A 69713-nucleotide genomic window follows, 5' to 3' on the forward strand; every position below is an offset into this window, starting at 1 on the left:
TGATTGGTTTTTTTTAGCAAAGGAGGAATGCCACCGGGAAACTTGGGCATAGCACCTACCAAAAGGTGACCGCCGCCTTGCGTATGGTAGCATACGATATACCGGCGGATCTAGTTGATGACCATTTGACTATAGGTGAGAGTCAAGCCATCGAGTGTGTCAAGCTCTTTGTTGTTGCAATTGTGCGCATGTTTGGCACCACCTACCTAAGAGCCCCCAATGCTGAAGACACGGCTAGGCTTTTGGAGGAGAACAAGGCCCGGGGGTTTCCAGGAAGGGAAAATTTGCTACAGGACACCGTTATTTTCTGGCGTTTGCCAAAACACACTGCTCGATTGTGTCTTTGCCAGGTACCATTACAATTTCGTGGCACATTTGCCAGAACTCACCACCTAGCCGAAAACGGAAAGTTTTGCACTTTTACCCGGGATGACTGGTTTTGAAGACAAAATGCAAAACTTTCCGTTTTCAGCCAGGTGGTGTGTTCTGGCAAATGTGCCACAGAATTGTAATGGTACCTGGCAAAGACACAATCGAGCGGTGTGTTTTGGCAAACGCCGGAAAATAACGGTGTCGTGTAGCAAATTTTCCCTTCCAGGAATGATTGGCTCTATTGTCTGTATGCACTGGAGTTGAAAGAATTATCGTGCGGCTTGACATGGACAATTCAAAGGCCACAAGAATGATTCCACTATCATCCTTGAAGTCGTGGCAGATTACGAGACCTGGATTTGGCATGGATTTTTTGGATTGCCTGGGTCGTGTAATGGCATCAATGTTCTTCAACAGTCACCACATATGAACAAGATTGCATTGCGTGAAGGACTACGAGTAGAGTTTGAAGAAAGTGGCCACACGTACAACTATGGCTACTATCTTGCCGACGGTATCTACCCAAGGTGGCAAACATTTGTGAAGCCAGTGGTCAACCCCAAAGGTAAGAAATAAACCCAATTTCACAATACATAAGTGGCGGCTATGAAAGATGTGGAGAGAGCATTTGGAATTTTGCAAGCACGATTTGCTATTGTGAGAGAACCTGCTAGATTTGGGACCAAGATTGCCTCTGGTACATCATGACCGAGTGTGTCATCATGCATAACATGATCATAGAGGACGATCGTGGTAAAGATGTGGCAACTCCTTTTTTGACTTGATGGGGTTCCCATGCAAGTGCATAGGAGAGAACATAGGGTGTCATATTATGCCATTCGGCACAATGATGTGCATGATGAGCTTCAAAAAGATCTCATCGATGAGTGGTGAAAATGTAATGGAAAACAATATTGAATATTTTATTTGCATGTTTGTTCATTTGTTGAAAAACACTTTGTTGTAGTGGTGATGAAAAACTTGTTGTATTTGTTGGTGAACAATTGTTGTATTTGTCGTATTACTCATGTACTATTTGCTTGTGTTGTATAATAACTAGACAATTTATTGTTGAATTATTTGGATTTGTTTATCTTATTGTTTATTGTGAAACCTGCTTGCACCGATGGCCAGTGCGCTGCATTTTACCGCGCCTGTTGGGGCGGTTTTGTCTTTTTTGGCGCGCGGTTTTTAGCGCTTTTGGTGGAGGAGAAACCGGCGACGCCTGCTATATGAAGATGCAGCGTGATGCAAATCCGTTTAGCACGGCGCGTTCTAGTGCCTCTTTTGGAGTTGTAGTTACGTGCATTTATAATTGCATAATGGTTGAATATATATTAGAGTTTTGCAATCATATAAAGAAAAACTAACCATGATGACCATCTTATTACTCAGGCCCATAGAAATCATTATATGCCATTGACTCCTACAAACATTAGCAACCAAACACAAGTGAATTCGTTTGTCAACCCAATTCAATTTATTTCTTCCTTTTCTACACGAAGCCCTTCGACGTGAACATTGAAGTTCCTCTGTCCGTCAATGAAAGCTACCCCTACAAGCTAGATACAGAGGTGGAGTACCGTCCTCTATGTCGGGCAACCTCCCCTTCTCACCCCTACATGGTAGTCCTGCCACTTCCTCTTGGTATACGAATAGTTTTGGTCTACTACATAATAAAATACTAGTATTTATACTAAAGTTTAATATTTTGTAATCCATGCGAGTTTGATTAGTATTGTAGGTGTTGCTTAGTTGGCACAATAAACAACTTAACATTGTCCATAAATATTTATAAAATGAAGATTTTGTTATCCAACCCTAACATCTATTGAAAAATCATTTATGTTAGTATTTCCTTTTTTAGACACCGTCCCTTTTTATTTTATTTTTATATATTAAACAACCAAATGAACAAAAATAATAAAGGACAAAATCATTGCCTCCAATGATTTATTTGCCACACTTTAAAATGGTGTGTTTATACTTGAAATGGAGGCAAAAGCTGCCTCATTCATTAATTAAAAAGAAAGTGCCCAATTTTTAGGGGAAAATCTGGCGAAAACCATAACAACAGGGCCAAGCCCACGAATTTTTAGGGGAAAATCTGACGAAAACCATAACAACAGGGCCAAACCCACATAAACCACACCCACACTCACAACCAACCCTAACAAACCAACCCTAACCAACACAAAGAACCACATGGAGGCACGAATAAACTCCAGCACGACACTGCAACACCACACTGAAAAAGACATGCCATAGCATTGGAGGCACCCATCAATCAACCGCGGATTCAGGATAGGTAGCAACCAAGGTCACGAGAAAATCGCAAACCTCTCTAGCGACGACACCTCCAGGCACCGTTGCCAGCAAGTCTGACTTGGCAACCCCAACACCAATAGGAACCACATGCCTCACTTCCTCGACAGGAGTCATAACCTCACCACTACCCAACTCCAAGAGCTTAGGCACCACAGATGAATCCCCACACAACTTATGTAGCTCTGACGTGATCTCAACCATCGATGACATATGTCTATTTTGATATTCTTAAATATCCTGGTAGATATATATCTAAAGAGATTGCTATAAAAATGTCGCGAGAGAGCTTTCAAGTTCATAAAGGTATAATAAACTAGAATTTCAAAGAATACAAGGTATTTACAAGAGGTATATGAGCTAGTTATTAGCACTCTTCTGGTTTATGGGGGTCTCATGAAAAATTTGCCCTAAGTGACTCAATGGGTTCAATTGTCATTTCACAATGTGTGAGTGCTTTGTACCTTCGTATCGAAATAGCACAGGTTATATCAAATGTAAAATAAGTTATTCATATCAGTTCTTTTCTTAGTTTGATCTACACTCTTCAATTATAAGGTTCAATTAAAAAAAAAATTGGTGACTTGCTCTCCTAACCTGTTCAAAACTAGCACTATTGTTAAAAATTTATGTGTTCACTTTTTACTTGAAACGTTATTTACCAAAGCTATTGATGTACATTATAATTGATCATTTTGGGACGGAGGGAGTATATGTTTACTTGTTCTCCCCACTCCCCAGTAGAGTGTAATGTACAGTACCCCAAACCTCGGTTTTTTTTTTCCCTTCAGTTAGATGTTTGAGGTAAATGAACTGATGAACAAATGGTAGCACGAGCAACGCTGACATAGGATCATTATTTACTTAGAAAAAACTCTCACGTCAACTTCGCCTCCATTTTCCATGCCTCAGGATGCTACTCCAATCTTTGTAACAGAACAACAAATTTGGCATCAGCTTGTTGAACCCTAAATCTGACGAAACAAGCTAGGTTTGGGTAACTGAGAATTGAGGACCCATGGCCAAAAATGGAAGCAACCTGTTTTGTTCCAATTCCAACGCAGGCAACACAAGAAATGGTCAGCACAATTCCTACGGTCGAGGTTCACACCTCATGTTTCCCAAACTGAAGTGTCTTTTTTAGAGTCATGTCCGAGACTATTTATGCCGACAGGAAGAAAGCGGGCAAGAAAAACGGGACGCAAGAAGCCGCCTAATTCGAGGATTGGATTAGGCGCTTCTTCGTCCCACATTCCGTCCCTTTCATCCGTAACATTAGCATCATCATCATCATCAAACAGCAGCCGGTCCGATCATGGATGGGTTGGTAGGCATCTTGAAGGTGCGTGTGGTGCGTGGGATCAACCTCGCATACCGCGACGCAAGAGGCAGTGATCCATATGTTGTCCTTCGCCTCGGCAAGCAGGTATGGCATCTCCATTGTTCTCGATTTCTCATAGTGTTTCCTGATCTAAATCGTATTGCAGAAAGTGAAGACAAGTGTGAAGAAGAGATCCGTGAACCCTATCTGGCATGAAGACCTATCCCTGTCGATCACAAATCCTAATGCACCAATCAAGCTTGTAAGCAGCTTTAATTTAATCTGCGTGCAAACAAGAATGCTGATTGAGCAAAATATTTGTTTTTTTTTACCAGTCACTGACAGATTGTTGTTTTGAAAAATTATGAATCCAGGCGGTGTTCGACAAGGACACCTTCAGCAAAGACGACCCGATGGGAGACGCGGAGATCGAGGTAGAGCCCTTGGTGGAGTTCCTGCACATGGCCACCGAGGACATGCGGAACGGCACCGTGATGCGCTCGATTCGGCCGAGCAGCCGGAACTGCCTCGCGGAGGAGAGCAAGGTGTGCTGGAAGAACGGGAGGTTCGTCCAGGACGTGATCCTGCGCCTGAAGAACGTCGAGAGCGGCGAGATACAGCTGCAGCTGCAGTGGGTGAGTATGCCCGGCAGGAAGTGATCCACGGCCGATGGATCGATCCATTTTGGAGGTCTCATCGTCGGCATGCTTGACTGCCATTATGTTTATCGCTGTGAAATGGATCATTTTTGTCGATCGCGCTATTCGCCCGTTGTAGACGTCGGATTGTAAGCAACTGCAATCGTCAGATTAGTCAAATATCTTTGTAGGAAGGGAAAAGATGTTATAAGAATGGTGCAGGCACGGATTGTATCCAGGACACATGGTCTGTAAGGCTTGGGACAACATAATGGAACACACACACAACACAAAGGTGATAGGAACCTGTCTGACCCTGGTTGGAAAATTTGCCAAAACCTAATATAGAAAAAATGAAATGTTGCAAACATTAGCTAGCACCATGGTCCATCCATAGTCCAAAATTTCTAATAGATGCAGAGACAAAAAAGAAAAAAATTGTGTAACTACTAGTGTTCATTTTGAGAATCTGAACTCCAAAATGTTGCCTGAATTTCCTAGGCCATACTTGTTCAGGTTCGTGATTCTGAAGCTAAAACATACTCTTCTAGGCTTCCAGCATCATTTTGCATCTTCTCTATATCAGCTTATGTGTCTGAAGCTAGATGGAGACAAAATGAAGAAAATGAGAAAGAACAAAAAAAAAGTGTTGCTTTTGCTGCTGCATTATTGTGCCCTGCTCCTGCAGGTGCCAAGGGGCAGTCTTGCGACGCAACAGCTGCGCTCTCTCTCTCTCTCTCTCTCTCTCTCTCTCTCTCTGCTGGACGGACGGGCGTTCCTTCTCCACCGCAGGCGAAGTGATAACCCAACCTGTGGCCATTCCTCCTCTTATCTGCATCCCCAACTCGTTTTTCCCCACCCAAATTCAGCTACGCAAATTCTCGTGCGCCAAGCGGAAAATGCAGAGAGAAACGAGAGGATGCCGTCTCGTTTCCACATTATCCGCAGTTGATTAATCCGCGCACCGCCGAGCAACGCGACAAGGGAATCAATCGCCCTGCCATTACAGTACAAATTCCCACCTGCTCCCCTGTTCCTGGGTTCCCTTCTTCTCCACATCACCCCATTGCTCCGCCCCCACATCCATCCCCTTTGCCCTACCCTCTGCGGGATCCATCGAGGCGGCGGCGGACGAGTGACGGGAGACGGGATGGGGAGGAAGGGGCTGGACTACGAGGACCTCAACGAGAACGTCAAGAAGGTCCAGTACGCCGTGCGCGGGGAGCTCTACCTCCGCGCGTCCGAGCTCCAGAAGGAGGGCAAGAGGATCATCTTCACCAACGTCGGAAACCCGCACGCACTCGGCCAGAAGCCACTCACCTTCCCCCGCCAGGTATTCTTCTTCTTCTTCCCTTTTTAGGACTGAAAGAAAGAAAGAAAATTTGGTGGTGTGAGTCTACTTATCCGTGACGTGCTGTGCTGTGATTGTTGCAGGTTGTGGCGCTCTGCCAGGCCCCATTCCTGCTCGATGATCCCAACGTCGGCCTCATCTTCCCCGCCGATGCCATCGCACGGGCCAAGCACTACCTTGCCATGGCACCCGGTGGATTAGGTAACGTATCATGTTCCTGCCAAATCTCTGTTTCTTTTTTAGTTTCAAGGTTCTATTCGTGCTGTAAATAAATTGCGTTCCAGTTCGGCCATTTTTGCTCCATGTACAAGTGGACAACACATGCAAACTTATCGAATTTTAATATCTTAGAACAAAAATAATAATTATTCACTTTTCACTGACACACAGCTTGTAATTCATCTGATCAGGTGCTTACAGTGACTCTCGGGGTATCCCTGGAGTTAGGAAGGAAGTTGCGGAGTTCATCCAGAGGCGTGATGGGTACCCAAGGTCAGAATGAACAACACCATCAGACCCAATTGCGTATCATGGATTCTCTGTTTATCCTCACGCTTTATTGTATGTTATACTTATTGCAGTGATCCAGAGCTTATTTACCTGACAGATGGTGCCAGCAAAGGTGTGATGCAAATGCTCAACGCCATTATCAGAAACAATAGGGACGGGGTATGGTTATCCTTCAAAAGTCATATCTTTCCCCCAAACTTTTATGCTATTTCTGCTGTAGACTAAACCCAATGTGATATGTATCTTTCATTGCAGATTTTGGTCCCTGTTCCACAATACCCGCTTTATTCTGCTGCCATTTCCCTCTTTGGTGGTTCTCTCGTCCCATATTATTTGGACGAAGAGGCTAACTGGGGACTTGATCTTGTCAATACCCGGCAATCAGTGGCAGCAGCACGGTCAAACGGAATCACTGTAAGTGTTCTCCTGATAATTTAGTGGTTACCATGTTTATCACATACTGTGTTCCATTTTTCTTGCACTAGTAAGTAATTTATTAGAGAGTCGCCATACTCATTAACAGTGCTAGTTGTAACCAGTTAGTGGGATACATATTGTTTTTGGAACAGGTAGATAGCTAACCTTGTCTTCGCTGCAGTCAGACCCTCGCCTGCTAACTCTTGGGTAGAAAAACTAGTACTTTTATAGCTTGAGGAAACGACACTTTCCTGCAGATCACCTAACATGCAGAAAAATCTTGATGATTTCTGTTGACAGTGTACTTTGTTCAGATTCTCGCAATTTATGATTTTTTTTATATCGTTGTAGTCATGCTGCTACTAGAAAATTCTTATTCATGTATACTCTTTCTGATTAGCTCATATGTTTTCCCTGCAATTTAGATTCGAGCAATGGTGATAATCAACCCAGGAAACCCAACTGGCCAATGCTTAAGTGAAGCAAATTTAAGGGAAATTCTGAACTTCTGCTATCAGGAAAATTTGGTTCTGCTTGCAGATGAAGTTTATCAGCAGAACGTTTATCAAGATGAACGTCCGTTTATAAGTTCAAGAAAGGTACCATTGTTTGACAATTCTAAAAATCCAATTACCACACTATGTTGCCCTTAAGTAGCGCATACTGGCAACTACTTGCTTCTTCACGCTGAAAAGCTCTTACATGAGACTATGTCTCTATTGTGTTAAGCTGAAAGATATCTGGATATTTCCCTCAGATAGCAACTGTGCTAATAATGCACCTTCTCAACTTGTTATAGGTTTTGTTTGACATGGGTGGTCCAATAAGCAGGGAAGTTCAGTTGGTTTCTTTCCATACCGTGTCCAAAGGTTACTGGGGAGAGTGTGGACAACGTGGCGGGTACTTTGAAATGACAAACATTCCTCCCAAGGTATCAAGTCACTCTAGAATTTATGGTTTATACTCAAAAAGATTGATTTTGAAGAAGCCACTTGTTATGTAAGAGCAATGCAGCTATACATAAATTCTAAATGCAGATATAAATAAGATGTTGCATTATTCATTCGTAATGCAAAAGGGAAAAAAAGTGCAACATAATTTCCTGGCCTTGCTGTTCTATGTTGACTTTCTTTGGTCAACAGTTCAGTTCTGTATATTATTTCAGGGTGCAATATAATCTAGTAACCATCCTATACTGACTAGGTTGTTGTAATTACGTGTGCTGCACTAAGATATTCCTTACAAGTATCTCCAGTAGTGTGTTGCTTATGTATCTCCCACAAATTGTAGGGAAATGAACAATGTATTTTGGAGCTAACATGTATGCCACCATGACATTCATTTACTGCTGCTAGCTTTGTCCAATTTCAAAGCTGTAGAAAAAATGTACACCAAAATCTGCAAACCTTTATAGTTGAGATTAAACCTTCAAATAGCAGCAATCACCTAAATAGCTTGGCAGTACACCCTATTGTGCAAAATCTTACTCTAAAGTTTGGATGGTAGCACATCCCTCCGTTTCTAAATATATTAGGTATAATCTAATTTCTCTTCTGATTTGATCTGACAGACAGTCGATGAGATCTACAAGGTTGCTTCGATTGCGCTGAGTCCAAATGTTCCTGGTCAGATATTCGTAAGTGAAACAGAGTTCAAATTCTTACTGAATGCAAATCTCGTTGTCTGTCTTTTCGTGTGCTAATGAGCATACACTAGTTTATGTGTAACCTACGATGCATTTGCACATAGGGGAGTTCCTGAAATAGTTAGTTCTTTCTATGCTAATTTGTTGCAGTTATGCTTTTTTTTTTTGTTTTACAAAGTTATACACTAGTTTTGAATCTGTCATCTACAGATGGGGCTAATGATGAGCCCTCCTAAACCTGGAGATATCTCATACCCGAAGTTTGCTACTGAAAGGTTAAACATACCACCTTGACATCTGTACTCTGTGTCTGCATTTTTCGTAGGAAAAAACTGAACAGGACACTCATTACTAACATGCTAACAAATGATGTTGCAGCAAGTCCATCCTTGATTCTTTGAGGAGGAGGGCTCAAATAATGACCGATGGTTTCAATAGTTGCCGAAATGTCGTCTGCAATTTCACAGAAGGTAACATCCATATTTCCAGCATGTCTTCTTTTCAGAGACAGTACCAAAATAAGCTTATCTCTAATGCTATGTTGTTGCAGGAGCTATGTACTCGTTCCCCCAGATACGCTTACCGCAAAGAGCTATGGATACAGCCAGAAGCGCTGGCAAAGAACCCGATGTTTTCTACTGTCTCAAGCTTCTGGAAGCCACCGGAATATCCACTGTTCCAGGCTCAGGTTTTGGTCAGAAAGAAGGGTAAGTTTTTCTGTTTTTCACTATCTCAAGCTTCTGGAAGGTTATTTTATTTGTGACTGTTATTATTGTAAGATATCTCGGCTAATTACAGCATGAAAAAAGAGTGCATTAATATCCCATAATTAAGCAGTGGCATTCGTTTGATGTTGCAAACAATGGCATATAAGAGTTTGCACACATGGAAACAGTCACACTGGAGCTGTGTTTAGCATAATATACTGCAGGAAAACCAACTGCATTTTATTTGGAAACAGCCACTTTTTTTTTCCTAAAAGGAGACTATGCCCCAGCCTGAACCTAATGATTTTTTTTTGCCTTCCATGTCGTTTTTTAACCACTACCCTGAATTGACCAGAGTTTGTGATGCATCTGATAACAACATTGCACTAATGGGATAATCTGCAGGGTGTTCCATCTTCGGACGACCATCCTGCCAGCAGAGGAGGACATGCCGGCCATCATGGCGAGCTTCAAGAAGTTCAACGACTCATTCATGGAGCAGTACCAAGATTATTCCAAGCTGTGATGTGAAGAGAAACAACAAGAATATTCACTATAATGAAATGCTGCTATTTTCTAGCAGTAATTAAAGTTAAAAATTAGCTGTAAGCTGTAACTCTGGTGATGGGTACTCGTTGCTGTGCTTGATATGTATAGGGAAACAATTCTATGGGTCAATATAATATTCAATCATACTGTAACTGTCCGCTCCATCAATAAACCCCTGCTGTTACCCTGCTCTGCTTGCATATGGAGTGCATGTGATTTTGATGATCAAATGAGCAAGGAGATTGTCATCGTGAGGGCATGATCACCCACACACTTGGCTACATGTATGCTGGGAAACTCAATTTCTCAAGGTATACTAACTATAACTGTTTTTATTACACTATATTTATAAAACATGTTGGCACATACATTTTTAAGTACTAATTTAAATACTGTTTTATTATATATATAAATTAATAATATCGAAAGTTTAACTCTCTATTTATGTTGAATATGACTAGTTATAAATCTCAGATTTGCTATGTCTCATCGACTTGGATTTTTGTTTTCTTAAGTCTCAGTTACCCAAAAAAATTTACAACAACAGTTTTTTTTTTCGAGGAGGACGGGGGGTAAAACCCCACCGCTTATGATTCCATTTCTCGAAGAGGCCAAGAAGCCGGTCTGAAAGTACATGAGAGGGAAATACAACGGGGGAGGGGGAGAGAGATACATATCAAGCACATCTCGAAATCATGTAAGAACGAAGGAAATCGACGTCGGTCCTGTCGGGGTACGGGACACGCCATCTCCAAAGCGCAATATCGTCACATGCACGTCTGATGGTGAAACTGCGGGAGGTGGTGTTGCCGTTGAACACAAGGTCGTTGCGGGTCTTCCAAATGGACCACATGACGGCCGCGACGCCGAAGCGCCAAGTAGACGGGGCAACCTCAAGGGGGCCAGGGAGGTCCCAAATGGAGAACCACCCAGCAGGGACGTGGATGTCAAGGCGAGCCCACACGTGGCTGGCAGCGGCACACTCGAAGAAGAGATGGCGACTAGTCTCCACGGAGTCGCAAGCAGCACAAGTCTCAGAGGGCGCGCAGCTCTTGCGGAAGAGGTTCGCCCGCGTGCTCAGGCGGTCGATGTCGGCGAGGTAGGAGAAGATCTTCAGCTTGGAGGGGAGCCGGAGGGACCAAGCCACACCAGAGGAGGCATCAGGGGGGCGCGGAGGCGACAACATACGGTAAGCCTCCCGGGAACGAAAACTGGCTCCCCGCTCGGTGTCGATGACGCGTCTGTCGGCGCCGGCCTGGAGGGAGATGCCGGCGACCAGACGCTGGACCTCCAGGAGCTCGCTAGCTGCGGCGGTGGAGAGGCGGGGCTGGAGGTCGATCCCGCCCTCAACCACCGCGGCCACCGTGGCGTGAAGGCGGGTACAGTGGGAGAAGATGGCGGGGAAGCGGGTAGCCGGTAGGACCCGGCGTCCATTTGTCCAGCCAAAAGGACGAGGCGCGGCCGTCCACCACCTCCACCCTAGTGATGGCGCGGTAGAGGGGGAGGCAGTGGTCGACGATCTTCTCGAGGAAAGAGGGGGACTTTGAGGTTTCCCCCAAATCACGGCCTGTAGATGAGAAAAACCAACTTTTCCAAGGGAGGGGGTTAGGTAGGTGGAGGCTATGCACAAAATTTAAAAGCAAACACCTATTTTGCCGGTGGAGATCCTTAATGCCGAAACCGCCCTCTCGCGTAGGTAACATTACCTTGTCCCACGCAAGACGCAACCAGACAGCGAGCACCCGAGCAAGAATCCTTCCCGGTCCAAAACAAAGTGCGGCGCCTCTTGTCGATCCTGTCAATGACCCCACGAGGAAGCAAGTACGAACACATATAATATGTAGCAAGATTATTCAGAACAGCGTTACAAAAAATGAGGCGACCGCCAGCGGACAACAGGTTTGCGCGCCAACCAGAAAGACGACGATCGAAGGAGAGGACAAGAGGTGCGAAAGTGGAGGCGGGGAGCTTTGTAGGAGACAGGGGAAGCCCGAGGTACGGCTGGGGGAAAGTCGAGATGGGGCACCCAAGGGTTGTAGCCATGTTAGCCGCATCCTCCGAAGAAACGAACATGGGGATGAAGCAGGATTTGTCGAAGTTGATGGCGAGGCCCGTGGCAGAGGCAAAGTCGTCCAGGACGCGTTTGAGGGTGGCGGCCGCAGCAGGGGTAGCTTTGCAGAGGATGAGAGTATCATCAGCATATTGGAGGACGGGGCACGGTGTGTCGGGGGAGAGGGGGTGGGCGAGGTCACCTTCAGACCAGGCCAAGCGGATGAGCCTCTGGAGGACGTCGGCAACGATAATAAAGAGGTACGGAGAGAGGGGATCGCCTTGGCGCAGCCCATTGCGGCAGGGGATCTAGTCCCCGGGGACCCCATTTAACAGGACAGCCGTAAGGCCCGTGCGGAGGATCTTCTCCATCCAGAGGCACCAACACTCATCGAAACCACGAGCACGCAGAATGATGAGGAGGCTGTCCCAGTTGACCGAGTCGAAGGCCTTACGGAAATCGATCTTAAAAACCAGAGTGGGCGCTTTACGGTTGTGGCAGCAGCGGAGAAGATCCGCCGCATAAACAATATTTTCTGAGATGCGACGCCCCGACAGGAAACCAGTTTGGTCCGCGTCGACGACAGATTGGACCGCCGACTGAAGCCTCGTAGTGAGAGCCTTAGTGATGCCCTTCATAATACAGTTCTGAAGCGAGATGGGGCGAAACTGGGAGGGGTGGTTGGCCCCCTCAACTTTGGGGAGGAGGACGAGGAAGGCACGGTTGATTCTAGAAAGATCCATCGATCCATCGTAGAAGGATTGGAAGAGGGCCAAGACGTCCGAAGCGACCGTGTCCCAAAAAGAGGAGAAAAAGGACGGGCCAAAACCGTCGGGTCCGGGGCTGGACAATTTGTTCATGCCCAGGAAGGCATCCCTGATCTCCTGCGGAGAGAAAGGGGCACTGAGATGGCCAGGCAGGGGGGCAACATTATAGAGGGAACTGACGTCGAAGCGCCAAGTTGTGGGTACAACGGTACCAAGGAGGTCAGCATAAAAACTTTTCAGGATCGCAGCTTTTGCAAAGTGATCCGTGATCTCAACATCATCCATGAGGAGAGAGGGGATGGAGTTGCGTCGCATCCGGCAGGTAGCAGAGGAGTGAAAGAATTTTGTGTTCTCATCCCCTTCCAGGGCGTATCTGATTTTGGCCCTGGCCTTCCAGTATAAGGTTTTCTCTTTGATAGAGAGGTGAAGTGCGTCCATAGTTAGGGAGCGAAGAAGGTTTTCGGCAGGGGTCAGGGGTCGCACTTCCTCAAGCAGATCCAACAGGTTGACAAGCAAGCGGCAATCGGTCTCTCTCTGGGAGCAGGGAGAGACGCGGTGCGACCAAGTTTTACACTTGTTCCTACACAAACGGAGGCGGGCCACCACTCTGGCAGTGGCGTCACCTCTGTAGGAAGAGGCCCAGGCCGAGCGAATGGTCTGGCGAAACCTAGCGTGAAGGCCCCAGGAGGGCTCGTAGCGAAAGAACCCCCTTTAGGGATGGATGAGGAGATTTTTGCCAAGAGAGGGACGTGGTCGGAGGTGTCTCTGCTCACGGAGGTGAGACTAGAGGCCGGGAAGGAGTCATGCCAGGCCTGATTAATGAACACCCTGTCGAGACGGATGAGGGTGGGGGAGGCTCTGCCATTCGACCAAGTGAATTGACGGTCCCGGAGGGGAAGCTCAAAAAGCGCAAGGTCGTTAATAGCGTCATTGAAGAGATCAGCGTCAGAAGAGGAGAAATTGGCATTGTTCCGGTCGGTCGGATCACGGGTAAGGTTGAAGTCACCAGCGATGAGCCAAGGGGTGTCGTCACCGGGATCATGAGCCCCCAGACTGTGGAGGAAGGCAATTTTTCCGGAACGATCACAGGGGGCGTAGACATTGGTGACCCGAAAGTGGAAACCATTGTTTGAGAAGGCAAGGTCAACGGAGAGGGCGTGACGAGAAGCGACCGAACCCAGGGCGGTGAAAAGCTTAGAGTCCCAGGCGGAGACAAGACCGCCGGAGGCTCCGACAGAGTCGACATTGTCAAAGGCTCGAAGGGAGGGAGGGAGGAAGGAGCAGGCCTTAGCTACAGAAATGGTACCGAGCTTGGTCTCTTGGAGACACACGATATTAGGTTTAGTGGAAGAAAGCGAGGCGCGCACAATATCACACTTGTCCACGTCACCCAAACCACGAATGTTCCAGGAACTCACCACAAAAACAACAGTACCACTCATTTGATAACTCGGGAAGGCACCGTGGCAGTACAAAAAAGCACCGGCTGCTGTTGGCTACGTTGTCTTAAGGCTAGAGGAACGGAGGTTACAGAGGAAGAAAAAAAAAGGAAAAAAAAGAAGGCACAGCTAGGCATCTAATCTCAGAGATCCTAGAACAACAGCTTTGACGAAGGCGGGATGAGCAAGGGGGCACCAGCTCAAGGCAGGCGACGGTGCTGGCGAGGACGATCGTCCCCCTTGCCCAAGCGGCGGCGCCGAAGGGCCGCGCGATCATGCAGAGGAAGAGGGCACCGGGTCGGCGTCCACGACGGCGTCGGGGTCGACACCGCACACAGCCGCCAAGGCTCTGAGCAGGGGAAGGGGGATCGGGCCGGGATCGGAGGCGCCACCGTAGCCTGCGTCCGCGGCGGCCTCCAGGAAACGCGGCGAGCCGCCATCCAGGTTGTACCGTGAAGCCTTGGCCGCCTTAGCCTTGGAGAGCATGGTGAGGAACTGGGGAGCCTCCTTGGCCGCGAGGCGGGATCTGCGCCTAGCCTTGAAGGCAGAGTCCACCGCCCTTTTGCGGCGGACGCGTTGCTTACGCACGGAATCCTCATGCTCCGCTTCACCGGCGCATGGGAGCAGCACCGTCGAGTCCGAGGCCACCTGAACTGGGGAAGCGAGAGGCACAGGGGGAGGGACAGCCTCCTCGCATCCATCCTCAGCGTCACTGGAAGCCACCAGAGGAGTCGCCGGCACACGAATCGTGTCGTACCACTGCAGCAAAAGGGGAGCAGGGGTTGGGCAGGGGCTAGGGGAAGAAACGGAAGGAAAAGGGGAGGGCGAGAGGGAGACCTGATCGGTGCTCATGCCGCACTCCGGGAACTGCGACGCGAGACGACGAGCAAGGATCTGATCCCAAAGCACCGTCGGGGGGCTTGTTGGCGGAGCAGGCAAAGGGAACCCGCAGTCGGCGGGCAGGCCGTCGACGCTGTCCAACGCCTTGGCGCGCTCAAGGTTGCCCTGGCGACGGGCAACAATCCTCCCCCAAAGGTTGAGCACAGAGGAGGACTGGGGTGGAGGCACGACGGGAGGAGGAGGCGAGCCCGCCCCAACGACGGTGTCGTCGTCGATGTCGCTGAGGCGAGATTGGCGCCCCCCAACCGGCTCGCCGCCGACGTGGAAGTGCCCGTGGAGCTGGCCCGCGCCGTCGCAGGCCCAAGAGCGGACGATGCGCACGCGAACCTCGGAGGAGCACTCGTTGAAGGCGTCGTGGGCCATCAGGATAGGCGGGACGTCGTCGGCATGGGCGAGCTTGACCACCACCCGAACGGCAGAGAAATCGAGCCCGTCGAGGCATTGGGGATCGATGCAGCACACGCTGCCGATGCTTCTGAAGGCCGCGTGGATGCCGTGGGCGTCCCAATGCTCCAATGGGAAGCCGGTGGCGGAGAGCTGGGCGAAACGCGGGTGCAGCCACGCCGCGCGGTTGGCGCCATCTTCGGGCCTCTCCAGAGAGATGGAGTGTCCCTCGAGCATGAGCGGCGACCGGGCGAGCGCGCGTTCGCGGTCCGCCGGTGACAAGGTATCAACTTGTCAATGCCTATGGATTATAGGCTAGGGTTTAGTTAGAAGTAGAGGGCAAGTAGATCTCGAAGGTTTCAGCCGAAAAGTACTCGACGATTATAAAAGCTAGGGTTTGCAGACAATGATTCGATGATCTCTTCGTCCCTCGACTCCCCCTTTATATAGGAGGTGGAGCCGAGGGTTTCGTTTTGTACAAGTTACAGAGTCCGGGACGGTTTCTAACTCATCCCGCCAGATTACAAACAACACTTTCTATTACAACTCTACTTTCCTTAATATATCTTGGGCTCCCGAATCTTCTTATTCTTCGGGTAGTGGGCCTTCATTAAACCCCGGGTACTATCTTCGGCAGGCCCATTTGGGATGCCTATGTCAGTAGCCCCCGAGATTTTTCTTGAATCGTAGAGTCAGGGAAAATCTCCACTGTTTATTTTCATTCGAGAGCTTTTAACTCCTTTATATTTCTTCATATAAAATTCTATATTGTACAGGGATAATGGTAATTGGGGCTAGTTCATCTGACGGATCAGGTACTAGTTAACTGCTCTAGTGGCAATCCGCAAAAACCTACTTCAAGATCATGTCCCTGGACATGATCTCGGGATACTGGTGCAAACTTCGACAGGTGCCGCTTAAGGTCTTACCATTCCGTCGAGTCCCGATCAAATTTATCGAGTACCTAACGCGTCCGTTAGGATTTTTCTTCGTATCTCGTTGATACGGATAAAAGTAGCAGAGCGCAGTCTTCGGCGATGCCACGCCCAGCGAAACGGATCCGGGGTCTTACCTTCGCAAATTTGCGGCATTCAGAAATTGATCGCAACTTTGGCGTTCTGAGAATATATTGTCGAGTGCTTTTCCGGCTGTTGGAATGGCACATTTTATCGAGTCAAATATGACTTATATTGTTCTCCCGATGGGAGTATATGTAGAGTTAATTATAACTCGAAATATACTCTCTTGCTTTTCTATCTCTTTTTTTTTTCTTTTTTAATTTCATCGGGCACGCGAACAGCGTTCCCGATGGGAGTAGCCCCCGAGGCTACAGCCAAGAACTTGTGCTTGGTTGTAGGCTCAACATTTTAGTCCACCTTGTCGCTATATTGTCATTATTTCCCGATATGATCTTCTTTTCATCTCTCGGGTGCGCGAACAGCGCTCCCGATGGGAGTAGCCCCCGAGGCTACAGCCAAAAACTTGTGCTTGGTTGTAGGCTCCCACAATTTCTATATTGCCATAGTCGAAATTTTATTTTTATCGAAGTAGCCCCCGAGCATTTGGGCAAAAACTTGTATTTGACCAAAGGCTCCCGAAGTATTCAAATAATTTCTCCTGTCGCCATTCTTCTTTTATTTTTCTTGTCGGCATACTTTCCTTAGTCAAATTCACTTCATCTCTATTAATAATCAGGATTTTTCTGCCTTGTGGGTCCATTATTTCCACCTCGTTGACACGTCGTGCAAGTGGGGGACACACGTCCTCCGCTTTTCCTGGCGCACGTACGGTAACGCCTGTTCTATTCCACCTCGCAAAAATACCTTTTTACCCTTTTATCTACAAGATCTTTTTTCACCACACGATTTCTTCATCCAACGGTGCATTGCTTCGCCCGATTCCTATATAAACCTTTCTTCAACCTCGGTCCACTCCTTCGCTTGCGCCGCACATCTGTTCCCCTTTGCAAAAACTTCCCCTGCGCCCAACTCTCTTTGATCTTCCGCACGCACGAACATTGCTTTTCCAGTGCCATTGATGCCACCGCGCACGCGACTCACTCGCCACAAGTACTCAGAATCCAAGATGGCCGCTGAAGATCTTGAGTGGGAGAGATCTAAAATCTCCAACCAAGACGTCAACATGTCGAAGAGGCTTGGCCTGATGAAGAAAGAGGACGCCATCCGCTTCCCAGCGAAGAAAGCTACCCAAACCCTCCAATGGAGTACCGGGTTAGTTTCGTTGATCACCTCATCCGCGGCCTTTCGACCCCAATTCACGATTTCCTCCGCGGCCTTCTTTTCGTTTATGGGATTCAACTGCACCAACTGACCCCCAATTCCATCCTCCATATTTCCATTTTTATCACGCTGTGCGAATGCTTCCTTGGAATCCCTCCTAATTGGGCTCTCGTGGAAACGCATTTTCTGCCTCCGCCGCAATGGCTCCCACAACGCCACCTATAACATAGGCGGCGTTGTTATCTGTGTCCGAACCGACGTTGATTACTTCGACGTCAAATTTCCTGATTCTGTCCAAGGATGGCGCAAAAGGTGGCTCTACATACACGAAGAAAGTGCCAATTCTGTGGAACACAACATAGTCCCTTTCGACGGAAATACCAAAATTCAACGCCGCCGCTCCTGGGATGCTGAAGCTTCCGAAGAAGAGAAAAAGGCGACAGAAGCACTTATGTCTCGTATTCATCAGCTTCAAAATACTCGAGGCAAAGAGCTGTCTGGGTGTTCAAATCACCGCCTACTTTCTTCGGATTAGAGTGCAGCCTCTTCAGTGCTCGCAAAAATCCTCTTTGGACGTATGTCTGGTGAAAATGACGCCAATAGGCTCTCCAATGATCTTTTCTGTGAAGGACTTGGAAAAGCTTATTCGAAGAATTTCCTCGCTGAGCAAGAGGGATCCTATTCCCTCCTCTTGCCGCGTGGAACCATACAGCTCCGCCAATCCTCTCCCCAAGGTATTTTGTCTTCTCGAATTTTTATCTTGTTCCGAACTTTCCCTGCATCTCATTGTATTGATATCTCTCTAATTTTTCTTTTGTCGCTATTTTTCTGCAGAACCATCCTACTATGGCTTCCCTTCCTCCTCTTCCTGAAGGTGGAGATGTCGAGGAAAGGGCCGTTATTGCCGATGACAACCAGGAGTTTTGTGAATGAACCCGCAGATTCTCGAAAATCTGTGGGATCTATTGAAAAGGATGCTGCCTCTGAAGGTACTACCTCAGCACAATCTCCTCCTCCTGCTGTTTCTCCAAAGAACAAAAGGAAAAGGAGTGATGTCGAAGATTCCGGGACCTCTCAACCCGAAGAAGCTGCTCCTTCACCGCGAAAGGCAGCTTATGACCCCTATCTCGAGAGTCTCATCAGTTCGTGAGTTCCCTGTCTCTTTTTATTTTTCTATTCGAAGAATTTTGTTTGCCTTGCTTTTTATGCTGCCACCCTTTTTCCACAAGTGATGATGATGAAGAAACACCAACTTTGGATGTGGCTGCTCGAACGAGTACGTCACATACTCTAGTTATTTCGGAGCCGCCAGTTGAAGGAGAAGAATCCTCGCCTCCTCAACAAAACGTCGGCGCGTCTACTCCTCCTTCGAGCCCCCTTGTCCCTTCGCCAAAAAGGGCAAGGACTGAAGCAATTCCGGAGCCGAGTCTCCAATTGAGTAGCTCTTCTAACCCTCTCTTGGATGATGTAAGTTCTCAATGCTCTTGTCTCTGTCTGTACTTTCTCTGTTTGCTTCTGTATGCCATTATATTTTCCTCATATCGAAATTTTCTTTCTTTTTCCCTTTCTTTTCTTGACAGCCCATGATTAAAGACCTTATCCGCATCGGTGCTCAATTCATTGGGTATCGTGAATATGCCAACAAACTCGAAGGTGATGCCTTGCTGCTTTCTTTTTACCATTACTCGTTACTCCGTTGTTGTCGATATTTTAACGAAATTTTATCTTTCTTGGCAGAAAAATTGGCGGCTATCAACGAGCGTGCCAATGCACTTGCTCAAAAATTAGAGCAAAGTGAAGAGGCTCGTAAGAAGGCCGAATTAGACGTTGTTCAAGCTAGAGCAGAGGCTGACAAGGCCAAGACTGACGCTGCTGGTGTTGAAGATCTTAGAGAGAGACTTCACACTGCCGAGACTTCGCTGAGCGAGCATATAGCTGCACAATCTGCTCGCGAGGAAACGATCCTTAAGCGTATAAGGACGCAAAGTCGCCGCTTTGTCAGTAAGTATCTGAACCACTTCATATCCTTTGTATTTTCTTCTCTGCACTCGTTTGTTGCTCAATAAGTTTCTGCCTTGACAGATAGAACAGCTCAAGAGTTTGAACTTGAAGATCCCGACAATGATCCTCTTCTTGACGCCCTTTCATTCCTCGAGTTTCATGGGTCAGAGGCACGCGAAGGCATTGATCAAGCTAAAGCAGGGCTGTCGCGGCTCTTTCCCTATTTCTTCCCAAAGAAAGAGGAACCCGCAACTTTCCTTAACCTCGGCCAAGTGCTTTAATCCACCGTAAGATCTTGGGCTGAAGGTGCGTCATGAGAATATGAAGGTCGCCGTTGAAAACACTCGTTGCCTTGGTTGCCGATAGCCAGCAAACTATCGATCGGGTGAAAGTTGGCGACACTGAGCAGATAGAACAATCGAGGTGGAAGTTGTTGATCAAGGCAGCCTAAGCCCAACACGAAGAAAATCCTGGGCTATCTCGGGATCAAGCCGTCTTCAACTCCTAGCTCATCAAGGCCGGAGGTCTAGTTGAATGCCTCTTTGCTTTTTCTTTTTAGCGTACCTCTTTCTTTTGGCATTGTCGCCGTAGTGTTCTTGGCGATAACTGCTTCGGTAGGTCTCTAGAAGGTCCTTCTTTTGTAATAGACATGTATATATTATGGGAATGAATGGAAATCTATCTTTACTCAGTAATTGATGTCGAAATATTTCTTTTTTCCAGTTAATTTTTGACAATTATACGCCAGCTCCTGGTCCTTCCAATATTTCGCCTTCTTCTTCTCGCTCAAGGAGAGCTCTTGCTGATACTACACCTGTCGAAGATTCTTTGCCGCAAGAATTGGATGAACTTCGGCAGCAACTTCAGTATGCGAAGAAGCAAACACTTGTGATGATGGAGAAGTCTCGTAAGTCATCTGAAGCCGAAAAAGCTGCACTTCAGCAAGCTCGCGAGGCCGTGGCTGCTAGGGAAATTGCTGCTTCCGAGGCTGAAAAGGCGACTACTCGAGAAAATTTCATGCTCGAGTTAATGAATGAAGCCAGTGCAGATATGTCGGGTATGCTTGTTTCATCCTCAATATCTTCCGTCTTCATGCTACGTCTCTTGAAGTTTTCTGTTTCTTTGTTTTAATAGGCTCCTTTACTGATGCTGTTGCCGAAGAAGAGAGGGTAAATACCAGGACAAACCTCCTTGTTAACCTTTCCCTTGATCATGGTTCTCTATTTTGGGCTACCCCAGAGAGGACCCGCCAGATTGTCAGATTTCAGGATCGCGCCTCTCAAACTCGCGACTTCCTTGACTTCTGTACCAAAACCCTGTCTATGGTTTATAACTCCATGTTTCCTCGGAACGTTCCACCGAAAACTCTTCCCGAGTTAATGGAGAAATTTAGGGATGCTCATAGGATCCATGACTTTGTCAAAGCTCAACTGGTGGCTGGCGCCAGATTTGCCCTTATCATGCTTCAGATCTGCCACTCAAAGCTTGACCTGACCCAAGTTGTTGCGAAGGTTCACGAGAAGGTACGGCGCCGAAGAGTTGGTGTCGATCGTATTAACACGAAGGTTTCGCCTATAGCTGAAGAAATGATCGAAGACCTTCTTCGGATGGTTGCCGACTTTTTTGCAGCTGGTCATTATGCTGATTTTCTTGGCGCTGCTCCTGAAGAAAACAGGATTACCCTTGATGATATATTGAATCATGACTAATTATTTTCCTTTGGTAGATAATTCTTCCTTGTAAATCATGATTGTGATTATATTGTGAAGCAAACATCATGTTTCTATGTTTATCTAGCCCCCGAGTGTTTTCGGTGACTATTCACTGTATTTGTATAATGCGAGGTTTTGAACCAAAGCAGTTATTCAATATGTAGTTTTGGCGAATATCAGCCCCCGAGCTTCTTTATTGAGTACTATTTTGCATTTTTATTGACTCGCGAGGTAGTTTAATACCAAGGCAAGGCTTTTTCTTTTTTCGAAGGAACTATATTGAAATTCGTCGGGTTGGGGATTTTGAGCATGTCGATGGAGAAAAGCTATATTGACACTATCTTTATTATATTGCAGCACCGCGAGCCCGCCTCATTAAAAACCTTTCCCGGCCCCACTCGGTGCCCCGAAAAAGGAAAAGAGTGCGTCTGAAAACTCGCGGGCGTTTCAGTACATTGAAGTTTTACAAGGACTATATTTTGGCTCTAGGCGTAGAACCGCCTGAGTTGCGCCACGTTCCAGGGGTTTTGCTCCTCCACCCCTGTCTTCTTGTCCTTTATCATGTATGCTCCTCCTCCGATTACTTCCGTGACAATGTAAGGGCCAAGCCATGGTGACTCGAGTTTTTCATGACTTTTTTGCGTGAGCCGAAGAACTAGGTCTCCCACCTGAAAGGATCTTGGCCGCAAACGTCGACTGTGGTAATTCTTCAAGTCCTGTTGGTATTTGGTTACCCTTGATAATACTTCGTCTCGAGCTTCGTCGAGTGCGTCTACGTCGTCTTCCAACGCTATCTTGGAAGTTTCTTCATTATACTCTGTGACTCTGGGGGAGTCGTGCTCTATTTCTATTGGTAGTACTGCCTCTGCTCCATGGACCAGGAAAACGGGGTCTCTTGTGTCGTCGTATTTGGTGTTGTTCGGATGCTCCACAACACACTTGGTAGTTCTTCTGGCCAGGTATGTCGAGCTTTTGCCAGTGGTCCTAACAGGCGTTTCTTGATGCCATTGCAGATGATGCCATTGGCTTTCTCGACTTGCCCATTGGTTTGAGGATGTGCAACTGACGCAAAGTGCAACTTGATACCCACTTCTTCGCAATAATCTTTGAATTCGTGGGATGTAAAGTTACTGCCATTGTCCGTGACGATGCTGTGGGGCACTCCAAATCTGAAGACGAGGCCTTTTATGAATTTTATCGCGGATGCTCCGTCCGGCGAATTTATCGGCTTCGCTTCTATCCACTTTGTAAATTTGTCGACAGCCTACTAGCATGTATTCCTTCCCTCCCGGCCATGATTTGTGTAACTTGCCCACCATATCGAGTCCCCATTGTGCAAAGGGCCACGACAATGGTATTGGTGTTAGTTCTGCTCGCCGGAGAGTGAGGTTTTGTCGCAAACCTTTGACACGCATCGCAAGTCCTTACTATTTCTTTGGCGTCCTCGATTGCTGTCAACCAGTAGAATCCTGCCCGAAAAACCTTGGCTGCAATTGCTCGACTACTCGCGTGGTGGCCGCATATTCCTTCGTGTACATCCTTCAGAATTATTCTTCCTTCTTCGGGTGTGACACACCTTTGCAGGACGCCTGAAATACTTCGCTTGTACAATTCTCCTTTGACCACCGTGAAAGCTTTAGAGCGTCGAATTACTCGCCTAGCTTCAACTGGATCATTGGGTATTTCTTTCCGAAGGATGTATCATATATATGCTTGCATCCAAGGAACCTGTACCATCATCACAAGCTCTTGTTCCTCTTCATCTTCCGTGGTTTCTGTGAGGGGTGTCGAAGTTTTCTCTTCTTTTGCTTTTTCTGCACCTTTTTTGGCTTCGTAGATCTCTCCGCTATTTCTTCCTAGAATACTCCGGCGGGATTGGGAGGCATTGCGACCCGATGTTTGCGAGGACGTCGCCTTCATCGTTGCTCAATCTATCGATGTGATTTACCTCGCATCCATCAAATAGCTTCTCGAGTTCATTATACACCTCCTTGTATGCTACCATGCTATCATTGATCGCATCACATTGGTTCATAACTTGTCTGAGCCACCAATTGTGAGTCGCCAAAGATTTTTAGTCGAGTTGCACCGCAAGCTTTCGCCATCTTCATCCCGTGTATGAGGGCTTCATATTCTGCTTCATTGTTAGATGCGTTAGGGAACGTCATCCGAAGGATGTACTTCAACTTGTCGCCTTCAGGTGATATAAGTACTACTCCTGCGCCAGCTCCTTCTACTCTCTTGGACCCATCGAAATTCATGGTCCAGGTTCTCGATAAGTCTGGGGGTCCTGTGTTTTGCAGCTCCATCCACTCTGCGATGAAGTCTGGCAGAACTTGCGACTTGATTGCTTTTCTTTTTTCATACGTGATGTCCCGAGGGGAAAGTTCTATTCCCCAAAGGGAGACACGACCCGTAGCTTCGGGATTGTTTAGTATATTTGACAAGGGAGCTTCATTGACCACTATGATCGGGTGTGCCGAAAAATAGTGGCGCAATTTTCGTGCTATTGTGAACACTCCGTATGCTAGCTTTTGGTACTGAGGGTACCTTTGTTTTGATGGCGATAAAACTTCGCTGACGAAGTATACGGCCTCTGTACTCCGTGGAGTTTTCCTTCTTCTTCTCTTTCGACAACTAGCACCGTGCTCACCACTTGGGGCGTGGCTGCGATATATAGCAGGAGAGGTTCCTTTTCCTTCGGCGCCACCAAAATTGGTGGTGTCGAGATTTTGCGCTTCAAATCTTCGAAGGCTCTGTCGGCCTCTTCGTTCCACTGGAATTTGTCTCCTTGCTTTATCAAAGCATAGAATGGTAACGCTTTTTCTCCCAGCCTGGCGACGAATCTGCTCAGAGCTGCGACTCGCCCGAGTTAGTCTGTTGTATTTCTTTCAACTTTGTTGGCTTTCTCATTGTTACGATAGCTTGTATTTTATCGGGATTTGCTTCAATCCCTCTTGCTGAGACTAGAAACCCCAGGAGTTCTCCTGCTGGGACGCCAAAGGAACACTTCGTTGGGTTCAACTTCAGGCAGAATTTGTTTAGGTTGTCAAAAGTTTCCTTGAGGTCCTCGATCAGTGTTGTCCCCTTTTTGATGTTATGACGACATCGTCGATATATACTTGCACGTTTTTTCCAATCTGTGTCGCCAAACACTTCTGCATCATCCTCTGATATGTTGCTCCCGCATTTTTTAGACCAAAGGGCATTGTTTTGTAGCAAAACACGCCGTAAGGTGTAATAAACGCTGTCTTTACTTCATCTTCTTCTTTCAATCTGATCTGGTTATAACCAGAATATGCGTCCAGGAAGGAAAGACGTTCGCATCCAGCCGTGGAGTCGATAATTTGATCGATCCTCGGAGGGGAAAGTGATCCTTTGGACAATGTTTATTGAGACACGTAAAGTCGACGCACATGCGAAGGACCTTAGTGTTTTTCTTTGGCACCATCACAGGATTTGCTACCCATGTGGCTTCGTGAATATCTCTTTGATAAAACCAGCTTCTTGTAGTCGATTGATTTCTCGACAGCATAGCTTTGCGGTTTGGTTCCGAAAAACGCCGCAAAGGTTGTTTGATTGGTCTCGCTAATGGATCCAAATTTAGGTGGTGCTCGGCAAGTTCCCCGGGTACTCCCGGCATGTCAGCTGGACACCATGCGAAGATTTTCCAGCTTCTCACGGAGGAACTCGACGAGCGCGCTTTCCTATGCGATATCCATGTTGTTTGCGATAGATGTCGTCTTTTTCGGGTCCGTCGGGTGAATCTGCACCTCCTTAGAATTTTTCTCGGTATTGAAAGTTGATTCTTTATTTGGCCTTCCAACGTCTGGCAGTACGTCGTAATCGGTCATACTTTTTGACGCCAAATACTCAGCTTGCATCCCGAAAGTTTCTGATAACCGATGAAAATCCTTGTCGCACTTATCGGCTAAGGCGAAGCTTCCTTTAACTGTGATTGGTCCCTTTGGTCCAGGCAATCTCCACAACAGGTATGTATAGTGTGGTACCGCCATAAACCTAGCATATGCTGGTCGTCCCAACAAAGCGTGGTATTGCGATGGAAAATCCACGACTTCAAATTCCAGCTTCTCGATTCTATAATTTTCTCGAGTTCCAAACTGAACGTCGAGATTTATCTTCCCCAATGGATAACTTGGTTTCTCCGGTGTGATGCCGTGGAACCTTGTGTCCGTTGGCTTCAAGTTTGCTAAGGATATGTTCATCTTCCTCAATGTATCTGCATACATAAGGTTTAAGCTGCTGCCACCATCTATGAACACTCGAGAAACATCAAATCCCGCAATAACTGCTGGCAGAATAAGTGCTGACTGCCCTGGTCGAGGAACTTGCTGCGGATGATCCGCTATGGTGAAGCCGATGTCTTGCCCTGACCAATTGAGGTACTCAACTGTTGGTGGAGGCATTTTCTCCGCCATGAACACCGTCTCGAGATTACTTTTTGAGTTCCGTTGGACGGCCTTCCCTTCGAATCATCGACACCGCTCCGTTTGAGTTAGGATCGACATAAGGTGGTGGTGGAGGTGCTGCCGCTATTCTGAGCTGATGCCGATTGTCGTCCGTAATCGCGGGAGGTGGTGGCAGGTGAACCTCGCTCCTGGGCTCCCGAGGATTTCTCTGTGCTGCTCGAGCATGAGCGTTCTCTGCATATCTGAACATTGCCTGAAAATTTCGACAGTCTTTCTGCAGGTGCCCTGACTGTCTTTTTCCGTTACTGTCGAGGAAAAAATGCATCTGACATGGTCCGTTCATCATTTCTTCGGGGGACACGAAAGGCCTTGGGAACCTAGGCCCGCTATTTTGCCTGTTGCGAGAGTCGTCCCTGTTATTGCCTCGCTGCTCACTGCTTCTCTGATAATCATCTCTATTGTTTCCCCTGTGTTTGCCCGAAAGCCTGCCGAAATTTGCCCTGGGGCGTCATAGTTCGGGTACTGTCGGGGAAATCGTCGCCTCGATTGGTAATTTCGACCACGGTCCTCTTCTGGTGACCTGTGCCGTTTGTTGTGGACAGCATCCTCTCCATCTGCCCATCTATTTGCTATCTCCATTAACGCGGATACTGTCTTTGGATTGGTCCTTCCCAAGTCCTCGACAAAATCTCCACGCCTAATTCCTGCGACAAACGCATCTATTGCTCTCTCGTCAGATATATTTTCTGCCGAGTTTTTTATGATGTTCCACCTTTGGATGTACTTTCTCATTGACTCATCTGGTTTTTGTCGACATGCTCTCAACTCTTCTAACGACGCAGGTTTTTTGCACGTGGATCTGAAGTTTTTGACGAATACGTCCTCGAAACTTTCCCAGCTGTCGATAGATCCTGGAGGAAGCTTCTTGATCCAAGATCGTGCAGCTCCACTTAAGTGCACCTGAATACTTTGCATGGCTGTTGCCCTAGTCCCTCCAGTTAACTTCACCGTCTCGAGGTAATCAACTAGCCAATCCTCTGGATCTTGCAGGCCGTCGAATTTTTTGAAGTGATCGAGCAACTTAAATCCCGAAGGGACTCGGGTTTTTCGTACTCTCCTTGTGAAGCACGGCAAACCGCACATATCCTCGTCGTTTAGTTCCGGGGAATGCCGATGTTCCCTTCTGCCTTGCCGTGCTCTGTCTACCCTTGCTTGTGCTGCCGTATCTCTTGCTCCACTTGTTCCTTCAACATTTGCTGCTGCTGCCGCCGTAGGTCGTGGACTATTTTGCCTTGCAGCTCCTTCTGGCGGTGTTGATACAAACGCCGTTCCCATGACTTCTTGTCCTGCTATCGCCATATTGTACAAAGCCTCCCTTGGATCTCCTGGAGGTGGCCTGGATGCAAGGATAAAGGCTTGTGTCGCCATATACCCAGCTTCTGGTGTTTTAGGGATAATATTCCCTCTTGTGTCTATCGACATAAAAGACATGTCGAGATTTTGAACCAGGTACTCTCTTTCTCCTTCGGGTATGTGTTGCAATCTGGACCTTGCTCGTTCCGAGCTTCTCTATGACTATCTCCCGAGGTTCTAGATTGTCGACTTAGATCTGCCCTTCTCTCGTTGGATGCGTAGCTGCCTCCTTTCTCCTGTTCAACTCAGCTGTCTGTTTTTCCAATTCTCTGGCAGCTCGTGCGAGCCTATATTGATAAGCTTGCAGTTCTTGGACTGTAGCAGTTGTCGTCATTGGCTCCGAACCATCTAAAGCTTTTGCAGCTCTATCCCAGTGCTGTTTGTGGAAGTTGAACTCGACGCGTGGTGTGGGCCCGACATATTTAGTGCCCATACCTCTCCTTAGATCCGAGGGATCGACATATGGATTACCCAAATCGTCGAAAGCCTCCGATGTTTCCTCTTGATTTTCAATGGCATAAATCTGATGATATTTTGTACTCAGATCTATGTTGGGTTTGGTGACATCATTGTTGAGATTGATGAAGACCTTGCCCACTGTGATAGATTTGTCGATGAAGTCGTAACTGTCGACATCGCTTGAGTCATCGCTTATATATGAGTCCGCAGATGACTCGAACGATATGTCGCCGAAGATCTTGGCGAGTTTCTCTCTTGCTCTGGTGCTGACGTAACGTGTTTCCGAAGTTTCTTCTTCTCCTGACTCGGTTGACGATGTATAGCTTGAAAAATTGGAATCGACCGCCGACGATCCCGACGAAATCGGAATTTCGACACGATACGATCCTTCCTTCTCGACGCGAAAGTGAAACCTTCCGAACGTCATCTCCATGGGCTCCGCCAGATACGCATATGCATCCAAACGGGAGGGTGGGTGAGGAACAAAATCGACAAGACCAGCAGCGATCCGTTTACCTCGATCCATTGTGTTGCTTGCGGTTGACGATGTCGAAGATCTTGAACGTGCCATCGAGATCGGATCCTTACGCCTCTAATTCCCACAGACGGCGCCAATTGACAAGGTATCAACTTGTCAATGCCTATGGATTATAGGCTAGGGTTTAGTTAGAAGTAGAGGGCAAGTAGATCTCGAAGGTTTCAGCCGAAAAGTACTCGACGATTATAAAAGCTAGGGTTTGCAGACAATGATTCGATGATCTCTTCGTCCCTCGACTCCCCCTTTATATAGGAGGTGGAGCCGAGGGTTTCGTTTTGTACAAGTTACAGAGTCCGGGACGGTTTCTAACTCATCCCGCCAGATTACAAACAACACTTTCTATTACAACTCTACTTTCCTTAATATATCTTGGGCTCCCGAATCTTCTTATTCTTCGGGTAGTGGGCCTTCATTAAACCCCGGGTACTATCTTCGGCAGGCCCATTTGGGATGCCTATGGCAGCCGGAGAGGCGAAGACCACCGTCAGCGCTCCAAAGTCGCTCGCCGCGAGCCCCACGGGAGGGTTCCCACCGAGTTCTTCCAACGCGCGGCGCAGGAGGAAGCCGGGAGCGTCCGCCGCGGGCTCGATCACCGCAAAGGCCAAACGGCGGGCGTGGTCCGTGTCCGCCGGGGGTGGCAAGTACACCTGCGTGCAACAAGCGCGCGGCATCGCAGGCGCCGCGAAGACGGGGGAGGCGCGTGCGCGCCCACCACCGGAGCAAAGGTGGGCGGCCCACGGTGGTTGATGCTGCGCCCAGAGCCAGCCGAGGGAGGTGGAGGCGCAGTTGCCGAGCGCGCCAGCGCAGCCACATCCGACAACGAGGGCGAGGGAGGCGGGCCACGCGGAAAAGGGGTGGGAGCCCTAGCGAGGAAGCCACGGCGAAACCCGGCGGCGGCGGGGCTCCAAGGCGAGGGCGGAGAGGTCGAGCGGCTTCGTCCGGCGTGCAACCTGTCAGGGGAGGCGTCAGGTCCATCGGCAAGGGAGATGGAGAGGAGGGCAGAGGTAGGGGAGGAGAAGGTAAGGCGGGGCTCACATCCTCTAGCCTTATGGCCGTAGCGTCCACAGGCCGCGCACCGGAGAGGCCCCCTGCAATCGCCGACGCCGTGCTCCGGGGAGAGGCAGCGGAAGCAGAGCCGGTGGCTGGGGTCTGGGGAGAAGACGAGACGCCTTGCGGGGGAGCGCTGCTGATGGGGAGGTGGTGACGTGAGCAGGGCCTCCAAATAGGTGCGGGGAGAGGCCAGTTGAGCCGAGATCCAGGAGGAAAGGGGGCCGGGGCTGGCGACGGACCGGTCCGCCGGCCGTGCTGCAGGCAAGGGAGAGGCGTGCTCATCCTCAACAGAAAACGAGGCGGGGCGGGGATACTGAGGCGCCGCAGCAGGCCACGCCGGGGGCCAGGACAGGACGTCGCAGGAGGTCAACGATGTGGTTGTCTCGTGGCCGGCCGTCGGATTCGCGGAAGAGAGAGGGCTAGGGTTGGAGTCGCAGAGGTAGGGGATGGGGAAATTTGTCGCGTGCGTGGGAGGAGAAAGGGAAAAAGGCTGGCCGGCGGATGGAAAAGGGGGGCAAGCCCTTTCCTCAAGCGGTGGGCTGCAACCACGAGGAGAAGTTGGGCCGGGGAGGCCCACGGGTGGAGCGGTCCACGCTGACTCGCTGCATGCATGTGCCACGCGCGCAGACAGGCGAACGAGCGCGTCTCCCGTCACGGGCGAGGCGGTGAACACCACCAGGTCGGAGCAAGGCGGCCACGCCGGCAAGCGCGCCACCGCCGCATCCGCTTCCGCCGCCGTGCGGTGGAAACAGTATGAGGAGCGCCCCAGGCTGAAGGTTTTGTGGGCAATGAGAAGGTCGCGGATGGCCGGAGATGCCGCGAAGGAGGAGAATTTGGCGCGGCCATGGCGACGGACAAGAAAGGAGTCAGGGTGGGCGGTGAAGCGAAAATTAAGAGCGTTGGCGACGCAAAACCTGTTGACGCGGGGCGAGAGCGTCGTCGGCGTAACCCAAAACTGAGTAAGCTCGCACGTACCGGCGATCGCACTAGCAACCAAGGAGTGGAACATGGCAAGGATCGAGTCGAGGAAGACCGTACCTGGTGAAGGGCACGACCCGCCGGCCACCTTGGCAGCGCGGGAGCGGGCGCGAGCAGGGGGAGCGCCGCCGGTAGCGTTGGACGCGGAGGTGTCACCGTCGCGAGAAGGGACGGGTCGGCACGAGGATCTCCGTCCACCGAAACCGTGACAGCCGCAAGGGCGACAGAGGCTTCCGGCGACCTCGCCGGCAGAGACAGGGGCAGTTGGAGGTGGGAGGTGGGTTGAAGGAGGGTGGTGGGCAGGGAACCTAGCACTAGGCCACCGGCGGCGGCGGTGGGCTGGACGGGCGGCCACGGCGTACGGTCTCCCGCACGGCCGCGGGAGCTCTCTCTCGGGCTCTCACTCATCCTCATTGCTCCTTCCGGAACCTACAACAACAGTTAAAGAAAGTGCACCTGGTTTCTAGCAGAAAAGTGAAAAAGTGCAATTGAACTGCACTTGGCAATTTTCTCATGTGACTAAAAGTTAAGAAACTATATAGAAAAGCCATATAAATCTATAAACCTACGATTCAGCGACGTTACTACTAGTGGTTTCTGACTTTGCTCAACGATGGAGTACAAGGAGTAGTAACCGCGTCAGGACATGTCGCTGGCTGCCAGAGCGCACGTATGATCTTCTATTTATCTACAAATGTAGTCATACATGTGTAATACAATTATTAAGTACAAAGGAGAATAATGTATATATATCTCCTTCAGATGCTTCTCTCTGACCACTAGCAGAAAAGTACTCCTATATGCAAAACCAAGTGAAAAAAACAGCGATAGAAGAAAAGGGAGAGAAGCTGCTGGCGGCCGGAGTTGGTGACAAAGAAAAATTATCTACAGGAGATGCAGTTCTAATTTCTAAATGAATGAGTGCATAATTAATAATCGCATAAATATGCAAACGTAGATCGTTCGCCAACTCTAGGTTGCACACGTGCCATATATACATTTCTTCCATATGGTCAGCTGCTAGCGCACGGCTTGTCCTTATAATAGTAAGAAAATTTTGAAAAAAAATATTGTTTCACCATAGTCCCACGGGTCCGCTTTGAGTTTGACAAGGTTGCCGCCAAGAACATGAACCGGTCAGTCCACACACTGTAGTCAGGAAATACGAATTATTTTATAAAATGCAGAAGTATCACACATATTCAAAAATTTACAAAAGTGTGACTCGGTCGACCACGGGATCGACCGATCGGCGGTCAGCAAACCGATCGGTACACTGACAGCCGATTGCAGGTGGCATAGGGCCCAGCATCTGGCCGATCCGGCCGATCGGCGGACAGGTGACTGATCGGCCGGCTGTTGGCCGATCGGGATACCAGCTACCGAACATCAACAGCATGCGCTTGGTTAGCAGAGCTGTCAGCGGCATTCGCGCGAGCAAGCAGCGTAGCAAGCTTGTGCATGCAGCTAGGCCAGCATAGGTTTATTCTGTCACGTCTACCTAAGATCATCTCCATTCGTTTGGTCTCCCCACGCTGAAATTCGGGGTAAATTTCCTCCGAATTGGACGTAAAATTGGCGTAGGAGGACGAGTTTTCCAGCCGTGATTTCAGATGAAGACGCCGATCTAAATTTGAAAAACGAAAGGTTGACGAAATACGGCTAAAAACGATTGAATTTAGACTAAATTTAATGATATTTACTATATAGAGGGCGAAGTTCATACATAGAGGCCGAATTCGAATATATTTCGAATTCGGCCGGGGGAATACAAATTTAGGGTTCATCATCTTCTTGGGTCATCATCTTGTATAATATGTAGGGGATGTTAGAAGTATAATATGTAGGGGTGTATACGTAAGACTAGGAGTCATCATCTTGTACTACAAGTCTATCCCCTCCCTTTGTCCTACGAGGGTCCAAGCAATAAACACAGAAGAATTAGGCTTCTATATTTTCTACACTTCTTTGTCGCTTTCGGCTTAGCGACCGGCCGCTGGTGCTGGCACGCTTTGCTTCCAGCGGAGCTGCGACCTCCATTGTAGCTATGGTCGTGGCTATGGGGGAATCTGGGGCGGCGGTGGGTGCGAGGGTTCCCTCGGAATCCATAGTGGTGGCTGTGGCGGCAAGGACGTCCATCGCTTCTGGACGTCTGGCGCCGGTCTACTTTGATTTTTCGCGCTAGGAATGGCCACTAGCGGGAATGTTATCGGCCTCCCTGCCACTGACACGCGGGTCCTACGTAAGTTTCGGCGGACACTCGACGCGACCGCGGAGTGTCCGCGAAGATGCAAACCTGACGCATATTTGGGCTAGGTTTGCGTTGCCGCGGACGGCCCGGTTACTTTGCGACGCTCCGCTGAAGCAGGGCTCAGACGCATTTTCGATCTCCGCGGACACATCGCCTCGTTGGAGATGCCCTTACGCCATCGAGTGCATGCAGATGGAAATCTCTTGTCACGTTCAGGTTCCATTTCTATGCATAACTAAACAGCCAATAGGGAAATCTTTGAGATGCTTAATGAGAAGTATAGATGTTGCACTACAACACTCGAGACATTAATGCTCTATTTGCATAACAAAGAACCTTGTCAAGTCCGTGAAAGGAGGCAAAGCAGGCAGCATGCACCTGAAAGGAGCTAGCTAATTTTTGACACGGGGCAGATCCTCTGCCCGGCTGACAGCCTAAATTGTTTCCTTTAGGCCGATCGGTCGATTAGAAACCGACCGAGTCACATATCTAGAAATGATTCAAAACGCGTGATATTTCCAGAAATTAGAAAATAATTCGTATTATTTAAAAAAATCCACCCAGTTTATTACCCAGCCAGGAGTATATGCATAAACAAATCGATGGCCCTGAATTGAAAAAGGCGATGTGAATAAAGAATCGATGGCCATGTTGAAAGGAAAAAAAAAATCAAGGCGGCTGCAGAGGTGGGGATGTTGTACTAGTTGTAGGCGAGACAAGGATATGATCATTCATTTAATTTGAATGTACGAGTGGACAGACTTAGTAGCACCATTTGCAAGTCAACTCCAAGTTTGGGTCTCTCTTTTGACAAGAACCAGTACAGAAACCCATTCTAGTCAGCGCACTAACTAATGAGCTGACTACTAGGACAAGGTCTTAAACCTACAAGTGTGACCATACAGACTGTTACCCTGCTCTAGGGTTCCCTCCCCTAGCCGGCGATGCCGACGGTCCGTCCCATCTCCGGTGGCCTTAGGGCGCCTTGGAGACGTGACGGACCACACCCCTTTGGCGGTGGGGTTTTTCTCTTCTTTGTTTAGGTTTTTTTTTAGTGTCTTCTTCGCGACGGTGAAACGGTGGCTACATTTTGAAGTTAGAATAAAGTAATCTTTGCTCTATCCTCGCTCCTTGAGATCTGGTCAGTTCGTGTAGATTCTACTCAGTCTCTTTCGATCTATGGCTATCACTATTGGCGATGGTGGCTGCTCTGGTGCGGTGGTGCTTTGAGACCTTACCATGATGATTTTCCATCTGTCTACTACAGCAAGCTGTACAACGACAACCTTTACCCGGCTCCGGTGTTTGTATTCGTCGCCAGGTGATCCAAATACCTATTTGTAATTTTTATGACTTAAGATTTTATACTAATTTTAATGATTATTTATAGCTCGGCGGAATTTCCGCAAAAAGGAAAGGTAAACTACCGCTAAGCGCCTCAAGGTTTGAACTTTGCTAACAGTCGATTTCAACCTCCAAGTTGGGATCCCAAATCATTTTTCTGTAATCATGGTTTTGTGACTATGGTGTACTGCCTCCTTTCCACATAGCAAACTATTCTAGTTTGCTAAAATGGGTTATGTTATGAAACAGAGTGATAAGATTTTTATTAACCACTGGGTAAGAAGGAAAAATATCAACACGGGCAGATGCATTGCATAGACAAAATGGTGGCCAATGGCGGGGGTGTTACAAAATCTAGCAACGTTGGTCTTGTTTTGTCTGAGACAAACGTTACAACATCTACGGTATCCAGGAGCACTTTACTGAAAAAGTCGATGGACGCCTTCGTGTCGCATCGCCCTTGCCTTTTTATATAACAGCACCAAACGTGTGCTGCCCTGCCCTCCCTGCACTTGCTGCTTGCTCCACGCAGATCACAAAGCACACAAGCACAAGCACAAGCACAAGCCAGATAGGATGGGCAAGAAGGGGGCAGCTGCTCCGTTGCTGGACGGGAAGATCAAGATTAATGGCGAAGGAGAGGATGCGGCAGCAGGTAGTATGAGGTGGTGGCGCGGCGGCGTGTGGGACGCGGAGGAGGCGGCGGGGCAGGTGGCGTTTGCGGCGCCCATGGTGGCTACCAGCATGGCCTTCTACGCCATCCCGCTCGTCTCCGTCATGTACGCCGGCCGCATCGGCGACCTCGAGCTCGCCGGCGCAACGCTCGGCAACTCGTGGGGAACCGTCACCGGCATCGCACTCATGGTATTTATCTACAGTATTTTATAAGTATAATCTGCATCTCGTCCTTTTCCATCTACTTGCTTGCTCCATCGTAGCAGCCATGGCGACGCGCTGTCTCTTTGGCCGTATTCCCTATAGTTAATTTCGCCCCCCTGTATGGATCCGAAGGTGGAGAAACTGGAACTATTGGGTGCCAGAGAAAATATGCAAACGTTTCCCAATGCTAAAAATGCAAACCGCGCATAAAAATGATGGGAGGACCATGCCAGCAAATTATAGCTCAAGTTTGGCCATCTTAGTTATCACCATTTTCATTTTCTCTTGGGTGGCAATTGGTGGCTCTATTAAGCTGCTCTTGCCACACACTTGCCAGAGTGTTACACAGAGATGATCCATCATAGTAGTCACAACATCTCTGGCCAAACACTAAATATTAGACACATGTCACTTGAGAAAATTTGTAGTTATCTAAGTTTGCATAATATCCTAATTACGGAGTAAATGGCACGAATGACTTCTCAATTTTTTTTAGATGAAAAGGGCAATGGCTTCTCAATCTTGGATTCACAGGTTTCTTAGGCGCTTTTCACACGTTTTGGTATAAGAGGGGTAATGGGGCTAGCTTGTGAATATGCTTTCTTAAACCTGGAATGCGTAGCAGTACCAAGCATGTTAAGAAATAGTAGTCCTGGATGGTGTAAGCATATCGTATTGTAAGAACAAAACTTAGAAAAGGAACAATGAGTCTAGCATGTATAGCATTATTCATGATCAGAGAGGTGACACCGGGACAGTGTGACCTGGATGGTGTGCTAATACAGTGGAAAGCGTTCACTCCTGAAAATATTTCCTCAGCATTCTGACCTTAAACTTTTGGTCAAACAAAACATAAGTTTTACACCATGGATAAAACCATCCAGCAATGTTCACCTCAAGCTCAAAACAAAGCAGTGTTCACCTACCGCTGAAATCCTGATATTATTACCGTGTCAAGGTTACCATTTTCGCAGTCAAAAGGCAATATGAAGAAGTTCCAACTTGATATATTTTTAGTTTTGGAGAAGAAATTTCAAAGAGTACTACTTTTCGTTTGTTGACGTACAGATGACTTGGACCAGGTCCTTCTACGTGAGCACCTAAATGTGTACCTTGCTACAACCTTACCTACTTGCTAATCTTATAATGGATGCAAGTAAAAACTCAAAATACAACTTCAACAGGAATTCCTAAGCACGATTATCCTTTCTCTCTTCAGATGAAAGCAATGCCATCCTATGTAATTTCTGCGTCAATGTCATCCAGTACAGCAGCTACGATCCATTGTCTTACAATGAAACTGTATCTTGTGTAGTCAACTCCTAATGTCATGGTTATACCAGTAGTTATTTGTTGTGGTAGCGAAGGTAGGTATTGGCTGTTAAGTGTAGAGCCAGCTCTTTGATATATTTGCTATAATATGCAAGAGTTTGCCGTGTTGGGGCCATTGTTCTAAATTGCCTCTTTATCGTCTTTGTAGACAGATGTGCAAGTAACCTGCATAGTGATGGCATGCCAGACTAGAGTATACCAGAAATGAACCATGGGTCAAACTGCAGAGTCAATACACACTATGGTAGTCCGGTGTCTACTGTCTAGTGCTTCCCCTGTAATTTGTTTGAGCCGTGATTTTTGTGAATTTGTTATTATTACTAGTAATCGATATGACTAAGTCATGGCACACGAGTTTGCTTGTTTCTATTAACAAATTCAAATTTTGCAATCAATTTTCATGTTTCAAGGCCTTTAGCTTCCTATATAAAGCTTGGTTGCAATGCAAATTTTAATACAGAAATCAAGAGGAACTCTGCATACTGATTAATGGATTTTGGTTACCTTGTTGCCGTGCAGACTGGACTAAGTGGGTCTCTAGAGACGCTTTGTGGCCAAGGCTATGGCGCAAAGGTGTACCACATGCTGGGTGTGTACCTCCAAGCATCCATCATCACCTCGGCACTCTCCTCAGTCCTAGTCTCGCTCCTGTGGCTCTACACCGAACCACTCCTCATCTTCCTGCACCAAGACCCTGAGGTCTCGAGAATGGCAGCGGTGTTCCTGCGGTACACAATCCCGGCACAGTTCGCCTACGGGTTCATCCAGTGCATCCTCAGGTTCCTGCAGACGCAGTCTGTGGTGATGCCACTGGTGGCATTCTCGCTCCTGCCGCTGGTGTTCCATGTCGGGATCACTCACGCCTCCGTGCACTACCTGGGGCTCGGCTTCGCAGGCCCCGCCATGACGACTTCGGTGTCGCTGTGGCTGTCTTGTGTCATGCTCGCAGCCTACATAATTTTTTCGAAGAGATTCAAGCGCACCTGGGGGGGATTTTCAGCAGAGGCATTTCAGTATGTCCTGCCAGGGCTCAAGTTAGCTGTTCCCTCTGCAGTGATGGTGTGGTTAGTACACAAATGATGAAGTAAATGCATTCATTGATTACCTCTTATTATGTCCCCATACTGAGAATGCCATGGTTACCTACAAATGGCAGCTTTGAGTACTGGTCTTTTGAGATACTGGTGTTACTTGCTGGACTGATGCCAGATTCTCAGATGAGCACTTCTATCATTGCCATGTGGTAACTATCTTTCTCCCCCTTCATATTTGATAAGTGAAGTTCATGTTTCTATGTGTTTCAAATGCTAACTTCAGTATGATGCAACCTGATAGTGTAAATACTGAATCAATATCATACATGATCACCTATGGGTTTGCTGCTGCTATAAGGTAACATTATGATAATTAATGACAGTCATGCCATTTAGCCTATGTGAGTCAGTTGACAATGCTGACTCAGAAGTCTGGTCTTATTTCAACAGCACAAGGGTGTCGAATGAGCTGGGAGCTGGTAACACTGACAAGGCAAAGAAGGCGGTCAAGGTGACGCTCATGCTCTCCATACTGCTGGGAGTGACATTTCTTCTGCTCCTAGGCCTTGGCCATAATTTGTGGGCAGGTCTGTTCAGTAATAGCAAGACAGTGATTAGCGCATTCTCGTCGATGACTCCATTGCTAATCGGGACAGTGGTGCTCGATTCCACACAGGGAATCTTGTCAGGTTAGTTTAGGGGATGTCTCAAAAATGTTTCAACCTTGTTCCAAGTGAAGGCCATTTTGCGGTAACCTGCAATCATAATTTGTAGGGGTTTCAAGAGGCTGTGGTTGGCAGCACCTGGTAGCATGGACCAACTTGGTAGCCTTCTACATAATTGGCTTGCCCCTGTCTCTCCTCCTTGGATTCAAGCTTGGCTTTCATACTAAGGTACAAACAGACATGTTTGTTCTGCTCAAACTAATACTACAAACTGCTGTTTTCCTCACTGATCATGTGCAAATTACCTGTTCCAGGGGCTATGGATGGGCCAGATATGCGGTCTCCTTAGCCAGAATGCCGTTCTCCTGTTCATCACACTACGAACCAAGTGGGAAAGAATGGAGCTAACAAGAAACGGCGAAGAGGGGGACTTTGTCTGTTGATAATTCGAGAAACTGATTAGTTTTGTATCATTGAACAGATGTTAACTTCAACATGTAACTGCAATTTGAGAGATGAAGTTCTGTGACTAAAGACTACACTAGTATGAAGCAACGTACCCTGAGCATGCTTGGGTGTAACTAGTAGCAAAAAGGCACAGCTGAATATATGTTGCCGCAGTTTTGTATGAAGAAAAATCTGGAAAAGTGTAGCAATAGCTCTAAAGCAATGCTTGCTGATTTTGCAAGTCAAAAGAAGTTCAGAAACATGTTAATTGTGCAAAATTCACAAAGTCCGCTGATGCTTATATTTCTCACTCACAGATGGAACATACATGGCATGAAATTTCATAAGTGTGGTGGCTTGTCAGGAAACATGCAGAGAACACATTGCTCACTAACTCCCATGCTAAAAAAGCATATGATACATATTGTACAATATGGTCTGCTTACCTAAGGAAACTCTTTTACCTAGCTAGACAGTTGATCTAACTACTACTAAGAGAAACAACATGATTATCATCACTATTACTCTATTAGTAGCAGGTCTCACATAGCTAACACTTGCTCTCAGAGGTGTTCATCACATAACTTCAACTGCACCATCTAAGAGCTCTGCATTGACAGCATGGGGAGCACAAACTTCTGAGACTTATGCGGCGACAAAGATCAAGCACCTTCGTGCGTCTTCTAGAAACAGCCAGCGGTTTCCTCTATCCACTCCAAGTATGTATTGGTGCACAACCAGTTTAAGTGCCATGCATGTAGAACAACCCAGCACGCGATCCCATCCAAGCCCCCCAACTATGGTTTAAATCAAACAGTGAAGAGAAACCATTCAAACCATTGCCGCTTTCTGGCCAGCAAAGTGCAGTGAAAAGACTGTCAGACACACTATGTGCGAATATTTGCTCGCCTGTCTTGATGCTCCAAATGCGAACAGTACAGTCCTCTCCACCTGACCATGAATAAGGATTTGTTGAGAATGAAAATTTAATAGTACCAGTAATGTCATTTCCATGCTCATTTATAGAATATGCATTGGGTCTTTTTAAAACCGATGCAGCTGCTCACTCGCATGCTGCATGGACAAGCATTTATCAAGGTTAAGTCCAATGCTCTCAGAATGCCCTATCAGAGTGAGGAACTCAGGTGAAAATACATTTTGAACGTTCTTGTCAATTGAAAAAACTAGTTCCGGTTTCAGTGGGTAACCTCAAAAGACAATCTTCACAGCAGTATATGACAAAAATATCCACGGAGATGTCTAGAGCTAAGAATACATTTACCTGACATGAGTAGGGTTTCAGATGGATCAACAACAAGTGGTAAATGAGTGTGTGAATTTACATGCCCCGCGTAAGACTGTATAGCCCCCTTCTGAATGAGACGAAGATCAAATAACTTGATCTATACAACACAAAACACAATAGTTAAGCTAGCTGTTGCATGAAATGTTTGTTACCATAACCGGGTCATAGGTAATTATTTCAGGTAATACATAATTCATAATTATTTTCAATAATCTAATTTGTCTGACCCCCAAAATGAAATTGTATTATTTTGTTGCATACAATAAAATGTTAACTCAATATGCTGCAAATATATTATATAAAGATGCATGAAACATATTTATTTCACAACAGAAGTGTACAAGTTGAAGTTCTGATTCTGGCATACTACAATGGAAAAGTGGCCAAACATTAAACTTTAGCAATTTATTAGTTAACATCTGACTCAACGCGCGTAAGTCCAGTGGTGGGAGCCCTTGGAGAGGATAAAATCCCATTGATTTATTTCGCAGGGTAAATAAACCGGTGCATCTTGTATTCTTGGTGTCTTCTTAATGTGTTGGTGGTGCTAGTACCTCCTGTCTCATTCATTTCTATTAGTTAACATCTTGTTAAACTACACCGAGTTGTAAGATACAATATTAATTTCGCAGCAAATCTATCCTGTGACAGTTTGAGCACATCTTATACAATCACCAATGATGTTAAAATAATTAAGAATACCCTTACCAATCCATCCATGGAGCTCCCTAAGAAGTAGTGTTCATCTGACGACAGAGCAACCAGGCTGCGTAAGAAAATCTATTTTAGCACTAGTATACTTGGTCATGTCCAAACTAGACTGTCAGCGAGGCAAAAACAATACTCTTTACCTGCAAACGGCTGAAGACATACGAATAACCCTTGAAGATTTAGCCTTATCAGACTGCAAACAGCAATCATAAGTTATATACTTGATGAGCTTAGTCATTCCAAATATCACTTTAATCTAGTGATCAAAGTAACATAATTAAATCTTAAACAGTACCAAAGATGGTGAACAAAGTCCAGTGATGATTTACTTCTGATGACTACATTAACACAGGTTGTGTGCTCCGGTAGCATGTACCTGGTTTCTCCCTCTGGCGTTATGTCTTGCAGACAGCATGGGAACTGTCGTCCCTGTAGTGATAGGTGAAGTTAGACTGCTAGATAGACTATTCTGCCTTTGCCGCACATCGATGGGGACTATGCTTCCATTCCGTAGGCCGCATAGGACAACATTTCCCTAAACAAAGTGAGCATATCAGCAGAATTACATGGGCATCATAGAGACAGTACACTAAGTGGTAACTCATTAGTTGGATGAGTTTACTACTCTATGGTAGCAACAGCAACCATTTAGCCACCAAAACACAGATGAACGGTCAAACTTCAGCAAGCAGCTCAAGAACTCATAAAACACACAGAACCAACAATACCCGCATATAGTACATGCTGCCAAGTACAGGCCTGAGGCACCTGCTCAGTTATGCACACAAGAAAAACTGGCAGCTGATTGAATTTTTATTTCAAGAATCTTGGGTATACATGGACCAAATAGCTAGCAAAATGTTTTGGTAACTCTCCTGACGGTGGACCTAACAGACCATTGGACATATGAAAACTAAAAAGTGGAAAGGGAATATATAACATCTAAAATAAATTTTACCGAGTGCACAAATTGCAGGGAAAGAATGTCACTTTTACAGCGATGCAACCATGATAATGCTCCTGTCTCCAAATTAAGCAAAGAAGCACCATTGTTTGTACCTACAAATAAGATGAGCAAGTAAAGCTTAACTAATACAGAAGTTCCTCCACAGCCACTTCCCAAATCCAAGCAAAAAAGTATCGTCCACTTTCCTTGAAAAAGTTCTTGCAAGCTGCTACAGTTTTAGGAAAATTAAGTTGTGATGGCTACTACAAGAATTCCTCAACTAACGTAACATGATATCGGGAGACTTGCCAGGACACAAATAGATACATAACAACTTAACAGGCAAGATTTTAATCGGTTTACATGTATGCATATTTAGAATAATCTTGACATGTCAATGCATTAGAGAGATAGAAATATTCCCAAGTATCTGATCGCATCATTGTTACTGTTATCGAGCATAAATGTACTGCAGAAAAGGTAAAAAGGAAAAAGAAATTCATTGTTTTATGTACTAGTGGAACTTTGAGTGTGGCCTAAATTGAAGTCCAATCTCAGCCAACGTACCTAGAACTACTTGAGTGCCATCCAAATTACAATCAGCAGTCCACACTGTACGATCAAATGATGCTACTCGTTCAAGTCTTCCATCGGCATTCAGTGAGACTGCTGGGAAGTCAATAGCACCAGAAGTATCCATAACATAAACAGAACCGCCGGATCCTCCGGATCCAAGAGTAGTCACCATGTTTTACGATGTCAAGTAACCCAAGCTCATGTAAAATTACCAGGTAATACTGTAATAGTACAGAATATAAAATGCAAAATTTGAAATGCTTGTAACAATGTAACAACAATATATATATGCATAATAGAAGCAACAATTCCAGGATACAATGCTCGCTGAACTGATGAGTTGGTGCTGGCTGCATCATGGAAGTTGCGTCCAAGCCTTTTTATGCAAGTTATACTGGATGCCAAGTTTAAGAAAGCTGTTTCAAGTGACCAGATATTTGCAAGTGCAGAATTCGCTGCTGCTTTCTCCTTTCCCAAGGGAGTCCAAGCAGGCTGAGGTGAAAACTCCATCTCGTCCTCATAGTTTGCTAGAGCGCTCCCTAATCCATATAATCTGCGAAATAATTTCAGAAAAAAATAGTCATCTCGTCCTCAAACCTCAACTAATGCTTCATCTATAATTTGGGCAAAAGATTGTGAAGTTCTAAAGCTTTTCCAATACAAAAAACAAAACATGATTACTACCAAGAACCTCACCTGATTGAACCATTCATGCTTCCCGTCACTAATATCTTGGAGTCGCAGAGCCCGCTCGGCGTCTGAACCATGGTGCGCAATTCCTCGAGTGCCCTATCAGCCACTAATGCCGTACCCTGGTACTTCCAAGCCTGCCGAGCGGTGGTACAATGTCAGCGAACATTGCACGAAACAAAGGGAAAGCTACAGCGAAAGAGAAGCCCGGGTCAGCACCATTGGCTCCGATGCCTGCGCGTACTGGCAGTGGTGCTTGAAGGTCGACCTGCTGTTCTTGGAGAGCATCACACCGCCGCCGTACATCTCCCTGGCATGGAGCAGCTCGGATTGCCTTGCCCTCTTCCTCCTGCATGTCGTCGGAGGAGGCAAGGGCTCAGCGGGTGGAGGCGGGGGCCGAGGACGGCGGCTGGCGGCGCCGGGGATAGGGCCCTTGATGGGGAAGTAGCGGTTCTTGTCCGGGTCGTAGTAGAATCCGGGCAGCTCTGCAGCCAATCAATCGCCTGGGCGTCAGGCGTAGCGAGACAAGTTTGCCGTTCGGGCTGAAGGAGGGAGGGAGCGGGAAAGGACCAACCTTTGGGCGGCATGTCGCCGGCGCGGTGGTTGGGGTCGAGGATAGCTTGAGAGGCGGCGGGTTTGACGGCGGTGGCGCGGAACGGGAGTGCGGTGTGCGGCGCGTTGTTGTCGCCGGGAAGAGAGGACACCCGGTTCTTGTCTGGACTGGACTGTGGACCGGACCGACAAAGCACGGCCCATTAGTTGTAATGGCATAGCCGACAGGCCTAATATTGAAGCCCAGCCAAATAGATGGATGGTTTCTTGGCTTTGTTTTGGACCAAAAACCGCTGATTTCATTTCATTCAGGGGAGGAATAAAAGTTGTCCCAAAAAGTACAAGGACTATGTACAAGAGGGAAAAAGAGAGAGCTGAATCACCAAGGCGCCTGCCAAGTGCTTGAACAATTTTGGAGATCACTCGTCTTCATTACAATTGACCTGGACACATTATTAGAGAGCCACCGGTCTGTAAGTCGGGTTCAGCCAGAATTGAGAGGGGCACATTGTTCAAGTCAAAGCTAAGCTGCTAGATGGATCTAGAGAATGAGTACCGAGAGGTGCTCCGGCATGGATCTGGTGAACTCTGATCATGGCGTGGTGACTTAGCGAGCGAGTTTCGATTATGGGAAAATCCAGGGATGGGCCAAATGTTCCCCGACCCGCTACCGTGAGTGTTGAGAAGCCCATATGGGCGGCGGAGTGAGCATGTCTGAGTTGTACAACCACTCCATAGGCAACCACGTGGTTCTATAGATTTCTAGAGGAGCCATTTACGAGTCTTCTATGGGTTTTCCAGCCGAGATCCATTGATTTGGGAGCGCAGCTAGACATATCTTGAGAGCTGAATCCTCGCTAGTCGATTCTAGATATTTCCTCCATAAACAGAGAAGATAATTTTCGCACTAAATCCAGCTCTGAATTCGTTTTAAGATATCCATATATGTTTTAAAGAATCAATCGAATGTGGATATCTTATTCCAAAGTGGCACCCAAGATAAGGTGAAGGATACGATATATGAAATGGCATGCATATATAGATTATCCAAAATTAATTAGGATAATTCGAATATTTCCAATCACATGATCGGAATGTTTCATTGAGCATGTTTAGCTCTTGATTTTACCACCGGCAGGATGATATTGGCCTAAATCATATATCAACTTTCTTAACTAATTGACTCGTACAAGGCTGAAAGGTTAACTCTCTCAAGTTGTGTAGATATATAATTAGCTCTCTATGAGAGTATATATCTGACTATTTATGTTTCCAGAGTGCGTCCTATTTCAGATTCGAATTCATGGTCCGTTATAATTCGCAACAAATCATTATCCAATCCGCTCCTAGTTTGAGGGAAAATGACAAATGTATGGTACCTAAGTGTTTACACCCCTAGATCCTCTGAAATCAAAATCGGACAGAGAAAATAAATGGACTTGTGGTAACTTGTAGGAACATGTCCAACATGTACATCCTTTTTAGAGTTTTCACGTTGAAATAGTTGGAGGAGAGAGAATAAATTGAAGAGATTGTCTTCACTTACCTTCTTAGAAATGAAGAGAATGCCATTTAGCCCTTCCTTATGTAACACAGGTTTTCATTAAAACTTAATTAATACTCAATTGTTAGTATTAGTCATAGTAGTACGAGGTAATACATCATATATTTATTGTCTTCTTTGTAGGTAATATTGAGGGCTAAGGGAAGATTTCTCTTCTTCAACATTGTACAATCGTACATTCATAAACACACTCTGATATATACCTATTTACCAACATATAAAATATCCTATATCCTCCGGGACCAATTAAAATCGTTGAGCCATCCATCTTCCAATTAATTAACTAGCTAAGAATTAATCAAGCTAGCTAGCGGCCATCGACGCCATCGATCTACCTGTGCCTCATCGCCGATGGAACCATGTCATCAAGAAGCCCCTTGTCGACGGCGGGAACACTCGTTGGCAACGACATGATCGAGGATGGTTGCGTCGAGTAGCTCGCAACTTGCAGCTCGTGTCGGTTGCAGTGCTGCGGCAGCAGCATCGACGATAGCACCGGCCTGCGGGAGAGGGGGTTTTGAGCGGTCGGAGAGTGAAGTGGCGGTAAGTCGTTGTACAAGAGGTGGTGGTGCGCCGAGAAGGCAATCTGGCCGACGAGAGTAGCGGCGCTGGCACCGCGGGGGAAGGTGACGGTGTGGTGGCAGTGCTGGCCCTCGTAGGTGGTGATGACAATGGAGGGGTCATCGGAGGAGCGCTCTACGCGCTTCTTCACCGTGCATTTGCTGTTGGTGCATCGATAGTAGCTCCTGCATAAGAGATCAATTTCACGAATGAGAACCACCATGAAATGGATTATGTGCATGTGATCTTAAGCTTTGGTGGGGGGGCGGGGGGGGGGGGTGGAATAAATTGAAATACGTCTATCCAGCCAATTTAGCTAGTACGTACATTATATATTTTCTCCTGTAAGCTGGAAACATATTTAAAAATGCCAATGGCTCCTCTAAAATGACAGCTCTGACTAGTGCCATACATACAAAGTACCAGTACTGTATGCACTCATTACTTGCGCATAGCGAATTAGCGGGATACGACGGACAACTTCATAGGATTCGATGTATCTCTTTGTTGCAGTGCACTAGCTAATTCTAAGGACGCGCAAGCACAAAATTCATGAAGTACCACAATGTCGATACTACTGCAGAAGACTATAGACAGTTCTACTTCACTACATACCTTTTATTCAATTAAATGACAATTCAGTGCATAACCAAATTCATGTGGTATTGCACCCGCCACCCTAGTCCCTAGCTACTGCTCACTACGGTATACGGTTTCACTCTCAACAATCTAGATATCCTATAAATACTCTGAATTGCCTTCCATAATTTACATCATCTGCCAGTTAGCATATGGAGATAGAATTTTAATTTGTAGCTAGGGAACCAAGAGCTATGCCGATCAGCTTAAGAAGATACGCAGTAGAGGAGATAGATCTCTCATATATAAAGCAGCAATTGATCGATGATACCTTGGGAAAGGGCTGTTCTTGACGGCCTTCTGACCGTACTTCCTCCAGCGGTATCCATCCTCGAGGTGGTCGATCTCCGTCTTGGTCATGAAGGCGAACCGCGGCTGCCGCGCCCGCTTCTGCCCCTTGGTCGTCTTCCCCGGCGCCGGCTTGCTCCTGCAACCGTCCATCCATGCACGCATACCTATCGTTATTAGCGAAATGAAACGAGAGGTAACATGTGGAGCTACTAGCTCACGTTAGGTGGAAGACTAGATTAATGGCAGAATCAAGAAATCACTTTTTTTTTGGTACTAGCTAGATTGATCAACCTCTCCAAAAGATAACACTCTACAAGTGGTGGCCATGCATCTAGTAGCATACGTCCAAACAATCATATCGCTAGACTTAAAAAATGAGAGAGAAAGGGGAGGAAGAAACCGCGTGATGATTAGCACGCAAATCCCGGGGCAACGTTCCATCTTAACTAACCACACAGCACCCACACTCTCTCAGGTCTCAATGTCAAATTTACCTGACTACCCTTGAAAGCAACGCCGTATTGTGTTAACGTATGTACGAGTATGCAAACGAATATGAAAACCAGATTATACAACAAAACAAGAAGAACCGAGAAAGATCTGAAGGATAAGGAAGTTGAACTATGGGTGGGTTTTTTTTCTGTAAATTGTTTTGCAAACATGGATGATGATTTTGAGGTTTTGCAGTCGCGGGGAAGAGAATTGAATCACTGATCGCTGAATAAAAACATGGCGAGGCTACGATCGAGCAAGCACGTTCCATCGGCAAATTAGGCTACATCAGCTTTACTTACGCTGCCTCTGTCGTGGCGGCCGGCTTCCCGTCGGCGTCGGCAGCCTCCGGCGTTGCACCGTCATCGGTTGAGGTCGACGACGCGACCGCCCCGTCAACTGACCCGGCGGGCGTCGCTGGAGGCAGATCCAGGGGCGGCAGCAGCTCCCCGCCGCAGCCGTCGTCGTCCATGAAACCGGCCGCCCATCCGAGCTCGGCGAGCAGCGCCGAGGAGTCGGCATATGCTTCGTCGGCGGAGAAGGGCCAGTCACCGCCGTCGCCGCACCCGGCGCCGGCCATGGCCACCAGCCCCACCTCGAGATCCGTGTGTATGTCACTAGCAGCTCGAGGCCGGACGAGCCAAACCTTTGCCGACCTCAGGCGGCACGCTGTAGAGCCTCAGCTTGGCACTGTGCTTGCTTAGCTACCTCTACTCCGAGCTCCGACCACTGCTGCTGTCAAGTGGTTGATGCTTCTGATCTTGCCTTGGGGCCCTGTGGCCTTTTTATCATCCACTCGATCCACACTCTCTGCTTTGTGTACGTGTGAGGGGAGGATAGGAGCGCATTTATTGTACTCTCCCATTTAATTGGTGTGTCCATTGTTGAAATATAATTAGGTGTATATTGCGTAGTCCATTAGTTTGGACCATTGGTTGGATTATCTAGTCCATCAATTCTATAAAAGTACCATAGTCAAGAGGTTTCTAGTTTAAAACTCTGCTCACGCAATAATAAAAAGCAAAAGAAAAAAACTGCGGCTTACACCGAATCTAAGCTAAGGACTAAAATAACCATAGGCGGAGGGAGATCAGTACATGGGTGTACAAATGTAGATCCATTATTTTTTTATACAAAAGCTTGTATATTTATGCATAGTTTACATGTAGAGCAATAAACATCAAGTAAATGAGAAGAAATATGAGTAAAACTGTGACTATGTACACCCATTATTCACATGCTAACTCCGCCCCTGAAAATAACCTAGATGGCCTCCAAGTACTTAAGAAAAAACATTGATCATTGATTTAGTCAACAAAATATGAAACATATGCCACAAAAATTAGTCAGGACCTAATAGACAGATGTGGAGGGAGTATGAAATAACCCGTTGTTTCGAGATCGATAAAACCGTAGACAATGAGGCACAACATGCATAATTCTTCTGTTTCAAAATAGTCGAACTACTTTAGGTTTGACCAAGTCTACAGAGAAGTGTATCAACTTATATAACACCAACTTAGTTTTATTAGAACGATCGTACAATATATTTTCATACTATATAGATCTACCATCATAGACGTTGACACATTTTTTATAAATCCTTCCAAACATAGCAAAATTTTACCTAGGACAAGTTTGGAACTTAAATTCATTTGGAATGGAAAAGGTATCATCTTGTTTCACATTTTGAAAACTAAAAATGACTCCCCTCCCTCCCCAACCTTTGTTTTACGGAAAATAATCCTATATGACCTAGGTCGTGCAGTCCCGATGGTGAACCATCTCCCGCGACACTTGGCATTCCGAAACTCAAAACAGTCCGACCACTAAAAAAGTTTAGTTCCAAATCGTTGATTCTGTTTCTCACGCTAATGAAATCCCGGCAACGGCACGACGAGATGGCCATCAAGCAGCAATGCGACACCACCAGGGCAAACAAGGAACGGACATGATAGCCTCTTCGTTGGATTCCTCTCGTCCCACAGCTCTTCGACCCATCGCAGTTCTGTCTGCATGGGCAATAGCATGAGTAGCTTAGCTACAGTCGATGGGGGCAATCATGTCAGGCAGTGCGCCGGAGGCACCGCAGGGAAGCCTTCCAGGAGGGTAGCCATGGTTGAAGCGCCGGTGGTGCCACGTCGAGGAGGGAGGCCGTGGCAGGAGTGTCGCAGCGAGCACCGGAGTAGGGTCGCCGGGACATGAAGGAGCGTAGCCACGGATGCCGGGGAGACCAGCGAAAGCCACTGGAACATCGGTTCAGCGAGGAGGAGAATTGCAACGGTAGCGGCGAGAGGAGCCGCAACAATCACGAGGCCTGAGAAACACATACGGAATCAGGATTGAGGGGGTTGGTTTGGCTTGACTACTTTGAGATTTGTACCAGATATCGTAATTGGAAGCAGGTCAATTGTTTTTCTTATTTTACCCTAGATTATGTCTCCTTGTATTTCTTATTCCATGTACACATGACTGTACATATCTTGGTGGCATTTCCATTCACTATACTAGGATGTTTTTCTCAACAATTGTTGCCTTGATCAATATGCGAACACTTTTGTTTCCGTGGAAACAAACTTGATTAAGAGAATTTGTGTCGGGGGGAAGACCCCGGGTAGGGCAATGGACGCAGAGCAGCCGGCCGGCCACTGGCCGGCTCGCGGCAAAGGCCGGCTGAGGAGCAGCCGGCTGGCGCCGTGGCCGGCTGGTCCGGAAGCCGGCTGGCTCTAGGTCCTAGTCGGCCTGGCTACGGCCGCCAATGCTGTAGCTGGGCCGGCTTCTACAAGCCATATCCGACTAGGGGTTTGTACCTCAGACCGACTCGAGGCTGGCGAGTCTTGCACTGGAAGGAACCGGGTTGGTGATCCGGGTTCCTAAAGTCCACGCTGACTTCATCTTCCGTAAAGCGCGGGGCACTGTGGAGCAATAGTGCCACGCGCCGGACAGGCCATCATGGCCAACGACGATCCGTACTGGCTACAGTGGCTGATGGCGACAGGGACACCTCCTCTCCATACCGCTGACCTTGGCAGCCGGATGGGACAGGCCATGAGGCCTCAACGGCTCCTGACGTCACCGCCTCGGGAAGGAGCGGAAGCCGGAGCCGGCCAAGCCGGCCAGTAAACTATAGGGTCTTATATGTAAAGTGCCGGTGCCTATATAAGCCGCACTACCCCCTCTCGTGTAGGGGATCGATCATTCTCACTTCATTCCACTCTTAGCGCTGCCCTGTGAGAGAGACCATCGTCTCCCTTAGCCTCCCAGGAGCAGCCGGACACAGCTCTAGGAGCACCATTGTATTGTGTGATCATCATATACACTCTAGCAGGAGTAGAGGTTTTACCTCCATCGGAGGGCCTCGAACCTGGGTACGTCGCCGTGTCGCTCGTCCCCATACCCGCATCCGGATACCGCCGTGAGATCCCTCAGGAACCACCTTCGATTAGCCACCCTATGGCATATGCCGTGACGATACCACGACATTTGGCGCCCACCGTGGGGCCTTCAGCATCCTCGGCCGGTGTCTTCATCCGGACGGGCCTCACCATCACCACCGGCGAGCGAGTCGCTTCAGGCTTGATCTGGAGATTTGGCTCCCTCGACTGCGTCAGCGAAAACGCTGGCTGCTTCGCCGACCGGCCCTTCCCAGCCGGCGGCAGCGTCATCAGCTTCGGCGGCTTCGACGTCTACGTCGCCACCGTCGCACCACCGCGCTATCCGCGCCAGATCCTGCGCTGCGCTAGCCCTCCTCCGCGAGCCGGCAGCAGCGCTCCCGCCAGCCCCGCCGTCGTGCAAGTCATGATGGCTGGCGAGGAACTCCCCACCAAGTCCACGCGCGTTCGCGGCCCCGACCTGGAGCGCAACGTCGGCGGGCATGCATCCGCATCAGGCGCAAAGCTGCCACCACCACCATCCCGGCTGGAAGAAGTCCGGGCAAAGCTGAGCACTCCGCTCACCACCGGTGCTGGCGCCGACGCCGCCACCGTCGAGGCGGACTCGGAGGCGCACCGCGTGCTCCTCCTCAAGCGGCACCGAGGAGCTGGCTGCCGCCAAGCGCCAGTGGGACATCACCCAGCGCGAGTACAACCGCGCCCACGGCCTCACCCCAGGCGGCGACAACCCCAGCCGAGCCGGCCAGATCCGCCGCAGAGGTCGTGACCTAGGCGCCGAGATCGACCGCGACGGCGCGGACGCGCCGGCTCCGTCAATGGAGCTGCTCATCTACAACACCCCCGACAAGAACATGCTCGCCGCGCAAGCCGCCGCAGAGGAGCTGCGCGGCCTCGAAGGCGAAGAGTTACGCCGCCGGACCACGCGGGTGGCCGAGGCTGCTAAAGGCTGCCAACCGGCGGTCGAAAGACCCAGTGACGCCCAAGACCCTAGAGCTTCTCACGCTCGTGGTGCCGCGAGCAACGCCGGGGACACGGCCGAGTCCACCTCCCCGGCGCCAAGCCGGCGCAACGACTCCCGCGCCACGCACGCGAGCTCAAGCCGGCCGAGTCGCCGGCCCGGCGGCGGCAGCAGCCGCGGCTGGGCCCCACTAAGCCGGAACCGGGAGCAAGACTCCGAGCCTCGACGCCCACACCGGCCGGCTCCGAGAGCCGGCGGCGCTCGCCGGCCGGACCATACCCGGCCGGGCCCGCGCATCGAGCCGGCGGACGCCCGAGATCGCCTCGACCGGCTGGTCGGAATCTCGCATTGCGGAAGAGGAGGATCCGGCCGGCCCCAAGTGCTTCGGGCCCCGCATCGCCAACGAGCCCATGATCGACGGCTTCCGGCTCCCGCGCGACACCCCCAAGTACGACGGCACCGCCAAGCCGGAGGACCGGCTCGCCGGACTACTCCACCGCGGTCGGCATCGCCGGGGCAACAAGCGCCGGGCGGTACGCTATTCTCCCCGATGCTAGTCGGCTCCGCCCGCACCTGGCTCAATAACCTGCCGGCCGGCATCATCAACGGCTGGCTGGACTTCCGGGAGGCCTTCGTCGAGCAACTTCACCGGCACCTATCGCCGGCCGGGTCGCCCTCGGCGGCTTGAGATGTGCAAGAAGGGCCCGGACGAGACGGACCGCGCATACCTGACGCGCTGGTGCGAGATGCGCAACTCCTGCGAGGGTGTGCATGAGATCCAAGCCATCAGCTTCTTCATGGGAGGCTGCCGGCCCAACACCATGTTGTGGCACAAGCTACGCCGCAGCGACCCCAAGTCGATGGCCGCCTTGATGGCCATCGCCGACAAATACGCGCTGGCTGAGGAAGCCGGCAAGGCGCCGGCTGATATTTCACCGGCCCCAGCAAGACGAGACAGCCACAAGCCGGCTGAGCACAAGCCGGCCGAGGGCGGCTCGCATGGCAGCCGGCGGGACAACTACCGCGGCAAGCGTCACAGCGACCAGCCGGACCGCCGGTACGGCTCCGCCCACGTAGCCGCCGTGGCAGACAACGCGGCGGGCGGCAGCCGCCGCCGAAGTAAACGGACCGGCAATGGAAGCCGAAGTACACCTTCGAGCGGATGCTCGACTCGCCGTGCAAGTACCACGGTGGCAAGAACCCCTCCAACCACACCACCCGCGACCGCCACTTCATGAAGCGGCTGACAAGCGGTGAACCCCTCCCGCCCCCACCCCCGCCTCCTCCAGCCGGCGGGCCGGGTGGCCAAGGCGGCGCAGAGAACGCCAACCTCGAGCACCACGAGGCTAACCAAGTGCAACATGGCCGCTACCTCGCCGAGGATGCCGCCTACATCATCTTCACCTCCGAGCCCGAGGACAAGACGAGCCAGCGAGCCGCTCCCTCGAGGTCAACGCGGTCATACCGCCGGTCCCCCAGTACCTAAACTGGTCAGAGCAGGCCATCACTTTTGATCGCCGCGACACACCGGCTGTCCTGCCGAAGCCGGGTAGCTACGCCATGGTCCTCGACCCCACCATCACCACAACTCGGCGCAGCGTGCGTTTTTCGCGCGTCCTCATCGACGGCGGCAGCATCATCAACATCCTCTACCGCGACACCGCCCGCAAGCTGGGCATCCAGGAGGCCGAGTTGCGCCCCACCCCCACGGTCTTCCATGGCATCGTGCCGGGCCACTGCTGCCGGCCGATTGGCCGGATCACGGCCGGAGGTGATGTTCGGGAAGCCGGATCACTTCCGCACCGAGAGAATCGAGTTCGAGGTGGTGGACCTCGTGAGTCCCTACCACGCGCTCCTGGGCAGGCCGGCCCTGACCAAGTTCATGGCGGTGCCCCACTATGGGTACCTGAAGATGAAGCTGCCTGGCCCAAAAGGGGTCATCACCGTAGCCGGCGACTATCGCCGCTCCATGGACTGCGCCACGCAGAGCTCCAAGATGGCCCAGACGCTGGTCATCGCGACCGAGAAGCAGCTCATCCACGACGCCGTCACCCTCGCCAAGGCCGCACAGACAGACATGCCGGCTGCAGGCAACCCGGCTGGGATGACTCACTTCAACCCGGCTGGGATGACTCACTTCCAGCCGGCCGACAACACCAAGAAGATCCTGCTGGACCCGGCGCAGCCGGACAAGTACGTCACCATCGGTGCCGGCTTGTGCAGGAAATAGGAAAGCGAGCTCACCAGCTTCCTCCGTGAGAATCGGGACATCTTTGCATGGACTCCAAGAGACATGCCGGGTGTGCCGAGGGAGTTGGCTGAGCACCACCTCCACGTCCGGCCCGAAGCCAAGCCGGTGAAGCAGCCTCTCAGGCGCTTCGCCGAAGAACGAAGGAAGGCCATCGGTGAAGAAATCGCCCGGCTGCTGGCAGCCGGCTTCATCATGGAAGTGCTGCACCCGGACTGGTTGGCAAACCCGGTCCTGGTTTTGAAGAAGAACGGCTCCTGGCGCATGTGTATCGACTACACCAGCCTCAACAAGGCGTGCCCGAAGGACCCTTTCCCCCTGCCGCGCATAGATCAAGTTATAGACTCGATGCCTGGGATGTGAACTGTTGTCTTTCCTAGATGCCTATTCAGGCTACCACCAGATTCCTTTGAATCCGGCTGATCAAATAAAGACTTTGTTCATTACCCCGTACGGGGCTTACTGCTACACGACTATGCCGTTCGGCTTGAAAAATGCAGGCGCCACCTACCAAAGGTGCATGCAAAAATGCTTGCATGATCAAATCGGCAGAAACGTTCATGCATATGTGGATGATGTCGTTGTAAAGACCAAGGAGACGACTACCCTCCTTGATGACCTGAGAGAAACCTTCACCAATCTGAGAAGATTTCGGATGAAGCTCAACCCGGCCAAGTGCACATTCGGCGTGCCGGCTGGCCAGCTCCTTGGCTACCTCGTCTCTCAGCGAGGGATCGAAGCCAACCCGGAGAAGATCAGTGCCCTGGAGAAGATGGAACTGCCGCAGTGCCTCAAGGACGTCCAGAAGTTCGCTGGCTGCTCGGCTTCCTTGAGCCGCTTCGTCGGCCGGCTGGGGGAGAAGGCACTGCCCCTGTATCAATTGATGAGGAAGGCGGACAAGTTCGTCCGGTCACCGCGAGGCGGATGAAGCCTTCCGTGACTTAAAGCGCATGCTCTCAACCGCGCCAATCCTTGCAACGCCGGGTTCAATGGAGCCGATGCTGTTGTACATCGCAGCCACCAACCGAGTGGTTAGCGTTGTCCCGGTGGTGGAGCGCGGAGAAGCCGACGAGGGAGCAGGCTGGTTCGGCGCCCAGTCTATTACCTTAGCGAAGTGCTCTCCCGGTCGAAGCAAAACTACCCCCACTACCGAGAAGGTCACCTACGGCGTCTACATGGCAGCCAAGAAGCTCAAGCACTACTTCCAAGAGCACCCCATCGGGGTGGTTGCCACGAGCGCCCTTGGCGGAAATCATCGGCGGCAAGGATGCCAACGGCCGGGTTGCCAAGTGGGCCCTGGAACTAGCCGCCCACACCATCCTCTACGAGCCACGCACAACCATCAAGTCGCAGATCCTCGCGGACTTCTTCGTCGGCCTGGGCTGAGATGCAATATCTGCCGCCTGTGCCGGATTCCACACATTGGAAGATGCACTTTGACGGCTCGAAGATGCGCAACGGCTTGGGAGCCGGCATCGTCATCACTTCTCCCAAGGGAGATCGGCCGGACTACGTCCCGCAGATCCACTTCGCCGCATCCAACAATGTGGCGGAGTATGAAGCAGCTCATTCATGGGCTGAAGCTGGCCAACGAGATTGGCGTGCGTCGCATACTATGCTTCGGCGACTCCGACTTGGTCATACAACAAGCATCTGGCGACTGGGACGCGAAGGACGCCAACATGGCCTCATACCGCTTCCATGTCCAGCAGCTATCCGGCTTCTTCGACGGCTGCGAATTCCACCACGTGCCACGAGCAAACAACGAGGCGGCTGACGCCTTGTCCAAGATTGGCTCAACCCGGCAAGCCATTCCGCCGGGCATCGCCTTGGCGGTTATCAAGAAGCCGTCCATCATACCGTCACCGTATTCGGATTCAATATTCGTGCCGGCTGACCCGGGGGCTGCTCAGCCTAACCCGGGGGCTTCATCGCCCAAGTCGGGGGCTAGCAAGCCGAACCCGCCGGCTACCATGCCGAACCCGGGGACTTCTCAGTCCAACCCGGGGGCTTCATCGCCAAACTCGGGGGCTAGCAAGCCGAACCCGCCGGCTAGCAAGCCGAACCCCGCGACCATGCAGTCGAAGCCGGAAGCTACCACGCAGGAGGCCCTATTGGTCAGCGTATTCGAGATAAGATGCGTACCTTCATGGGCACAAGAATTCCTCTCCTACCTCACCGATGGTGTCTTTGCCCGATGATAGAGTCCAGGCCGAGGCAGATTGAGAGAAGGGCCAAGGCCTACACAATCATCAACCACCAGCTGTACAAACGCAGCGTAAGTGGGGTGTTCCGGCGGTGCGTCGAGCCGGCTGAAGGGATTGAACTCCTACGGGAAATCCATCGGGGTGAGTGCGGCCACCACGCCTCCTCCGAGCCATAGTGGCCAAAGCCTTCGGCACGGTTTTTATCGGCCGACTGCGCTCGGAGACGCGGAAGAGTTGGTGAAGAAGTGCAACGGCTGCCAACGCTTTGCCAAGCAAAAGCACACGCCGGCTTCCGCCTTGAAGACCATCCCCATTACCTGGCCATTTGCCGTATGGGGCTTGGATATGGTGGGCCCATTCAAAACAGCCCGAGGCGGCATCACTCATCTCTTGGTGATGATTGACAAATTCACTAAGTGGATCGAAGCCAAGCCAATCAAGAAGCTGGACGGCTCCACAGCCGTCACATTCCTCAAGGAAATAATCGTGAGATACGGCTACCCCCATAGCATCATCACCGACAACGGCAGCAACTTCGCCGAGGGCATTTTCAAATGCTATTGTGGGGAGATGGGGATCCGAATGGACCTATCGTCCGTGGCGCACCCGGAGTCAAACGGCTAAGTGGAAAAAGCAAACGGCTTGATCTTAGCCGGCATCCGGCCCCGGCTGGTGGAACCGCTTGAGCGCTCAGCCGGCTGCTGGATCGAAGAGCTGCCCAACGTGTTGTGGAGCCTGCGCACGACGCCAAACCGCTCAGTCGGCTTCACACCCTTCTTCCTCGTATACGGGGCCGAAGCCGTCCTGCCGACTGATATTGAGCACGACGCGCCAAGGATCAAGCTCTACACAGAGGCTGAAGCCAAAGAAGCTCGTGAAGATGGAGTCGACCTGGTCGAAGAGGTCCGGCTGATGGCCGAGTCCAGGTCTACCATATACCAGCAAAGCCTCCGACGCTATCACAGCCGGAAGGTCCAGTCCTTAGCATTCCGAGAAGGAGACCTAGTGCTCCGGCTGATCCAACGGACAGCCGGACAGCATAAACTGTCATCCCCATGGGAGGGTCCCTTCATCGTGAGCAAGGCAGTAGGCAACGATTCCTACTATCTCATAGATGCCCAAGAGGCTAAGAAAAAAAGGCAAACAAAACTGACGAGGAGACTAAACGTCCCTGGAATGTCAGGTTGCTTTGACCATTTTACACATGAGAGCAGAAACGTATGTATCCCTGGTATCCCTTGTATCCCTTTTGTAAGTTATGAAAAATCATGCGCCAAGAGCGCCGTTTCCGACAAGTTTTTCGCGTACTCTACTTCGTTTCGCCAATTGGCTTGAACCCTTTCACGCGGCCGGCTCAGTAACGTGATCCGGTTTCCGACAGCCGGCTTCCGATCCAGCTACAGACCGCAACCCGGCTGTCCGGCTGGCGGGAGTAAGGCCTAGGGAGCCGGCACGCGAAAAACGACTAAGGGAAAGAGTAAAAGCGAGTTGACTTGCAACTTTTCATAAAAGTGCCGGATTGCCGAATTCAGCTCGTTCGACTGGAAATCTTGTCGGCCTCCCTCGCGGCCCGCTCTTGATCCGGCGACGGATCGCAAGTCGGACGTACGACCGGCAAGAGCACAGCCAAAGAGTGGGGCGGATGGGAAAAAGCGAACAAGTCGAAAGAAAGCAACTCGGCACACAAATGATTAACAAACACATTAAAATGTGACCTAATAAAAGAGATGATAATATCCATACATATGCACCCGGCATCCCGGGATTTAATATATTGTCTTGGCAAAAGCAACAACTGAAAGACAGGTAAATCAAGGGCCAGCTGGAGGAGCATCAGAGCGGCCGGCTGCCGGATCGTCTCCGGGCGCATCTTCCGCCTCCTCATCTTCCATCTCGTACTCCTCATCAGACTGAGGGTTCGGGTCCGCGACGAAGAGGCTTTTGTCGACGAAGTCGGCGATGGCGCTGGCTCGGGCAAGCCGGGCGGTCTTGAATTCGGCCGGGAGCTTGTCCTCCACGTCGGCTCGCCGGTACTCGAGCTGCCCCAGGTCCACCTCGTTGTACCAGGAGAGGACAAAGGACAGCGCCATGTCGGCACCAGCGCGCGTGGCAGACTCCTTCCAGTCGAGGAAGCGATCCGGCGCCCGCTCCATCAAGGAGGTGAGGCTGGAGATATCTTGCGGCACCGCCTCCGCGGGCCACAGCATCGGCACCAGCTCCTCAGCCGCCTTCCGGAGCTCCCAGCCAAGCTTGGTGATGGGCTCGACGCGGGCAGCCATGGACGCCATGTAGTCCTCCATGGTGAAGTACTCCGAGCTGCCCTCGCCAGTCGCCCGCCTCCCGGACTCGCGCGCAACGCCAACGGCTGCCAAGGCCGCGTCCTGCGTTTCCGGGAAGGCCGCTGCAAGAAAAAGCATGTCGAAGCCATCAAAGCCGAAATAAGCTGAAAAATGCAAATTTTCGAAGTCCTAAAGTAAGCCGGCGGCAGCCGGCACGAGCCGACCGCCCTAACCCGAAGATGGAGATTCCGAAGCTCTAAAGTAAGACCGCGGCAGCCGGCACGAGCCGACTGCCCCGGCCCGAAGAGGGAGATTTCGAATGATAAAGAAAAAGCACTGGCGGCCGGCACGAGCCGACTGCCCCGGCCCGAAGATGGAGATTCCGAAGCTCTAAAGTAAGACTGGCGGCAGCCGGCACGAGCCGACTGCCCCCAGCCCGAAGATGGAGATTTCGAAGGATAAAAGAAAAAGCCTGGCGGCAGCCGGCACGAGCCGACTGCCCCCAGCCCGAAGATGGAGATAGCGAAAAAGATAAAAGTTTCTGCCGCCGGCTACCAACCTAGGCCGGCAGCCGACAGCCGAAAGCCGGCAAAGAGAAGGGAACATAGAGGCACTCACCCGACAAGCCGCGATCAAGCGCGCCAATCTCCTCCGTCCAACGCTTGGCAGTAGCCGTCAGCTCCGTGGACTTGGTGGTGACCTCCTCCTGAAGCGCAAGCCGCTGCTTCTCCACCTCGGTCAGCCGCCGGCTCAGATCATCCACCTTCTCCTTCTCCGCCGTCCTAAGGGAGGCGAGCTCAGCGAGATGGTTCTGCTCCAGCTTGCGCAGCCGCGTCAACTCCCCCTCAGCCACCTTGAGCTTGGCGGCTGCAGATCGGCCCGCCTCCTCGCTCTCGGCGCACTGGGCGCGAGCAACCCGGAGATCCGCCTCCAGCCGCGGGACCTTGGCGGCCTCAACTGCGAGGCAGCCGGAAAGAACGTCAGCAAACGAAAACTAAAAAGAAAGAAGACATCGAGTCGGAAGAAGCAAGATCTTACCCTTGACGGCCTCCAGCTCACGAGCCAAGCCGGCCCGGTCCAGCTTGGCCTTGTGGTAGTGGGTCACGGCGCGGTTGTACGGATTGGTGCGCCGATCCGCCACTGACCTAAGGAAAAAAGAAAAATCAGTATGCTAGGCGAAACCCGGACCGGCTCCAAGCAGCCGGCCCATGCCTCGGAGGGCTACCGAGGATGATAACCAAATCAAAAACAGATGAAGCTTACCTTGCTGGCTTCCTCCACCTTGGCGAGGTTGGCCGCGGCCTCGGCAGCCCTAGCCTTGAGGTTGGCCTACAGGCTGGAGAAGAACATCTCCACCGACGCTTGGCCGGGGTTCCCCTTCCGGCTGGTCACCTCATAGGAGTCGGCGCGGAGCCACGCCTGCTCCATAGTGCCAGCCGAGCCAAGGCTGGAGTCGGAGGCGGACGGCACATGCAGGAGCAGAGCGCCCTTGGCCACGTGCAGGCCCTGCGGCGACGCCGATGGGGTTCCCGTCCTCACCAGCGCGCGCGAGTCGGCGCCCTCCGTGCGCGCCGGCTCATCCCTTGCCGGCTCCTGCCTGGCCGGCTCCTCCGTCGTTGGCTCCGGTGGTGGCGGCGCTCTGGGCGAAGCAGATGGCCCAGTCGGTGCAGCCATCTCCGGCGCCTGAGGTGCCCCCTCCGGGCTTTCATCCAGCACCACCACGCTCGGCCCGGCTCCGGCTCCGGTCGCGGGCGGCGCAGCCCTGCCGGCTCCGGCTCGGTCGCGGGCGGTGCAGCGCTGCCGGTTCCGGCTCCGGTCGCGAGCGGCATGCCCCGGCCGGCCCCGGCAGGCTGGGTCCGAAGACGAGTCCGGCGCGGGAACAAGTCGTCCGGCGTCGGTGGCGGCGCATCGGCTCGACCCGCGTGCCGCGATCGAGCGCGAGGCCAGCGGCACGGCGAAGGAAGGCGCCCCTGCGGGAGGCTGAGTACCCGCAGGCGGCGGCGGCGTAGGTGCGCGCGACGAAGGCTGTGGCGTCGACTCCCTCCTTTGTCGAAGGGGTGGCGACACGACGCGCGGAGTCTGCCGGGAGCCGCCGCCCGGGGCAAACTTGATGGGAGCCCTAGCCGGACAGATAAGGAAAAGATAAGCATAAAAAGTAAGGAAAGAAAAGGAATCAAACAAAAGAGAAAAGAGAACTCACCCGGCCTGCTCCGGAACCTTCTTCGGCTGCAGCCGGCGGAGCTTCTTCGCCTTCGCCTCCTGGGCGGCGGTAGAGCGGAGGTCGCCGGCTCGCTTCTTCCCCTTGGGCGCCGAAGTCGCCGTGGTGCTTGGCGGCCTCGCGCGCAGGGGCACGGCGGGGATTGGCCCCGTGGTGGACGTCGCCGGCTCCTCGTCCTCCTGCTGCTCCGGTGATGGGGGCGGATTGTGCTCCCCCTGGCCACCTACGTCGGGCGCCTGCAGCAGGTCGTCGTCGCCAGCCTGGTCGCCGGCTTGGTCAGCCGGATCGGCGTGATCCGGCGTCCATCTCCTCATCGCCGGGTCGCCATCCTCGACGTTTTGGCGGTTGAAGAGCTAGAAAAAACAGAACATGAGCAAACAACAAGCCAGAAGTCGGCAGAAGAAAAAGGAAGTCGGCCTCGCAGCCGCAAGCCGGAAGTCGGCGGAGACACAGAACTTACCAGCTCGGGTGGGTGGTCCCTATCATGGGGCGCCAGCCCATAGTTCCACTCCTCAGGCATGTTCGCCTTGGTGATGTTGTTCACCCGGCGGGCGACACAGGCCTTGGAGACCAGCGCCGTGGACGTCCGGTTCGGGTCGAACCGGCCGGACATGTGCCCGATTTTGTGGGTGCGCATACGGAGCGGCAGCACCCGGCGCTCGGCGATGGTGCGAGAGGAGGTCCTCGGCGGTCAGCCCGTTCGCGACGGCCGCCCCGGAAGTCCCGAGCTGATTCACCTCGGCATCCGGATCCGTCGTGCGGGCGTTGTAGCTCCAGTTGATCCGGCCGACTGGAGGAACCGGGTTGAACTCCGGAAGATTGATCCGGTCGACGAGCTGGCCCTCGTTGCGCACGTAGAAGAATGACATCTGCCAATTCTTCACCGAGTCAACGGTTGGAATCTTGGGGAAAGGCGTACCGGGCCGAGTGTAGATCGAGGCGGCGCCGCAGGCCCGCAGGCGGCCCTCAGTAGTTTGAGCCTTCAAGTAGAACAGCCGGCTCCAGAAGTCGATGTCCGGCCACAAGCCGGCGTAGGCCTCCATGAATGCCACATAGCAGCTGAGGAGGATGCAGGCGTTGGCAGGCAGATGGTGCGGCTGTAGGCCGAAGTTGTCGAGGAACTGGCGGAAGAAGGTGGAGGCCGGCAGGCCCAGCCCGCGATCGAGATGCGCGCCGAAGACGACGCGCTCGCCGGGCTGCGGCTCGGGCTCCTTCTCCTCGCCGGGCGCCCGCGTGACCACCGACGACGGGATCCGGCGGAGGCGCACCAGCCGCTCGATGTCGTCCTCCCGCATGTACGAGCCCCGCCACGATCCGCTGGCGGAGGCCATTGTCGAGGAAGAAGAAGAAGATGACCACGAAAGGCGAAAGGGCGAAGAAGAGCCTTGCGACGGCGGCTGAGGACGCTCCGTTGAAATGCGGGGCCCCGTGGCGCCGGCTCGACGGAGTAGCGGCGGCGGATCGGCGGAGATTCGCTCGCCGGAGTTCGCCAGCGGGAGACGCTCGCCGGAGCAGCAACGGGCTCGAGCGCGAAGAAGAGAGCGAGAAGAGCAGGAGCGCGAGGAAGACGAAGTGGGCAAGTGGCCGCCTCGGTACCCTCCCCCGCGGCATTTATAGCCGACCGCGGCGGGCGGTTGGCCTCCAAGTGGCTATCGTGGCCACGTCGCCCGGATCCTCTGCGCATTAAACTTACGCCACGACCGCTGCCGTTACTGGAAACCGCCACACCACGTCGCCCACAACCACATCAAATCCGGAGGGGACATTGATGTGACCAGACGAACCAGCGGCAGAGCCCAGGCGTCAGACCAGTCAAGTCGGGTGCAGGACCCGAGGCGGCGGAGACTCCGGCGCGCCGCAAGCCGGAGCCCGGACAATAAGTTCAACTCGGACCAAAAATCATCAGCAAGGCGGAGACGCCATCGAAACTTGCGAGAGAGCAAAAGCTGCGTAAGTGTAAATAGCGGCCGGCTAGAAGCAGCCGGCAAGAACGAGCCGGATGAGGGCGCAGCCGGCTGAATGGAAATTCTCAGTCGGCCCCTCCAAGTGCCGCCAAGTATATTCGAGAAGCCGGGAAAACCTGCCTAGGTCCTTCTAAACGCAGGACCTTGCCAGCTTCGGGGGCTAATGTCGGGGGGAAGACCCCGGGTAGGGCAATGGACGCGGAGCAGCCGGCCGGCCACGCGGCCGGCTCGCGGCAAAGGCCGGCCGAGGAAGCAGCCGGCCGGCGCCGTGGCCGGCTGGTCCGAAGCCGGGCGGCTCTAGGTCCTAGTCGGCCTGGCTACGGCCGCCAATGCCTGTAGCTGGGCCGGCTTCTACAAGCCATATCCGACTAGGGGTTTGTACCTCGGACCGACTCGAGGCTGGCGAGTCTTGCCTTGGAAGGAACCGGGTTGGTGATCCGGGTTCCTAAAGTCCACGCCGACTTCATCTTCCGTAAAGCGCGGGGCACTCGTGGAGCAATAGTGCCACGCGCCGGACAGGCCATCATGGCCAACGACGATCCGTACTGGCTACAGTGGCTGATGGTGACAGGGACACCTCCTCTCCATACCGCTGACCTTGGCAGCCGGATGGGACAGGCCATGAGGCCTCAACGGCTCCTGACGTCACTGCCTCGGGAAGGAGCGGAAGCCGGAGCCGGCCAAGCCGGCCAGTAAACTATAGGGTCTTATATGTAAAGTGTCGGTGCCTATATAAGCCGCACTACCCCCTCTCGTGTAGGGGATCGATCATTCTCACTTCATTCCACTCTTAGCGCTGCCCTGTGAGAGAGACCATCGTCTCCCTTAGCCTCCCAGGAGCAGCCGGACACAGCTCTAGGAGCACCATTGTATTGTGTGATCATCATATACACTCTAGCAGGAGTAGAGGTTTTACCTCCATCGGAGGGCCTCGAACCTGGGTACGTCGCCGTGTCGCTCGTCCCCATACCCGCATCCGGATATCGCCGTGAGATCCCTCAGGAACCACCTTCGATTAGCCACCCTATGGCATATGCCGTGACGATACCACGACAATTTGAATGTCTATATATTGCTTCCCATCTATCACAATGTGGTGGCCACGCAGTGAGAATGGTAGTGCAACCTGACCAAAAAGTCAAACCATGTCAAGCTTGATCAAGCTTTTACTAAAAATTATTAACTTGTAAAATGCAAAATTAGTATAGTAAGATACATCATGAAATATATTTTCATACGATGTCTATAGAATATCATAGTTGTTGCTAGGTTTTTCTAAAGTTTGCTCAAATTTACTTGGCTTGACTTCTGAAAAAGAAATAAACCTTTGTTCATTTAAAACGCAGGCAGTAATGGTTATGTTTTTTTCGAGAATTTATTGTGTATTCATTACCAAACAAAAAATCCACGATGGTTACAAGTCAGAAAATTATCTAGAAAACAAGGAGGAAAAGTTACCCGAGGGAAATGCAAAGAAGATCCCAAACACAAAAGCAACCAACAAATAGGACTCCAGCGGTGGTGGATCCAAGATTTTCATCAAGCTTGAGCCCGGTCAATTTTTTATCAAAATATTTATCAATTTTTTATCAAAATAAGTTGCGTCGCTGGCCAAAATCCTGGACCCATGCCCCGACTTAGCGACCGTTGGATTCGCCTATGAACTCGGGGATCTTTGAGCACATCAAACTGAGACCACATATACGTGCGTGCGTGTACGAACCCATATCGATCCATACGGCCGGTCACGAGCTACGACGAGAGGTACCTACTTTATCATGCCCAAACAAAGACCCATCGATAGGTATAGATATGTACATGGAGATTTTAACTGATTGATGGGTACGTACCCTTTTTATCCTGAATCTGTCGTTCTCCGACTGGTCTCAAGCTTTTAGTTTTTTTTCCCGAGAAAGATCCAAATCCACTTCATGAATTCACAAGAACTATAAAGCACGCTAAACTTAATAAAAGTTACATAGAGGTCTTTGAACCACCTAGACATCACTAATGCCTTTAGAGCGAGCCGTCGACGCGTCATTGTCGCCGCTCCCTTACCGGAGCCGACATGACGTTGGGAAGTCTTCGTATAATTGCCCCTAAGGACCGGTGCCCGAGAGCTGAAGTCATCGACATTGAATCCTTGAATTGATCCGAATCTTCTGACACAAAACCTATAACACTGGACGAGGTCTACCATTTCAGGGAAGTGGCGGCTAGACGAATCCCCAGCCTCCTCAACGCTACCGGCGAGTTCGCCACCGACGAGGTGGACGAGGAGGTGGGTATACCTTATTCTTGTCCCCTCCCCTTGTATCTCGATGGCTACCTCGACTCTTGTCTCTCCATGGCTACCTCGACTCTTGTCTCTCCATGGCTACCTCAATTCCTTACCCCTCACGCTCAAATTTTGGGCGGTACGCCGATGCTATATTACCGCTAGTGTACCACCTATTTGTTGTGCAGGTGATGACCCTAGGCCTATAGCCTATTCCCTAGTACTGAGGTCACTTGATTGACCGGTCTATCGGCAAGGGCTCTCGATCCATCCGGTCAAAATCGAGTTCGCGGAGGGCAGGGTACATCCAGGGGATTCAAGCGGAGAGGACCTCGGAGGAAGACACTGTGACCTCCAATTGTCAGCGGGGAAGACCACAACCGGAGCACGGGTGACCTCGAGCCAAGCGGTGTCATTATCGGGCCTCCCATGGTCAAAATCGATGGACCGATGTGGGAGGAGGTCGCTGGCACGGCTGGGTCGTGCAACACCGAAAGACGAGGGTGGGCGGTGGCCAGATTTGTGGGGGTAAAATTGGGTGTTGGTGTGTGTGAGGGGCGGGGGTACTTTTACCATGTTCTTGGAGATGCTCTAAGGACATATATAACTACAAATACAAATGTTGCAAAGGGTTATAAGTGAGATAGTTTGCAAAATGAGAACTAACCTGTGGTTGGATGGTTAGGAGGGCAGTGGCACTTCAGCCCACCAGAGTTCAAATCCTAGATTTAACACTTTGGTGTCTCATAAAGGCGGAATATTCTTCAGTGAGAAGCGATGTTCCCGTCGACAGCGAGGCGCCTGTGGTGACTTCGTCAATCTCAAGACCTACCGGATCAGTTCTTCAACGCAGTCCGTTGGAGGTGCTCATGGGGTAGGGTATGCGTGTGTGCGTTCATAGGGGTGAGTGTGTGCGCGTATGTATGAGGGTCTTTGATTGTACTGTGTTTCATAAAAAAAAGATAGTTCGCAAAAAAAGTAAGTAAATAACAATGAATCTAATTAAATATCATTCGGAGGTAAGTCCCCTAGAGTTTGGATCCAAACTTTAGTCATGATTTTTACTAATTAAATTTGAGCTGACTTTTTGTACCATGAGAAACATATTTTGTATAGGAATGTAACAATATAACCTATAGTTTTATTAGTTCAAATCATGATTAAATTTGGCTTGAAATTGGAGGGGCTTACAAACCCAAATGGGGAAAGTTCTAACCCAAGTTTTAATATGCGATCTCTGTCACATTATTTTTGGTAGGACATGAACAAGGCTAGGCATGCACATGGCGATCCCGCGTGGTGCGTTGGTTAATTACTTAACTTTGTTGGCTACTGACATGTGCTATTAATTGACACATTAGCTGTTTTCTTGCGTGTGTTCGATTCGACATTGCGCTGGGTTGATTCGCTGAGCGACGAGTACAGTAGAAAGGGACGGTGCGAATCAGCTGGGCCCACCACGAATATTTCTGCCGACCTAACTTGCCCCTCACGGAATCCAGCAGGACGGCCGTCCCTATCCGGGCCCACCCAAACAATAAAATCATCTCCTGATTTCACGGCTGCATTTTTTTCCTTTTTTCATTTCGATTGATGCACGCAATGCATGTAGTACACCGGTAGTCACGAACCTGAAAAGGCCTCACAATCTAGTCTACTGTTTTGCTCATTCATCGTTTGAGGTTATCCATTTTCCAAATTCTGTGTAACCTTTTCCATGTCACGTTATAAAAATAAGTTAAAGACAGTCTAGCAAAACCAAATTCTGACTTTACTAAGTATTGTAATTAGCAAAGGAGACGTTTCGCACAAAAAGAATAGCAAAAGAGACTTAATGTTGTTGGAGAAGTGGAGAACCATCCTGTGATTGACCCTTTTGAATGGTCAAGAGGGTAGTGGCACCTTAGCCCACCAGAGTTCACACCTGACCTCGGGTTTGACACTCTGGTGTCTCATAAAGGTGAAATATTCTTCTGTTAGAGGCTAAGTTTCGGTCAACAGCGAGATGTCTGTGGTGACTTTGTCAATCGTCGAATCAGTTCCCTCTTGGAGGTGCTCATAGGGTTAGGGTGTGCGCGCGTCATTCATAATGGTGAGTGTATGTCCGTATTTATGAGCATGTGTTTGTATTGTGTTTCACAAAAAAATAAACTTAATGCCTTTGTGTAGTACGGAGTACAAGATTTCTTTTTTTGATTCAGTTGTGGTAGTCGTGGAGTATCTTTTAGGAGTAGTATAGGTTAATTAGTAGTAGTGTCTAATACAAATGTACAAGGGCATGGGCAGTTGGGCACTAGTAAGCTAGTTAATTCATAGAGAGACTGCAAAGATCTACTGAGTTTTTATTTTGCATGGAAAGATCAAACGAGAGCTAGTGCCTAATTTTTTCGTGCACAAAGACAACAAAAAAATAATTCATGAAGTGTACGTACTCCATGCGATTGGCCCCGCTCAATTATGTTTGAATTGAAGGTTAATAATAACAAGTGGCTGGTGGTAAGGTACTAATGTGCAAGTACGCACTGTGTCAGTGAATTAATCTCCTTAACTATATATACATCCACGATCCACACGTACGTACGTGCATGCATGGTCCTAGCTAGCGGCTGGTTTAAATTGTGCTGTCCATCGTCGGTATCGTACATATATAGGCCAGGCTGGAGTTATACGTACGTACTTCCTCCGGTCTTTTTTAATTGATTCGAATTTAGTATAAAGTTGTACTAAATCTGAGTCAATTAAAAGAGACCGGAGGGAGTACGTAGATTATGCAGCCAGAATTTGTGCATGTGTCAGCAATGAACTTCAAATAGATCATCTTTCATTACTTAATTTGTAGTATATATTGTACCGTTTCTTCAGTAAAGAATGGTACTGTTGTCCTGAGAGCTAAATAGCTAATAAAGTTAAAGAGGGCGTGGGCCTATGTGTCATTCAAACATTTATGCAATACTCCACTGCAAAAAAAAAAATGGCCACTACTTTTCTAGACTATTTTTCATCTAGAACTTTTTATCTTACTAAAGGCAAATGGCATAAAACCATTACTTTTGGGGATGGGAGCGCTTTTAAGTCTTTTCACAAACCACCATTTTTTTGCATTACATGGATGCAGTGGCGGAGCTTGCCAATAACTTATTGGGGGGGAGGGAAAAAACACAAAACATCACTGTCTAGGGGGCAAACTGCTCTAAAAAAATGTTCTAAGCCTTGTAAAATCTTTCAACAATTCTCTAAAAGCTGGGGGGGTGGCCCCCATGAGTTGTGAATAGCTACGATCAGTGCATGCATGGATGCTAAATGGAATTTTTTTTCAATGAAGAACGCTATATTACTTAATAGGTTTAAACATTACACCTGGTTTGTGTGCATAACTAAGATGCACACAACCATTCAATCCAAACATAGTAAAAGATAAAATAGAAAAATACTACTGCAGATTTAGATACTCCCTCTGGTTCATATTAATTGACTCAACTTTATCTAAAAATAGACGTATCTAATCAACAAACACGTCTAGATACATTCATATTTAGACAAAAGAACTATTTGTCTAATCAGTCTAGGTATATTGAACCTACGATAACTAATTTAGATTACAGGTAGTACAACATATTTTATGGTGTTTACTTAAATGACGCCGACAAACCCTAATCAGGAGTGGTTAAGTTTATTATTCTCATTTGTAACGATCCTTCGGAGAGATTCGATGCGACGTGCGATGTGCGAGTGGGTGGTAGCCGCTCGCGGAAGTAAGCTCTTCGATTGGAGGAGGAAAAGAGATTCGTCGGCCGAGTAGAATATAAACTTATCGGTTTAACCACCCTGCTATCTAGCTGAACATTCCCAAGTAATCAGCTCCGATCCATCCCTAGGAGTACTTCCAACTAGCACTTAACTTAGGGCATCTTTTGGCCCGACGTAAATACACAGTGAATGTCTGCTTTAGCTTGTGGATAGGAGAATACCAAAAGCCCAGCCCAATAGTTCGACACAAACGAGCCAACATGTCTGTGAAGATCTATTTCAAATCTAAATTTAGGTTGAAAATGCGTTGCCACCTGCAGCTGCTCGGTTCATCCAGTGTCCTCCCCTTCCATCGTGAGCCTCTGTCCATTATCCACTCGGGAAATATAGTTACCAGTTCTATTAACTTATCTTCACAATGATCGTAGTGGGAGCAAATTCAACAAAGTAGCTATCATTATTATTCTCATCAAGTGTAGGAGGCATAGTATAATCATTATAAAATTTACTCTCCGTAGTAGGTGGCACCAAAAGACCACTATCATTATAATCATAAATAGGAGGCAAAGTATCATCAAAGTAAATTTTCTCCTCAATGCTCGGGGGACTAAAAGATCATGAAAACCAGCTTCCCCAAGCTTAGAACTTTCTATATCATTATCAACAATGGTGTTCAAAGCGTTCATACTAATATTACTACCGAGCATGCAAATAAGATTTCATAGGTTTTTTAATTTTCACATCAAACAATCCATGTTTTAAATCAGGAAATAGAATAAGAAGCTCATTGTTGTCCATTATGCCAAACTAGTGTAAACAAGAAACAAAAAGATGCAATTGCAGGATCTAAAGGAAATAGCTTCGAGCACAAACACAATGGCGCCAGAAAAGTACTTTTACCTGGAACCGGAGTATGAGTGCCTTTTTACCTTTCCTCCCCGGCAACGGCGCCAGAAAAGTGCTTGACGCGTAGTTGACGAGGGAGGAAAAGTGCTTAGTTGCCGGGCTTGCCAATGTGTGAGTGCCGTTTACCTTCCCTCCCCGGCAACGACGCCAGAAAAGTGCTTGATGTCTACGGGAGCTTCTATTCTTGTAGACAGTGTTGGGCCTCCAAGAGCAGAGGTTTGTAGAACAGCAGCAAGTTTTCCTTAAGTGGATCACCCAAGGTTTATCGATCTCAGGGAGGAAGAGGTCAAAGATATCCCTCTCATGCAACCCTGCAACCACAAAGCAAGAAGTCTCTTGTGTCCCCAACACACCTAATAGGTGCACTAGTTCGGCGAAGAGATAGTGAAATACAGGTGGTATAAATAAGTAGTAGCAACGGCACCGGAAAAGTGCTTTGCCCAGGACAGTAAACAAGCAGTAGTAACGCAGCAGTAGTAACGCAGTAAAACAGTAAACAAGCAGCGATAGCAGTATTTAGGAACAAGGCCTAGGGATTAGACTTTCACTAGTGGACACTAATGCATACTCTACACTTTTGTTGGATGATGAACACATTGCGTAGGATTACACGAACCCTCAATGCCGGAGTTAACAAGCTCCACAATAATGCTCATATTTTAGTAACCTTTAGTGTAAGATAGATCAAAAGACTAAACCAAGTACTAGCATAGCATGCACACTTGTCACCTTCATGCATATGTAGGAGGAATAGATCACATCAATATTATCATAGCAATAATTAACTTCGCAATCTACAAGAGATCATGATCATAGCATAAACCAAGTACTAACACGGTGCACACACTTGTCACCTTTGCACACATGCGGGAGGAATAAAACTACTTTAATAACATTGCTAGAGTAGCACATAGATAAATTGTGATACAAACACATTGCAATCATAAAGAGATATAAATAAGCACCTCACTATGCCATTCAACAGTGAATAAGTATTCTATGAAATATAGCCTAAGAGACCCACACGGTGCACACACTGT

The 69713-nt window shown here is 49.6% G+C and overlaps 5 protein-coding genes across 5 annotated transcripts; 3 read left to right on the plus strand and 2 right to left on the minus strand.

Annotated features, from left to right (window-relative positions):
- The first annotated feature begins 3985 nt into the window (after nt 1-3985).
- On the plus strand, nt 3986-4697 carry LOC124669872 (protein C2-DOMAIN ABA-RELATED 3-like). The gene is made up of 3 exons (XM_047206409.1): nt 3986-4123; nt 4185-4280; nt 4393-4697. The coding sequence occupies exons 1-3, from the start codon at nt 4013-4015 to the stop codon at nt 4675-4677; spliced, it is 492 nt and encodes a 163-aa protein (XP_047062365.1). The 5' UTR covers nt 3986-4012; the 3' UTR covers nt 4678-4697.
- A 991-nt stretch (nt 4698-5688) lies between these two features.
- On the plus strand, nt 5689-9987 carry LOC124674655 (glutamate--glyoxylate aminotransferase 1-like). Its single transcript, XM_047210700.1, has 12 exons — nt 5689-5989; nt 6091-6208; nt 6418-6499; nt 6589-6676; nt 6773-6931; nt 7360-7533; nt 7734-7865; nt 8505-8570; nt 8790-8854; nt 8958-9049; nt 9130-9286; nt 9692-9987. Exons 1-12 carry the CDS (start codon nt 5807-5809, stop codon nt 9810-9812), a joined length of 1437 nt encoding a protein of 478 aa, XP_047066656.1. The 5' UTR covers nt 5689-5806; the 3' UTR covers nt 9813-9987.
- Nucleotides 9988-34367: 24380 nt separating this feature from the next.
- On the plus strand, nt 34368-38399 carry LOC124674709 (protein DETOXIFICATION 18-like). The gene is made up of 7 exons (XM_047210757.1): nt 34368-34655; nt 36522-37066; nt 37159-37245; nt 37338-37394; nt 37487-37725; nt 37811-37929; nt 38016-38399. Exons 1-7 carry the CDS (start codon nt 34368-34370, stop codon nt 38142-38144), a joined length of 1464 nt encoding a protein of 487 aa, XP_047066713.1. The 3' UTR covers nt 38145-38399.
- A 27-nt stretch (nt 38400-38426) lies between these two features.
- On the minus strand, nt 38427-43038 carry LOC124674708 (DDB1- and CUL4-associated factor 4). Its single transcript, XM_047210756.1, has 11 exons — nt 42952-43038; nt 42597-42862; nt 42384-42514; nt 42007-42240; nt 41679-41857; nt 41124-41224; nt 40542-40700; nt 40306-40358; nt 40163-40220; nt 39431-39551; nt 38427-39099 (listed from the first exon to the last, which is right to left on the minus strand). Exons 1-11 carry the CDS (start codon nt 42962-42964, stop codon nt 38891-38893), a joined length of 1524 nt encoding a protein of 507 aa, XP_047066712.1. The 5' UTR covers nt 42965-43038; the 3' UTR covers nt 38427-38890.
- A 1559-nt stretch (nt 43039-44597) lies between these two features.
- LOC124678306 (probable WRKY transcription factor 57) lies at nt 44598-47056 on the minus strand. The gene is made up of 3 exons (XM_047214214.1): nt 46779-47056; nt 45965-46120; nt 44598-45239 (listed from the first exon to the last, which is right to left on the minus strand). Exons 1-3 carry the CDS (start codon nt 47054-47056, stop codon nt 44825-44827), a joined length of 849 nt encoding a protein of 282 aa, XP_047070170.1. The 3' UTR covers nt 44598-44824.
- Between the last annotated feature and the right edge of the window lie 22657 nt (nt 47057-69713).

This window comes from Lolium rigidum, chromosome 7 (genome assembly GCF_022539505.1).
Source record: "Lolium rigidum isolate FL_2022 chromosome 7, APGP_CSIRO_Lrig_0.1, whole genome shotgun sequence".
Classification (NCBI taxonomy): domain Eukaryota; kingdom Viridiplantae; phylum Streptophyta; class Magnoliopsida; order Poales; family Poaceae; genus Lolium; species Lolium rigidum.

Bases quoted from the DNA above. Each gene is read 5' to 3' on its own strand.
- LOC124678306 (XM_047214214.1), bottom strand. From the start codon at position 47,056: ATGGCCGGCGCCGGGTGCGGCGACGGCGGTGACTGGCCCTTCTCCGCC. The intron at 46,121-46,778 runs GTAAGTAAAGCT...GGACGGTTGCAG, and splicing joins GCCGCCACGACAGAGGCAGC to GAGCAAGCCGGCGCCGGGGA. The intron at 45,240-45,964 runs GTATCATCGATC...TCTCTTATGCAG, and splicing joins AAGAACAGCCCTTTCCCAAG to GAGCTACTATCGATGCACCA.
- LOC124674708 (XM_047210756.1), bottom strand. The intron at 41,225-41,678 runs GTACGTTGGCTG...TCTTATTTGTAG, and splicing joins TGGCACTCAAGTAGTTCTAG to GTACAAACAATGGTGCTTCT. The intron at 39,552-40,162 runs GTAAGGGTATTC...TGTGTTGTATAG, and splicing joins GGAGCTCCATGGATGGATTG to ATCAAGTTATTTGATCTTCG.
- LOC124674655 (XM_047210700.1), top strand. From the start codon at position 5,807: ATGGGGAGGAAGGGGCTGGACTACGAGGACCTCAACGAGAACGTCAAG. The intron at 6,932-7,359 runs GTAAGTGTTCTC...CCTGCAATTTAG, and splicing joins CACGGTCAAACGGAATCACT to ATTCGAGCAATGGTGATAAT. The intron at 7,866-8,504 runs GTATCAAGTCAC...TTGATCTGACAG, and splicing joins TGACAAACATTCCTCCCAAG to ACAGTCGATGAGATCTACAA.
- LOC124674709 (XM_047210757.1), top strand. From the start codon at position 34,368: ATGGGCAAGAAGGGGGCAGCTGCTCCGTTGCTGGACGGGAAGATCAAG. The intron at 34,656-36,521 runs GTATTTATCTAC...GTTGCCGTGCAG, and splicing joins TCACCGGCATCGCACTCATG to ACTGGACTAAGTGGGTCTCT. The intron at 37,067-37,158 runs GTTAGTACACAA...TACAAATGGCAG, and splicing joins CCCTCTGCAGTGATGGTGTG to CTTTGAGTACTGGTCTTTTG.
- LOC124669872 (XM_047206409.1), top strand. From the start codon at position 4,013: ATGGATGGGTTGGTAGGCATCTTGAAGGTGCGTGTGGTGCGTGGGATC. The intron at 4,124-4,184 runs GTATGGCATCTC...ATCGTATTGCAG, and splicing joins TCCTTCGCCTCGGCAAGCAG to AAAGTGAAGACAAGTGTGAA. The intron at 4,281-4,392 runs GTAAGCAGCTTT...TTATGAATCCAG, and splicing joins CTAATGCACCAATCAAGCTT to GCGGTGTTCGACAAGGACAC.